At 36.6% G+C, this 72089-nt stretch overlaps 2 protein-coding genes and 1 long non-coding RNA gene across 4 annotated transcripts; 2 read left to right on the plus strand and 1 right to left on the minus strand.

Annotated features, from left to right (window-relative positions):
- Positions 1 to 930: 930 nt before the first annotated feature.
- On the plus strand, positions 931 to 21293 carry LOC126811996 (uncharacterized). The gene is made up of 14 exons (XM_050538095.2): positions 931 to 1090; positions 8945 to 9199; positions 9851 to 10151; positions 11220 to 11786; positions 12068 to 12225; positions 14184 to 14433; positions 14921 to 15112; positions 15843 to 16034; positions 16641 to 16832; positions 17444 to 17635; positions 18638 to 18829; positions 18946 to 19137; positions 19936 to 20100; positions 20842 to 21293. Exons 2-14 carry the CDS (start codon positions 8954 to 8956, stop codon positions 21204 to 21206), a joined length of 3204 nt encoding a protein of 1067 aa, XP_050394052.1. The 5' UTR covers positions 931 to 1090; positions 8945 to 8953; the 3' UTR covers positions 21207 to 21293.
- A 7820-nt stretch (positions 21294 to 29113) lies between these two features.
- On the minus strand, positions 29114 to 39138 carry LOC126812004 (uncharacterized). 2 transcript variants are annotated; one of them, XR_007675801.2, is made up of 4 exons: positions 38980 to 39138; positions 34769 to 34894; positions 32308 to 32448; positions 29114 to 31029 (listed from the first exon to the last, which is right to left on the minus strand). It is a non-coding gene; the product is annotated as an uncharacterized LOC126812004 (long non-coding RNA). The 2 variants fall into 2 exon arrangements; XR_008785987.1 differs by having other exon boundaries at positions 29114 to 32448.
- A 7412-nt stretch (positions 39139 to 46550) lies between these two features.
- Positions 46551 to 49432, plus strand: LOC126812003 (activator of basal transcription 1). The gene is made up of 2 exons (XM_050538106.1): positions 46551 to 46782; positions 48718 to 49432. Exons 1-2 carry the CDS (start codon positions 46581 to 46583, stop codon positions 49260 to 49262), a joined length of 747 nt encoding a protein of 248 aa, XP_050394063.1. The 5' UTR covers positions 46551 to 46580; the 3' UTR covers positions 49263 to 49432.
- Positions 49433 to 72089: the final 22657 nt, after the last annotated feature.

The following is a 72089-nucleotide window of genomic DNA, read 5'->3' on the forward strand; positions in this document are numbered from 1 at the left end:
AACTGTGTGAGCCGTTCATATTTCGACATGGTGATTTCGTAATTTTTATATATCTTAAATCTTTCAAAATACTTGTTACCAAACTGAAGACAAAATTTGGTTACATAGGCAAAGCAATAGCCGTGTGTCGTAATATGTTGGCATTGTAAAGATGTGGCCTACGCTACCTGTAAAATGTACATTTTGAATTCGACCCGATATCTTCTTTCAATTTGTGTAACGAAAAAAGAAAAAAAAATGGTTCAACGTGCTACTTTTCTGCACCAACCAGGTTAATGAAGACGGACATACACCACATGTAGTTTCCGCCTATACTTTTATACAATTCCAACTGTCAAGGTTTATTTTACTTGCATAGCCTACCAACGTGTACATGAAACCTCGGTTTTTTTCGTACGATACGTACCACTAGGCGCCCCTTTCTTTGACAGCCCCTACCCGGGTTTAAATCACGATCAACAGAGGGGGAAACCAAGCTAAAACATCCCGGACAGCATTCTAGGTCAAAACCGGGATCGAACCTCGGAACTGCTGGTTAAACCAGAAAGCCAGTTTTTATAAGAATAATAAAAAAAACCCGAACACTTTCAACCAATATATGTATGTACAACATATCTTGCCTCAGAGACAGATTAAATGTCAAACTATCAATTGAAATAAAATTTTGACGTTCCCATGGGATTTTGATTTTGCTAACTAAAGTTATCGAGATTTAGGCCAACTATATGATCCCATGTTGATTTCAGTCTGGATTAAAGCAGGATTAACAAGTCGGATTTTTATTTTTATTAATCTCAATTGTACATTACTCCTCTCGAATTAGTAAATATATACCCAGAAACTAAACCGGAACTATTTTGGAGATATCGTTATGACGTCAGTTGTGTGTGCATAAGCCAGCTATGCCCCAGAAATTTGATATCGTAATCTTTGAATAAACGAAGTTTGTTTTTGACAATAAGAAAATCGTGTTTGCTTATTTCTTGAAAAGGATTATGTAAATACATCGAAATTCAATTAAAAGAAGGCAGAAATAAAATCTGAGTCATTCCATCACCGGTTTTCGACGAATGCGCGTCCAGGCAGAAATGTAAGTAGACGTTTTTAAAGACTTATATATTTTACCAGATAAATTGTGCTGCAATGTATCCCGGTTGGTGCTGACGTACCATTAAATATCATTTTCATTTCATTTACAATCAAAATGTACTATTTATCCAACTTTGTATTTATATTTACTTCCCATGCAACATAATGAATATGAAAAATGACCACCCAGAATGTTTAAGAGATGGATGGAAGTGGATATACAGCCTTAAAGTAAAATCAAAATTTAGAGCTCTACAGGAAAATCAATGTTTATATTTGTATTACAGTTTTAAAGTAAAATTAAATTTTGCTAGGCATAGGTTTTCACTTTTAAAGGACTATATCACTCCATATACACCTTGTACATTGCGGCCAAATGCCAGAAGATGACGGGGGCAAACACGAAGATGTTAAAGATGCATTATGTAAGAGCTAAATCTACCTATTGCGGATCTCTATTTTGGTTTCAATTCCTTTTTAAAAAGATATTTTTTTCGCTATAAATGATGGGAGATCGGGGAACTGACAAAAAGTCTTTGCCAAACCCCTATCTATATTTACAATACAAATTATATGCTAATAACTTCATGGATTATGGCCCCTGAGTGTACGAAAAATCGCATTCTTAGCTTGTGGACACTCTACAGGTCACAATTGTCATTTGATTTTGATGAAACTTGAAACTTGCATGTTTATAACCCAAATATCGCGGTTCCTTTCGATATTTGCGCATATCGGACCGTAAATTCCTGGATTGTGACCCCCGATTGTAAGGAAAATCGGGGGACACGGTGGCTAAGTGAGAGAGAGAGAGAGAGAAATGGGGTTTAACGTCCACTCGACACAAACTAGGTCATTTCGGGACTAACATATGGTTTAATTTTATTTCAATAATTCGCTTGCGCGTAGGGGTCTTTAGCAGTGGGAGGAAACCGGAGGACCCGGAGAAAACCCACGAGGTTGGACAGGCGACCCTACTCCTTGTCACGTACAACCGGGGATTCGAAACCACGCCAGTCGACTCAATGACAGACTTTATGATACAGCGCGCGCACGCTAACCATTCCGCCATCCTTCCCCCCCCCCCCCCCGGTGGCTAAGTGTTAAGACGCTGGCTCGCTAGCCTGGAGGTCGGGTGTTCGATCCCTGCATTGGTCGAGATAGTTCATCCAAATTTTCCTGCGTGCCCCCCCCCCACCCCATTGACAGTGATGCAGGACGGAGGGTGTCTAGTCTTCATTAGCCCAGTTCGGAGCAGAACAGTAGAACGTTAAACCCCATTTCATTAAAAAAAAATATGTAAGAAAAATCACGTTTTTAGCTTGTGGGCCCTCTTGAGGTTAGAATTTTTATCCGATTTTAAAAAACGTTTAAATGTATCACCGTTACACTTTAATCACGTTTGAGTTCGAATTTCGTGAAGATCGGACCGAAACTGCCTGACAAAATGGCCGGTCCTTGTACGCAAATAGTGTAAAAGTACTAATAGTGTAAATCGCTAATATTTGGGACCTAGAAATGGACACAAATGGGTCGCGACGCATATAAAAATATAATATGAATGTATATAAACTTATTTACATTCAGTCTTTTCTGTTTTTACTGTAATTTCTAATCAGTCATGTTCGGCGAAATACGCCAAAAGTCTCAATTGAATGGCAATCTCTCGCGTTTGGTTATTTTAGTCTACACCGATAATATTTTTATTGCGCGGAAACGCAATATGGTACACGATTCGTGTGCCAATGGTAAAATGTTTTTTTTGTCTTAAATGTTGATTTAAATTGACAAATAATTCGTGTTTTCAATGTCGAGGACTTTGGGTGATATTGAGTTTGAGACTTAACTACTTTAACGTTGTGGACCCTGTAGAGGTCACAATTTTTATACGCCCACATTTTCATGTGGACGTATATTGTCGTCGACCCTGTCCGTTCGTCCACAATTTGTTTGCGGACACTCTACAGGTCACAATTCTTATCCGATTTTGACAAAACTTGAAATGTAGGTTTATCTCCAAAAAATCCCGGTTGATTTCGATATTGGCATGTATCGGATCGAAACTTCATGGATTATGGCCCCTAAAGAGGTCACAATTTTAATCCTATTTTGACGAAACTTGAAATGTAAGTTTATTACCCAAAGATCTCGGTTCCTTTCGATATTCGCGCATATCAGACCATAACTTCCTGAATTATGGCCCCTGATTGTACGAAAAATCGCCTTTTTAGCTTTGAACCCTATAGAGGTCATAATTTTTATCCAATTTAAAAAAAACGTTTTAGTATTTCACCGTTACACCCTATAAATAGTTGAGTTCGAATTTCGTGAAAATCGGTCCAAAACTGACAGACAAAATGGCCGCCCCTCGTTCTCAAATAGCGTAAAAATATAGTATATCAAGGTTGTGGGCCCTCTAGAGGTCACAATTTTCTTCTGATTTTGATGGAACTTGAAATGTAAGTTTATAACCCAAAGATCTCGGTTCCTTCCGATATTCGTGCATATCGAATCGTAACTTCCTGAATTATGGCCCATGATTGTACGAAAAATGTTGTGAACCCTGTAGAGGTCACAATTTTAATCCGATTTTGATGAAACTTGAAATGCATGTTTATAACCCAAAGATCTTGGTTGCTTTCGATATTCGTGCATATCGGTCTTATCGGATCGTAACTTACTGAATTATGGCCCCTGATTGTACGAAAAATGGCGTTTTTTGCTTGGGGTCGCTCTAGTGGTCACAATTATTTTCCGATCTAAAACAGCGTTTGTATATATCACCGTTACACAGTAATGAAGGTTGAGTTCGAATTTCGTGAAAATATGACCAAAACTGCCAGACAAAATGGCCGCCCCGTGTACGCAAATTGTGTAAACATCTGGTTGTGGATCCTCTAGAGGCCACAATTTTGATCCGATTTTGATGAAACTTGAAATACATATTTATAACCCAAAGATCATGATCCCTGTCGATATTCGCGCATATTGGATCATGCCTTCCTGAATTATGGCCCCTGATTGTACGAAAAATCGTGTTTTTAGCCCGTGGTCCCTCTAGAGGTCACAATTATTAACCTATTTAAAAAAACGTTCGAATATATCACCGTTACTCCATTATGATGGCTGAGAACGAATTTCGTGGAAATCGGGCCAAAACTGCATGCCGGACAAAATGGCCGCCTCTTGCACGCAAATAGTGTAAATATATTGTATATCAAGGTTGTGGATCCTCCAGAGGCCATAATTTTGATCCGATTTTGATGAAACTTGAAATACATATTTATAACCCAAGGATCTTGGTTCCTGTCGATATTCGCGCATATTGGATCGTAACTTTCTGAATTATGGCCCTTGATTGTACGAACAGTCGCGTTTTTAGCTTGTTATCCCTCTAGATGTCACACTTTTTATCCGATTTAAAAGAAACCGTTTGAATATATCACTGTTACACCCTTATGATGGTTGAGTCTGAATTCCGTACAAATCGGACCAAAACTGTCGGATATGGTATATCAAGGTTTTGGACCCTCTAGAGAGAGGACACAATTTTGATCCGATTTTGATGTAACTTGAAATACATGTTTATAACCCAAAGATCATGGTTCCTTTCAATATTCATGCATATCGGATCGTAACTTCCTGAATTATGGCCCTTGATTGTACGAAAAATCACTTCTTTTTTTGAGCTTGTTCTCTGTCCATCTTCTGCAAAATGTTACCGTATCTTGCATGGCAACCGCTTGTTTATAAGTGGTGGTGTGGGTGGGGGTAACGTCCACCTGACACAAACTTCAATTTTAGTTCAATAATTGGCGCATGCGTAGGGGGCTCTTGGTGTGGGAGGATACCGGAGGTTCCGGAGATTGGACTCAATGACAGACCTTGTGGTCTAGCGCGTACGCAGTAAACCATTCGACCACCCAACTCGCAGTTCCTCAAGCGAACAAGGGCAGTTTTCTACATATTGACTGGCTAGCCCACTAGTCCACGCATTCTTCCAAAACTGGTGGGCCAAGAAGTTAAGAACCATTCGTACCCTGTGACATCAAGGCTTCACTGGGAAATCAGTTACCAAACTATACATCATAACTGCCCCTCAAAAACTTCTTCGATTTCAGCGAAATCATGAATGGTATGTTCTAAACAACTACGGCACGTTCTGACAGAAAACGGCAGATTCTAGGCTACAGCGTTGGTTCTCTATCGTTATTGAATAGAAGAACATCAGCCATAAGGGTGTCAAAAACTTTCGTGGCCGGTCTGCGAATTTCGGAATGTGGTGTAGATGTATCGTAAACCCGTCGTAACCCTTTCGTGTCGTTCGTAACAGCTTCCTATTCAATTCATTGGCATTCGTGGTCATTCGTGGCTTCCTAAAATTTTTGAAACCGACCTGAACAATCCCAAATCGATTACTAATCTGCTATGATTTTCTTGGCTGTATAAATGCCTTGCGTTCGCGTAAGCTACTAATGCCGGTCGTAACCCTTTCGTATCGTCCGTAACAGCTTCCTATTCGATTCCTTGACATTTATGATCATTCGTGGCTCCCTAAATTTCGTGACACCGACTCGAACTATCCCAAATCGACTACGAATCAGCTACGATATTCTCGGCTATATAAATGACCTGCTTTCACGTGGGTTACGAATGCCCCGAATAGTGCGGAATCGAAATTAATCGGAATTTCTGGCGATTCCGCAGACACAAATCGTTGAGAGTCGGCAGTAACTATACAAAGCAGTTACGAATGATTTACAAATGAGTTACGACAATTCGTGGGCAATTGAGAGAAAACTATGCCGAATGTCAAGATAGGGTTACGATAAAGGTACGAATTGTAGCGATTCGGTTATAAATGAGTTCCGAATATGCCGAATGAGTTACGAATATGCCGAAATCAGTTACGAATAAGCCGAATTCAGTTACGAATACACTACGTTGGGCGCATGAGATTTTGAATAAGCGGACGATTCGTAATTTGTTTGGCACATTCGGCAACAATTCGTGGGGCGTTCGGGGTATTCGTAGCTGATTCGTGGCGGATTCGGAATATTCGTGCAACGAATTTTAGGGAGTCACGAATGACCTCGAATGTCACAGAATCGAACAGGACGATAAGAAAAGACTACGACATGTTTACGAATAGTGCGATTCGGCAAAAGAAAAATAAAAATTCGCGAAAAATCGGGAGTAGCTACGAAGCAGTTACAAATAGTGCACGGGAGTGTTATTTGGTCCCGCTATCACGCGGGCTACGAATGCAACGAATCGTACTGAATCCAAACTTTTTCGGATTCGTAGCAGTTCGTAGCTCGGACAATACGAATGTGTTAGAACCAAACAAGAATCATTTACGAGCTTCACGAAACGTCTACGATTTATCTACGACTTGTCTACGAATCCGAAAAAGTCAGTTGTATCAATCGTGTTGATCGTATCGAAACGTATCCGAACGTATCTGCACGTACCAGGTCGTGAACTCAACAAGGACAATGTCATCGTAACGCATCGCATGGCAGTGGGAACCTAACTTGGAGCTTTTGGTGGCCATTTTGAATTTATTCACTACCCGTTTTTAAAAGAATGTGAACCAGGTCCCAATGCGGCCGTTATTAGCTTCCCCATAACCTCTAAAAGACAAAAGGGGCGTTATTTATTGTATAATAAAGGCTTAATGTATGTATGGAATGCTAAAAATCCCATCCTATATCGGTCTAAATCAGTAAGCAGAGGCGTACGGGCCCCATGGATGTTTTGGGTAGCAGACCTGAAATGCCCGAAAAAAAAAATTCAGTTCACAGGCGGCGCCGGTCGTCCGCTTACTGTAAAGGTTCCTCCTCAAGAACGTTTAGAAAACTTGACGGCCGCAAACGCGTTTTTCTACTATTCCAGCCAGTGGATGCAACAACTTCAATGTGGTCCAATAACTTAGGTGGCTGACTTGAATTCTAAACAATCAATCAATCGTTTAGTCCACGGAGCCGCGTCACGGGCAGTATTGAACTCGCCATCTCAGAGAACATTTTGTAAAATTTAACCGCCACAAATGCGTTTTTCTGCTTTTCTAGCCCGTGAATCAAGCAACTTCAAAGTCATTCAATGGTTTCGCAACCTAAATCCCACTCTATGCCGACCTGAATTCCACTCATGCAATCAGACTGCTGCGTTCACAAATAATAATCAACCTGAAAAATGTCACACAAAGCAGTGTGGCTCAAGACAAAATGTTTTAAACTATTCTCAGTTCAGTATAAATTGGCGGTATTCAATTAGAATAAAAGTAAAATAAGTGTTTAGTTAGGTTTTGGGCACTTTAATTTGCCAACTAGATGATATTTTGCAAAGCAGAGTGGCGACGCCAGACAAAATGTTTTAATACATAGTCAATTCAGTGCAAATTCATGGTATTCAATAAACAGAAAAGTAAAATTTGTGTTTTATTAGACCTCAGGCACATTAATTTGCCAACTAGATTATATCAAAAAAGATTTCCCGACTCTAGCCGTCTGCCCGAAAAGTCCGAGTGGAATGTCGGGAGGGTTTGGACTAGTCAAGTGTTTAGTCCGGACCGGATTAGAAATGTATGATAATTTTCAAAAGAGTAGATGGAAACTTAAACCAGAAAGAATGATCAATTCCTAACAGCGGTAGCTAGCTCAGAAAACCGAGGAAAAGATCACGACAGATATGTGCACACCGTACGTTTTTTGTTTGTTTTTTGGTAGAAAAAGGATTTTTATCGGATTGCATGCTTTAGGATCAGATTACAGTTGAAGATATAATATCTTGTACATAAACAAACTTTATGTAATCAAATATTAATTTTTATATTAACCAAGTAAAAGCAAATATTTACCAACTTTAAAGTATTTATTTTGGATTGGTTGTTCAATTGACCCTCATCTTTTTTAACCCGTAAAAAACAAACTTCGCGTTTACTGAGGAGTATTAAATTTCATATCTAATCATATGTAAACCATCACCTGAAAAATGATGTCGTTGCATATTGTACAATAAATCGAAACTATATTGCCAGTTTTTTCGATTCACTTAATCTCTGCCTTTTGAGCTCAGGGATGTTAATGGTGTCATGCAGGAATCACATTATTTGAAACACACATGAATATTTATTACGATTTTAAATTTATACAATTGAAGACTTGTGGTATATTGTCCCATAGTAACATTAACATAGTGGGTTTAGAGAAAGGTCATCGTAGGCGGCGGTGGAAACATGCACAAGTTTTACGAAAACAAAGTCGACATCTTGGTTTATCTTAAACCATCTGACATTTTCGCCGTGGCAAGTGTGTATACGGAGATGAACCTCAAATGATAATAAAAACACTGGGGGATGTTTATTCAAACCATTCAATATTTTTTGGCAGATGCTTTTCTGAACAAAAACTCATCAATATTTTTGTTCGAAAAGAGTCGTTTTGATCCATATAGATAATTCTGACTGTTAATATGTTCCCCCACTCCCTGGAAACACACACATGGATTCACCCAAAACTCATTCAGGTGTGCTAGATCATACTTCGCCAATTAAAACACTACACAGATACTTTGGACCGAACAATGTGCATATTACACATATATTAGATAATAAGTTTATTTCTTACTTTATGATTGTCCAAACACAATGGTTCTAAGAAATCGCACGGCAAAGTAAGCACACCAATACGTCCCATATTCATTCTTTTATTTGGGGGAGAGGTAATAAGGCTAAATCTGTTTCACAATCTTCAATTTGTGGATATAAAAACAAACATATCTTGCCACGTTCACAACACCCTTAACTATTATATATATTTCAATTTTAATAGATTATATTGTTTCATTTAAGACGACGAAAATGAAGGTGATGTCATTCATTTTGCTCCTGGTGATAATTGGTGGTGTTACCGTGGAAGGTCGGGACTTGACGCGAGTAGAAAATCAAAAAGGACATTTGGTTGTTCAAGGTGTGATTGATGCCATCAGATCAAATTGTATCTTTGCTGGTGACCGTTTGTTTCTAAGACGTCTCGCTAAGGTACAGTCGAACGATGGCGAGGATAGCAATACCTATAAAGCAGATTATCACGGTGGAATATGGCAGGTAAAGTAAGAGAAAAAGCACAATTATTAAATATGCTATTTGTCCTTATGACGGAACAAACGGGACAAATGGACAGATTGACATGATTATTTTGAGACGGGTTTTGGTTTTATTTCCATGGTTACGTGAGCAATGGAAGAGGGTAATTATACCCAGACAGCAACAGCGAATTGATCATTTACGTGCTCCACCATTAAGGGTCTCCCGTGTATCACTATGCACAGGGTCAGTTGACAAATCACTGCCGATCTCTTGTTTATTCGTTGGAGGTGGATATTTTCCCCTATAGTTCAAATAATTCGACGTGCTAACTGACTATTTAGGCTCACCCCCACGAAAGGTTTCATATGTATCAATACGACTTTAATTACGTACCGGTTCAACAGACAGATCACTGCCGAGCCTTTGTTCTCTTTGCATACGTTGGACATGTGGTCATAAGGGTTATCTTAGGGTTTAGCCGCAGGTCCATCAGCTTCACGCTGGGTTTTTATGGGACAAATTATCCATATGCTAGTACCTAAATAATATAGTAAGCAGGAATATTTTCCAACCAGATATTCAAATTGCATTTCTGCATCCAAAGAACTTCCAAACATTGTCCAAGATCGACCTGTCTGTAATATAAATGTATCGTTCTATTTATTTAAGATTGACGAAGGCAAATATAATCACACAAAGCGGTGTCCTGGACATTTAGAGGATGTCTGTGATAAGATCCAAACTAAGCTGAATATAAGCTGGCCTTCAACGACATGGCGAGATCTTCGTAAACCCCTCTATTCTGGCCTGTCAGCCTCTCTGTACATCATGTCGAAACAAAACATATCATCGAACATAACAGACGGCTTACCTGGTGGTCGGGGTAATCAATCTATGATCTGGAAGAAACTGTTTGCTCCAAATAGAGCCGCTTCATCCTTTCTCAATTCTATCCGTTCATCTGATGAAGGTATGTAATGCAATATTGCATGTATGTAATGCAATATTGCATGTATGTAATGCAATATTGCATGTATGTAATGTAATAATGAATGTATGTAAAATGGTAATGAATGTGTGTAATGTAATAAAGAATGTATGTATTGTAATAAAGAAGTAAGTATGTAATAATAATTGTATCTAATGTAATAATGAATGTTTAGACAGACGCCTTAGTGCTATATAAAATCAGCTGTGGGTGAAGGTATGTAAATCGTTGAGAAAATATGTCGCCCTTACGTTAAGTAAAACTACGACTGACTAGAGTAGTTCGCAATTAGTCTCAGGTAGTTTTACCTTGCCTTTTTTTTAGTGAGTCGTACATTTTTTACGTAGGGAATCTACTAGCCCGCGGATTAGAGTTATGGGGTTTAATCGTCTTTTGACATTTTCACCTTGACCGTTGACCTTCAGTAGGTCCTGCTGGTTCTGCCTTGTCTGGAAGCGGACGTTAAGCTCGAAAAGAAGAACAACAAAAACAACACAATAGCGTGTTCTTGTGATACCCATGTTTGATCTCTTGTACAGCGGCTGACTAGTATACCCTTTTATAAAGCGCCGTAGATTTGGAAATAGCCATCAAAGTCTCGATTCACCATGTTAGCGCTATAGAAATCACTACAGTATTAACAAAGATATATGGAAATGGATTTCATTGATCTATGTAATAAGGTCGTCGCCATTTTGGTTGCTAGTCCTGTTTTCATTCCGATTGTATCCAAGCCGGGAGATTGTCTAGCGTTGGTCTTTTGATTTGTTTTCTTAATTAAATTTTAATTAATCAATCTGGGTACATATTGGCGTGGATTAAGCCAGAAAAGATTTGATATTTTAGCAAAACCTGCAAAAAAGACATTACTTTAATTGATTACAACCATCATAGACTTCATCGACTGAGACCTTAGAATGTACTCGGCAATCCTTCTCAGTTAATCAGTTTAAGAATAGACTTGCATACGATCTGCCCCCCTCCACATTGTACACACCTTAAAATGTGTGCATTTATTAGTATAACGCTTCTTTCAATATTTTATTTCAGACAAAATGTGTACCCGAGCCATAGATTTAGCCTTTATTATTGACAGTTCTGGCAGTATTGGATCCAGCAACTTCATCAAGATGAAGCATTTTATGACCAATGTAACGAACGGTTTGGCCATTGCCAGTGATAAAACGCAGATAGCTGTTGTGAAGTTTAGCACGTATGCTCGACTAGAATTCGGATTGAATAGATATTCGGATCGAGCGAGTGTAGATCGAGCGATAAACAGAATATACTATGATAGAGGGTGGACCAATACAGCTAGAGGTATAGATTATGCATCTAATTACGTCTTTTCTGCTGGAAGAGGCATGCGAAACAACTCAGTGAAGGTTGCTGTAGTGGTAACCGATGGGCGATCTAATAACCCAATGTTAACTGCGGCCCAAGCACCAAAACTAAGGGCTAAAGGCGTCATTATATTTTCTATTGGTATTGGAAGAGCTTTAGTTGAAGAATTGGAAGCTATATCATCGGAGCCCAATTGCACCCATGTCTTTGTTTTAAAAGATTTCACAGAAATTGAAAGCATCATAAATGAAATACAGAAACGAGCCTGTCGAGGTAAATATTATGTTTAATGTTAGTTGTATTTACTACAACTCTTTTATGCGCAAAGAACTTAACCCAAGCGAACCGGTAACGGCGACATCAGCGACCGGACCAATTCACCAACAGCTACGTTGGCACAGTCAGAAAGTAATACTTATCACGATTCAGATACTATTGCGCCTTTCAAAGCAGCCAAAAATAATCATTTTTTAAATTACTACGGTTTGCATGGTTCGGGCCATTTTCGTGATTCGAATATATAGTAAATGTAATTAAACTTAATATTTTTACAGCTCAGATGGTTTTTGAAAACACTCCAACAAGCAAACGAACCAACATTAAAGAAAAGGTTATTCCATTCACTGGCAATGAAACTGAGGTCAACATTGTTGTCCCTGCATTGGAAACGTCCAATTTACCGCCCAATTCAACCAACTCCACTACAGTTGTTGTAAGTTATTACAATAGATTTATAAAGCAACTCATCTATGTCAATGGTTACAAGCATTAACTGCTCATTGACCCATTGTTAGTCTTACAGTGGCAGAGTTATCTTCTCCTGGGTTCGGTTCCCGCTTTACTTAGTGGTAAGCCAAATTCGAAACCAGTCGGGAAGTTGATTGGTCGAATGGTTGAACTCTTGCACTTTAGATCATAAGGTCTGTAATTGAGTCAAGTGGCGTGGCTTTGACCCCTTGTACGTGACAAGGAGTAGGATCGCCTGCCTAATCGTGTGAGGTTTTTCTGGGTCGTCCGGTTTCCTTCCACTGCCAAAACCCCTACGCTTTAGCGAATTATCTAGACAAAATGTATCATATTTTAATCCCGAAATGACCTAGTTTGCGCTCTCTCTCTGAATGCAGTAGAACAAAGAAAAACATAACCCCCCCCCCCCCACCAAAAAACAAAACAAAACAAAAAACCCTCGGTCATAGCCCACTTGTGACAATGGATAGGCTCCCAGGGAGGGATATTGAAATAGAATCCGTCCGTCCACCCGTCCGTCCGTCCCGATTTTGTTTCCGGAGCATATCTCATAAACCGTTCAAGATATCTTTCTGAAAATTTGTACACACATCAGCCTATTCCAATAGTTGTGCCTTTTGCTATTTAGAAATTTTTGGGATTTATATTGTTTGCGTTTCCATGGAAACAAACTTGACTTAGTTTTTGGTGTACAAGCATTAACCTATTATAGTAGTTGTTCCTATTGCTATTTAGGAGTTTCTGGGGTTTATATCTTTTGTGTTTCCATGGAAACAAATGTGACTTAGCTTTTGGTGTTCAATTTCGTTTCCGTGTTTCCGGGGCATATCTCATAAACTATCAAAATATCTTCATGTTTGTGTTTCCATGGAAAAAAATTTGACTTAATTTTTATGTACAATTTTTGTTTCCGGAGCATATCTCATAAACCGTTCAAAATATCCTTTGAAACTTTTCACACACACCATCTTATTACAGTAGTTGTGCCTTTTGTTAATTAGACATTTGTCGGATTTAATAAATTTTTAAATAATTTTTGAATTTTTACTACATATATGAATTAGTTTTTGGTATATAATCATCATTCTAAAGCATATTTTAGAAACTGTTTAAGATACCTTTATAACACTTTTACATTTATTAACCTATTATTTTGTTTTCGGATGACCACCCTTCCGTCCCGATTTCATTTCCGGAGCATATTTCATTATCCGTTCAAGAAATCATTTTGAAACTTTGTACAAACTTCGAACTATTATAGTATTTTATTATCTGATGTATAAGCTTGTTGTTTAACATACAGCAGCTGATTGAGGTAGCCAAAGCTACAGTGAGTAGCGACCGTGTCTTGCCGAGCTACTGTGATCAGAGTATGAATCTTCTGACTAGTCCCATAGATATTCCAAGATGTTGTTTTTCCTTATGCCTTCCAAACAAGTGCAAGGGCGCGGGATGGGGATGACTTGTCATCTTGTTCACACCGAACTTGAGATGGGATTGTTGGCTAATCAAACATGATCTAGGGACCGTTATCAATTCGAAATTTATTGGTGTAATGTAACGCTAATGAAGACGGGCATACGCCATACAGTGTGCTATGAGAGGGAAATTTTGCCCGGGAAGCGGCGCTACGGCCTACTCTTATATCGAATTCCAACTGCCAAAGGATCTTTTACGTGCACGCCAATGTGTAACGGGACCTCGGTTTTTCGTCCCATCCGAACGACTAGACAGCTGTCCTTGTCAGGGTTGTGACTGGTCTGCTGATAAGTTAACACCAGTTGTTGAACCTTTATAGATCAACACACACGGTAGGTTTGTCTTTTGTACCGAAAGATGTGTGGTTCCAGGACCGGTGGTGGTTGGTTTTGTTGGATGATGATGATGATATTTCATTATTAGTTTGTTGTTTTTCTTTTATAGACAGATGTATCTTGTGGTGTGGTGTATATCTATGCGTCATATGATTCAACTCACCCAAGTGATGCTCTATATACCTATAGTGATGTAGCCGAGGAAGGGTCAAGGTCGGTTATGACAGTAAGAGATGATTCTGGTCGACCTCTGTATATCAGCTACCATGGTAAAAAATACAACATCACCGCCACTAGGAGAAATGTAGACTGTGAACATCCTACTATAAACAGTACAGTCATGCAGGGCAAAGAACCCGGTAGGACGATCTTTTTTAGAACAACTCAGCAAATGAAAATAGGCAATGATGACAATATTTGTATTCTCTTCATCAAATTCCAAATTTTATGTTCATACCAAAGACTACCTCGTTGGCCTCCCTTCCTTCACCACGGACAACGAGAACACCTGGCCGTAAAATCCCAAGGAACTTTCTCGGCAAGCTCCGGGATCAAAGGCGGGACCTCCTGATTAGACCTCACTTAGCCATTGCCCCCTCTTCCCCACCCGTAAGCATTTATGTGTCCATTTTTACACGTTGGCTATTGCTACATCAGGGGAAACCCCTGTGTTATATATTACTCGGTTCCTTCGGCTTCTGTCATCAAAGTATAAAAAGCCAGAACTTTCTTCTTGGTCCATAATTACAAACTGAGGCGTGGACAGATACTGTAAAATCGTATTTACCACATTAGGTATACACTCTTTCTACGTCAAATTATGACGTCACATCTATCAAATTACAGTTAATGGTGGATGGACAGAATATCAGGAAATCGGATTTAGAACTGAGTGCTCGGCTACTTGCGGATCAGGAACACAGACTCGAAACATAACCAGAAGGTGTACTAATCCAGCTCCCTCTAAATGGGGTAAAGACTGTTCAGGACTCTCAACTACAACAGAGGCTGTTGAATGTAATATACAGCCATGCCCAGGTATGGACAAATGTACAGGTTTCATCGCGAAAGTAGTGAAATGAAATTAAATGGGGTTTAACGGTCTTCATTTCTGCACCAGCAGAAATTTGAGTAGGCGGTTTGTACTCACCGCTTCAATACGTAGCTTACAAGCAATGTTTTGTGCAAATCGCGAAAGCCGGAACAACATTATTAGACCGGCCACAGCATAACCAGCACACCTTTTTTTTATTTGAAACCTTTTATTGTTTCTTTTTGAACTCGTATACATAAATACTAAAGAACAGTTTATTGAAAGACGAGTCGATAATTGAACAATTGCAAGTAGTTCGAATTTCATACTCCATAGACAATCACACTCGCGCAGACAGCGACGTTTTCTCCTATTCTTTTTAGAATAATGCTTGGACCGTATTTTTTATAAATGAGTTGTTGCACTCAATGGCGTGCAGAAGTTTATTGATGCCTGGGTGCATATCCTTGGTCGTAAGGCTTAGTACTCAGACGTGCGAAATGGATACATTTAAAATATGGATGAAAGTCGATATTCAAATGAAGTATGGCATCTTTTTCAACAACAAATTTTTACATTAAAATTTTTTTTTAAATTCGCTCGTTGATTTGATCTCCCCACCCCTTCAAATGGATGCCCGGTATCATCGCCTTCTTTTCCCGCTCTCCAATGCACTGGTTGTTTAATTTATTATTTAATTCTTACAATATTAGAATCTGTATCTTTTTTTTATAGTTGATGGTGGATGGTCCAGTTACGCGGAACCCAGAAGGAGAACTCTGTGTTCGGCTACTTGTGGCACCGGAAGTCGAACTCGAACTTTGATCCGAAACTGCACCAGGCCAGCTCCCTCTAACGGCGGTCTTGACTGCCAAGGCAATTCCACGAAAACCGACGTTATAAATTGTAATACACAACCATGTCCAGGTACGGATAACTATTTTCGTCATTCAAATTGTATTCATTTCAGGGGCCAGCAGAGCATATTTTTCCTCTTAGATTCATGGAAATAACGTCGAACAAAGAAACGTGGGAAACATTGTCGCCATTTTGGCTCACTATAATGCTATACGTAAATGCACCTAAATGAGCAGAAATGTCCCCGAGCTTCTGATTTAATAGCATTTCCGGGTAATTCCCCAGACCTCTCGCCAAACGTGACGTTGTCTCCATCACGGACCCCTCTGCTCATATTCCTGAACATGCCCCTGGATTTTAGTATCAAAGGACGGTGTCGAGGGTTCCATTTCTGTTTTGGTCGAGAAAGCTCCCCATGATTTCCTAGTTCGCTAACCAGAAGGTCTCGGGTTCACTGCCGGTATTGGCCGAGCAAGTTCCTCGGGTACTTGGTCACTAACCAGGAGGTTCAGGTTTTGATTATGAATAGACGTTATATTTGCCTTATTTTGATTAATTTAAAGTACTTTATATTATTTATCATAACCCTCCACGGATTTTTATATAGCCTTGTCTAATGCCTCAACTGAATTCAATTAATCACAATATATGAACCGAACATCTCACTTTTTACAGTTAACGGCGGATGGTCGGAATTTGAGGAATTCGGAAGTAGAACTACGTGTTCGGCTTCTTGCGGAACCGGATCTCAAACCCGAACTTTGAATCGAACATGTACCAACCCAGCTCCAGCTAATGGTGGTCTAGATTGTGACGGAGATTCAACTAAATCAGAAGTTGTTAATTGTAACACACATCTTTGTCCAGGTATGTGTATTAAATTGTTCGTTACTTTTATGTTTTCTTGGATGCTGTTGACTCTGCTTGTCTAGTTCCAGGCTTGTTCTTTATTTCTTTTTTTTGAGAGTTACCCTATTTATCGCGGTGTTTGGGAATTTCCGACCTCCCCAACCGATTTTTAAATAGACTATCTGTGTTGGTTCTGGTGGCCATTATTCCACTATTACCTTTCATTGAGTATTCAAACCTATTAGTTTATGTTTCTGTGTACGATCGTAAAGTTATAAGCGACCCTATTGGAATAAAATATCTGTTCTTGTCAGTTTTACGTAACAGAACCAAGTACCATGTCGTATAGGTCATAGTTTCTTTTATCTCGAACTTCTGGGGTTACAGGAACCTCAAACCGCTAACATTAGCGCTGTTGTATACAGATATGCCATTTAAAATTTACAATATTTTTCTTGGTAAGACCATGGAGATTTTGAGTAAGAATAACGACAAGCGTGGTAGAGAAGCGCAGTTCTGAACCACAGGAATATTAATTACTTTTGTTGAAATACCAATTATTTGCTAAATTATTTTACACACGAAATCTAGCTACATGTTGTCACTTTAGAATTGTTATTATTTTACAGTTAATGGAGGATGGTCAGAATATGAGGAAACCGGAAGTAGAAGTATGTGTTCGGCTTCTTGCGGAACCGGATCTCAAACCCGAACTTTGACTCGAACATGTACCAACCCAGCACCAGCTTATGATGGTCTCGACTGTGACGGAGATTCAACTAAATCAGAAGTTGTTCATTGTAACACCCATCTTTGTCCAGGTGTGTGTATTAAATTGTTCATTACATTCTTGTTTACGGGGTTGTGATTGGCTTTGGTTGGGGGCGTCGGTGTCATCCCTCTACTACCAAGCATGCAGTCAAACTTATTAGTCATTTTCAATCTATGGCGGACAGTACATGCTGACCCTTTCTAGGACTTCACACGTTGTTACGTATTTCCTTTTGTATAAACCAGATTAACTACAGTGCAGTTTATACTCCTTGGACTTCCTAAATAAACTGTGCATTGGGTGTGACACGCGCCACCACTATGAAAACAAATGAAATGGGGTTTCTGCACTCACTGAGCTAATGAAGACAGATGCACGTCATACAGTATGCTATGAGGGGAATTTTGTCCTGATAGCTGCGTTACATCCTACTCTTATTGCAAATTCCAACTATCACGGGACCTCGGTTTTCGTCCCTCTTGAACTACTGAAAAGGGGAAACCACACTGGAAAGTCCAGGGGGACTTTCTCGGCCATACACCTCAATGGATCTCCTGGCCAGTGAGGCAGCGCCTTAATCACTGAGCCACCAAGACTCCAACTATGAAACATAAATTGTGAAGTATCAAAAAAAGGATCTGCCACATTCCATTTTATCATAATGCATAGCTGACGAACGTAATATGTCCGGAAAGCAACGACCTGTTTAGTGGAAAATATTCTTGCCTCAGTAGTTTTGATGTTCACGATTTTTTCAATATCAAAGTCATAATTGTGTACAAGCTTTGGCATAACCGTTCAACCGAGAAGTGTTAAATTAAAGTTGATGTTATTATTATGATTGGAAAGTTAAAATGCTCCCGGCTGGAATAAAGTTTTTATTAACAGAGACGAGCAGCACGTTGTGTTTTCGCTAAAGTTAGATTCTTTATTCTGAAACTCCTGGTGAAGATGAAATACAAAGGCAAAGAATCACTTATTGTAGGCAAGGGTGTGGATATCTGTCTTGAATAAATTTGGTTGTCACTTTAGAATTGTTACCATTTTACAGTTAATGGTGGATGGTCAGAATATGAGGAAGCCGGAAGTAGAACTGTGTGTTCGGCTTCTTGTGGAACCGGATCTCAAACCCGTACTTTGACTCGAACATGTACCAACCCAGCTCCAGCTAATGGTGGTCTAGATTGTGACGGAGATTCAACTAAATCAGAAGTTGTTAATTGTAACACACATCTTTGTCCAGGTATGTATAGTCAAAACTATTGGTTCATTTTTCATAATCTATGGCGGGTGTCTTCTACGTGGCAAGACCAAGACTTGCGGACATGCTATAATATAAGAATTCTAATCATTTTACAGTTAACGGTGGGTGGTCCGAATTTGAAGAATCCGGAAGTAGAACTGCATGTTCGGCTTCTTGCGGAACCGGATCTCAAACCCGAACTTTGACTCGAACATGTACCAACCCAGCTCCAGCTAATGATGGACTAGACTGTGAAGGAGATTCAACTAAATCAGAAGTTGTTGATTGTAACACACAAATATGTCCAGGTACGTACAGACGTCATGTTTTGACCTGGTTGGGGTTCATTAATATTTTCGTCGTTGGTTCATATAATTCTCCATTGCCGTCAACTACTTGAGAACTTGGGTCGCCTGCATATCACGTGGGGTTTCTCGTGTTTTTCTCGTGTTTTGTACGTGACAAGGAGTACGGTCGCCTGTCCAACCTCGTGGGTTTTCTCCGGGTCCTCCAGTTTCCTTCCACTGCTAAAGACCCCTACGCGCAAGCGAATTATGTAAATAAAATTAAACCATATGTTAGTCCCGAAATGACCTAGTTTGTGTCGAGTGGACGTTAAACCCCATTTCTCTCTCTCTCTCTCTCTCTCTCTCTCTCTCTCTCTCTCTCTCGTGTTTTTCGATTATCTCCCAATACTAATTGTTCCAACGTAAAAAAACAAGTTCGTCTAGAAATGACCTACGTTTATTGAATGGACGTTGAATCCCATAGCTTTACTGACAATTCACCATATGCATTTTTAATCTTGTATCACATGATCTTGTTTACTTCAAAATGGAAACCGAGTAACCCGATGTTTTAATTTGTTTTGGTTTATATTTTATATGTTTATGTAGGACGATTTCGGTGAGTATGGGTGTTGAAGCAGAGGTCAGAAAAGAAAAGTTTGCCTGTTCCGGTACATTTTGGGCGTTCGTCGGAGCGATTTCAGAATCACCTGAACTCTAATCCGGGCCGGATGTTCAATGTACATGTAATATAGCCCGTTATTTTAAACCGTGACTTTTTAGTAAAATGCATTTCCTTTCTCTCTCCAAATATCACAGGTTGGTCTGAATTCTCGGAATGGTCAGATAATGATGAATGCAACGTCCTCTGTGGCTCCGGCACAATAGAGCAAAGGAGATCAAGAACGTGTCGAGGGGGTGTAGGCTGCATTGGAAGTAGTCAGGAAACCAGAACGGTTGATTGTAATACACATGCTTGTGTCGGTAAGAAATCTTCTAGAACACAAAACAATTAAAATCATGGGAAAAATAAAATTACGTCTTCCGTAGAATTAATGGCTTCGCAATCTTATGCATTCGCGGCAATATTCGGTCATAGCGGCCAAAAATAAAATTATGGCATCCGTAGAATATTCGAGCATGAAGAAAGAAACTCCAAATTAATTCAACGGACAGCGCTATCATAAACATGGAAGTTATGCTAAATCAGCAAAATCGTTTGTTTCGTAGCAATCAACAACATTCGGGGTAGTATTCGGGCGCGACAAATATAAACCCTTAGACGGAATCAGTGGGTTTGATAACCATGTCTACCCAACTTCTATAAAACTGAAAGTAGAGAATATATAGTGAACGTATTATAACAGCCTCAATGCGACAGAAGGCAAATAAACGTGTATTTCCTTATCAATCTAACAGATCTGTGCATAGAGGAAATATTGTTCAAACTTGTTCCTTTGTTTTGTTGAAAAAAGGCATTGATGTACATGTCATTTTACTTTTGTTTATGTTTATTTAGTCAAAGTTACATATTTTAAGATGGGCAAATATATATGAAATATAATATAGTGAATGTGTGTGTACACTATATGTAGAATAGCCGAATTTGTTACCCTCAAAACAGAGCATCATTATTTATGAGGTTATCTATTTTTAAAACAAATCGTTTTTTTTTTTTTAGTTTTCCTGAGTTATGTATTTCTAAAATGAAATCGTTTTTTTTAGGTGTACATGCATGTCCAAGGAACGTCGTAAGATATTTCTCGCATGCCAGAAACGCCAAGAGATTTTACCAATGTGATAACGGGATTGCCAAACTTCGCAAATGCGCACCAACAACCGTCTGGAGTCAAGATGCCCTGACCTGTATTTTTGAGAACGTTCCTGTTCCACCACAGCCCACTACCCAGGCACCGGACACCGAATGTGCCAACAACAGGCTGTTTGTGGCTCATCCAACTGACTGTTCAAAATATTACAGATGCGTTTTCGGAAGGCGAAGTGCAACTCCAATGTCATGTGCACCTGGTCTCGCCTTTAACCAAGCCATTAGCAATTGCGATTTTATCGCCAACGTCCCCGGATGCTAGAAAGCACGAAGGTTGTTTCAGTAGAATATTTCTTTTTGAAAATTTATTTTAATTAAAGGAATAAAGAGGCACAATATTTAACTATTATTTAAATTTATACTTATATTTCGGAGGAAAGATGTCTAGTCCTGGCGCGCACAGATGTCTTTGGCGCGCACATAAAGAACCTTTGTCAGTTGGGATTTCAATAGCTCTCAGACACACTTAGCACACTCAATCATTCATTCATTGGTAATATTTCTACTCTCGATCGACCCGTGCATATACGACAGCGGGGTATCTTCAGCCGAGAGAGTACCGTGGAATACAATTATTTTTTTTACTGTGCTCTTTAGCAAGCAATACGTTATTAACAGTAACTGTATTCCATATTGTGTCCTGTGGATTTCCAGTTCGATTACTAAGTGCCATTGGAACAATTTATGAGAGAGTACCGGGTTGCATTATATTATATTCATACCCCAAATTGATTGGACATCAGAGGACTTAAAATAACTCAATCTGGAGAACGTGGGCTAAAATAGTTTATAGCGTCAAAAGAGTTTGCTAATAGCATTAAACCGTTTACTAATAACTTTAAAACAGCTTACTATAATAGTTTTAAAACAATTTACTAACACATTAAGATAGGACATGACACAATTATATGTATTCCATATAATTATGTCATGTGTTATTCACATCCAGTTATTAAATGCCGCGTAAACAATTTACATTAAAATAGCTAACTAACATAGTTTACTAACATTAAAATAGTTTACTAACGTTAAAATAGTTTACTGACATATTACAAGAGTTTATTAAAATCTCTAAAACAGTTGATTAAAAGCGTTAAAACAGATTATTAAACAGATTATTAAAAGCGTTAAAAAGATTATAAAGCGTTAAAATAGATTATTAACAGCGTTAAAACAGATTATTAAAAGCGTTAAAACAAATTATTCAAATAAATTTATAGAATGTGGCTTTTACCCATGCATGAATTCCAATTACCGTCAGTTTAGAAGAACATATATAATCTATAGAATGCTTCTTCTACCCATGTATGAACTGACATGACCACCAATTACCGCCAGTTTAAAAGAACATAATCTATAGAATGCGTCCTTTACCCATGCATGAACACCAATTACCGTCAGTTTAAAAGTACATAATCTATAGAATGCTACTTTTACCATGGATGAAAGTGATTACTAACAACAGCAATTACTGTCAGTATAAAGGCATATAATCTATAGAATGCCACTTTTACTCTGCCTTCAGTTTCACCTCGCAAACTCAATTTCTTTATTAATACATGTAACATCTTAAAAATAAAATAATTTTATACTTTTATGACTAATTAAACTCACAGAGGCCAATGTAGTGACACAACTATCGCCTAACTCCAAATATTCACGTTTAAATTAATGAAGCGTCGTTTTTATCCGACTTGAAAACGCCATCGAAATCTACTGTACGGTGACTGTACACGCCTCTTTTCATTCGGAAAACCTCGAAATTGGCACTTTACATCTAACCTCGGCTGTACGACGGTAAGTGATATCATGGACCGTATATACGGTAAATGATGATATGCAGCTACACTCGTACAATTGTGATGCGGCTACCGGTTTATTTATTATTAAAACTTAGAAAGAAATTCTCAAAATGGCATCGTTCGAAGAGTGTGTGGGGCTTTCATTGCAAGGTTGTTGGGAACCGGAATGACCTTTTATAATAACAAGCAGCGTTTCAACGTAACTTCCTAGGGACGTCTGACAACGCTTCGATTTAATATACGATGATGTGTACCCATTTCAGGTAGGATTATATGCTTAATTGTATTTGGATGTGGCAGAAATGTTATAAATAACAAGAATCAATCGTTGTTTTGGTGAAAAATGTTGTTAATTGCGCTTAATGAAGTCCGATGTTATCCGGGTTTGCAGGTAAAACTATATAGCACCATCTCCTATCTCACGGAGGGTTAAGAGATAACGTATCTTACCTACTTCTACCCATGCATTAATGTGATTACTAATACAAGCAATTACCATCAATATAAAAGCATATAATTTATAGAATGCGGGTTTTAGCCATGGATGAACGTGATTACTAATAAAAGCAATTGCCGTCAGTATAAACGCATATATATGAAATGCGGGTTTTGCCAATGCATGGCCGTGATTATCTAAGTAAGGCAATTACCATCAATATAAACGCATAATATGATATATAAAAGCAAATTAAAGTCAAATTTCGCTCAATTTTCGATATAACGTCACGAAATTTGTTTAATGTGTCAGTAAACCTGTTGTGGGTGCATAATATTATTATTATAAAAATGTTGGGTTGGGCGGTCATATCGTGAATTGTTATACATGTAGCATACCAAATTGAACAACCGGTTAATACTGTTAAAACTGTTGTAATATAAACGAACAAAAAACAAGGGGTTGGGGTTGTAATCATCCATTTATTCATACTAACTTTAGAGGAGCATTAGGTAAGATTAGATAATTTCGCGTTTCAGGTCACTCATAAAATTCTGTCACGTAGTAAATTTTGCCGGACAACGACGTTTCTAACACTCTCCCAATCGAATTCAAAATGTCACTTATTATTTTACGTGCACATTAAAGTATACACGGTTCCTCGGGTTTTGCGTCCCACCCGAACGACAAATCGTTGTTCCGTGCCAAGGGAAACAATGGTGAAAAAATCTGCTAAATTAGGCCAATTATTATGTATTTTTAGTAACTGTACAGTTGGATTCTGTCCCTGGGCTCATTTCAAGCATCTAACTCAGAGTTATACTACTACCGGTACAACACCAGGTCAACCGCCCGTGATTATTATCAAATATCTCTTGTCGCATACCTGGAAAACACAGGAAGTTCCCCTGTAACTGTGGTATGTTAATAAATGTTAGCAATAATAAAACATAACCCGCAGAGATACGAGTGAACGAATCCAGGAATTTCTTCAAAAAGGCCAGGGGGGGGGGGGGAGTTCTTTCGACATCTTTTAGTCTCTCGTTCTGAAAACAATAATGATTACTGACTAATTAATAATTTAGATAACATTTCAGGCCTAAGGAAAGATCTGCAATAGGCAGATTTAGCACTTGCATAATGTATGTTTAATATTTCAAATATACTATTCAAAAAAAGTAGGGGATATTCAGAAATAATACAAAACTGCGGAAATGCACTGCTGTTTTTATTAGAGGTAACCAGTGTATGTTAATAACAGGCCAATTGCCTACACATGAACATAAACAGTTCATATGGGCGGCTTTTGATTTTTGTCTTAGTAATGAGTAATTGCTCCACCAATCCTCAGACATTCAGCAATTCGTCGTAGCATGCTCTTAATCAACCGTCCAATCACGATTTGGGGCAATCTGACCCACTCCTCTTGCAGTGCCACGGCCAATTCTTGCAGTGTTGTCGGTTAACGTTGACGTCAACAAACACGTCTTCCGATCAAATTAAACGTAACACACTAAAGCAAAGATACGCTAAACAGTAAATCTTATGCAAGAACCGATAAGAAAGCAAACATGGATAGGATATTATAAACCAGCAAGCGGTAGTTTTCATCAACTCTTCCTTGAAGTGTCAAATTTGACAATGAACCCCTCCTACGTGTATGGCGCTATTGCGTGTCGCACATGCAGCTCAGTGGTTCTGTTGGGGTGATAGAGAGAGAGAGAAATGGGGTTTAACGTCCACTCGACACAAACTAGGTCATTTCGGGACTAACATATGGTTTAATTTTATTTCAATAATTGGCTTGCGCATAGGGGTCTTTAGCAGTGGGATGAAACCGGAGAAAACCCACGAGGTTGGACAGGCGACCCTACTCCTTGTCACGTACAACCGGGGATTCGAAACCACGCCAGTCGACTCAATGACAGACTTTATGATACAGCGCGCGCACGCTAACCATTCAGCCCCCCCTTCCCTGTTGGGGTGATAAGTTCTTCATCTGTGAACATACTCTCAAAGCATGTCAAGTGTCAATGACTATTTATCATATCACAACCTGCATAGGTATTTGCATTTCAATATCCCCTACTTTTTTTTTTGAAGAGTATAGATTGCGATCAACCATCAGCGCGGTACCTATCGGCTTCCATAGAAAGCAGCGTGTGTCGTATTGTTTTCTAATTAGAGACTTTTGGCAAGCGGAGTTTTCCCCCATCCGTATCACGTATCCGTATCGTCACGTGATACGATGCGTTAATGTAGTTTTGGCTGATTTTCGCACCGGGTATAACGTATGAAATGAAATGAAATGGAGTTTAACGTCCTATATAACGTAAGAGTAGCTGAGCTGAGCTTAGTTCTATTAACAGCATGATCACATCAGTACTAGTCAAGTGCTTAGCCAACAAATTTTACTGGAGGGAGTGAAGTCGCTCGACATTCTCTGAGCTATTAAAAAAAAAATAATGTCGAATCTTATTAAAAATCTTCGACTTTGACTCGACAGCATTTTTTGGTTTCACTAATGTATCATTTCAGAAAGTTTATACCCCTTTACCGTAGAATCACATCATTTACAGATTTGCATGGTGCACTCCCTAAATTTAGCACGTAGATCAACCAGCATGCAGACACAACATTTCAGCGTCTAACAGTAGCAAAAAGACGGTAAAAAGACGACGATGTCATACGGACCTTTTCCGTATGAAAGCTGTTCGATACGTGTGGCCGTATCCGTGTGCCGTGACACGTAGGCCTATGAGAAATACACACACACATTGATGACGTCAGACGCAAAATCGATACGGATACGCGATACGGACCAGGAGTTTACGCTTGCCAAAGTCTCTTTTGTATCACCACAGGAATCTGACCTTCTAATCGTATATATATGCATACACCATACTCAACTAGACAATATAGAAGGAATGCAATGCCTGTTGAAGTCTCGATTTTACCTGCTCTCGCTTCGGAACGTTTTTTTTCAACAATTCATAATGTCAGGCAATCAAACCTTTGTCGATTCATTCAGATATGTTTTTCCTTCAATCTAGCCGTTTGATTTGCATAAATACTACCCCAAGATACCATAGCCACTTGTTTCCAATATTTACATTATTTTAGTTCGTTGGCGTTTATCATTGAATCCATGCGCTGACGTCACACAAAAACCTAACCAAACTCTGAAGTCCCGTATATACTTCCGCCTCAAGATCATGAATATTCACCAAAACCTGGCAGAAAATGTATATTCAAACCCTCTTCTTCGATTCTACACCCAAAAGTCAACAAAAATCGCCATGCAAAAGGGGGAAATGGAAAGGGAGAGAAAAACTAAAAATATCTTTGGCCCTTGTTTCAATGGTCTAGTCACTGTGGATTGATTTTGTGTGAAGTCAGCGCATGGATTCAATGACAGGCATTGCATTCCTGTTCTTTTTTTATTATATTGTGTAGTTCGGTATGGTGTATGCATATATACGGATAGAAGGTCAGATTCCTGTGGTATCACATAGTTACCCGTGTTGGAGTGCGTAGCGGGCGCTCTATTTTTCATAACACAATAGATAACGGCTTTAATAAATACTCGAAATAGATAGCTGATTGTGACATTCGAACTGAAACAGAAATGAAATGGGGTTTAAGGTTCCTGCACTGTTCTGCTCAGATTTGTCTAACGCCTACTCTTTCGAATTTGAACTGTCAAGGGTTCAGTTACATGGACGCTAATGTGTACACGAGAATTCGACTTTTAGTGACCATCCGATTGACTAGACAATGATCCTTTCTCGGCCAAAAGCGGGATAGAATCCGTAACACCGCTGCATACTATGATAAATGCAGCTATACAAAAGACAATTCCTAGAAACAGGCAAAATGTTACCACTAATTTACTATCAAGCTATTAATATTTTACCTGAATTCGTTCAGTTATTCTTGGGAAACGGTTGATGTGTCATTTTGTTAAACAATGATTAGAAAGAAAAAGTACGAAAGAACACGCACTTGACACCGTAAATACTTACCGCCAAAATCTCCACCCCTCTACTATGAAAGCCCGTGGTGGCCATTATATAATCTCTAGCCTACTTCTCGCCGGTGAAAAAGTGGAGAAGTCGAGGGAGTAGCGTTATACTGAGAGACTGAGAAGTCCAGGATACATTTTAGCACAGATATCTTTTTAATTTGTGATCTTCTGCTCATTTAAACCCCGAATTGTTTGAAAACGTTTACCTGACGGCGTCCACTCCATTAAATCAGAACTTCTTTCAAATTGATAATAAGTAATGTACTGTTATGTCATCGTTGGTCCTTCATATTTAGATATCAATGGCATTGGCGTGTTTATCCAGTCTTAAACAGATTATTAAAAAACCTGTGAAAATCTAGAACTTTATTCGCAGTTTGCTTATATTAAAAATTACCAAAAAATATTTTGGCATAAATTCTATAGATTATGTATATTTCAAAACACTTTCTTATAGTTTTATCAGCGCAATTAATTAATCTCATTGTATGATCCGGACTATAGATGGATATAATATGTCGTTTTTTCCAGCTTTTTTATGACCATGCTTTGGCCTTTTTGTAATTTCACAGTTTTTGTACCAGATTCTCAATAATATAGACCCAACAGCTATTTTTCTTGTGTTATAACATTAGTAAGAACGCTATCAAAATTCAGAATATTTTGACTGTAAACAGTTGAGATGTAGGGCAGGTAGTTACATATTTATAATTAATAGTTTGTGTACCTAAAATATCCCTTGGCTACCCCCATAACTTAATTCACCAACTAACTAACTGAAAATCATAACAAATGACACATTAACATGTCGTGGAAAACATTAGCATGGCGTGGTAAGCACCAGAATGTCGTGGTAAACATCAGCATGTTGTGGTACGGTAAGCATAAACATGGTGTGATGAACATTAGCATGTCGTGATAAGCATAAGCATGTGGTGGTAAACATTAGCATGTTATGGTAAGCATTAGCTAGTAAGCATTAGCATGTCGTGGTAAGCATAAACATGTCGTGGTAAACATTAGCATGTTATGGTAAGCATTAGCTGGTAAGCAGTAGCATTTCATGGTAAGCATTAGCATGTATCACTCTTGGGAGGTAAGATTTAGAATTTATTTCAATTTATGTCGGGGCTAATCAAGGTTGAAAGCCAAGGGGATTTCAATGGCTGCATTGATGACACTCTATCAGGGATTCTCCATTAGTGAATTGGTATGGTTTGAGCCATACTCCTCGCAGTGTTTCGTTTGATTAGAGCTAATCCCACTACTCACTGTTGTAAAGAAGGCAAATTCTTGTTCTAAATTACGACTGGTCAATAGTCCGATTAACAACCAATATCTAACTGCGTAACAATACCAAACAGAGCTCCAAATTAGACCAAATATGTTTACATAACGTTATGTCATGACTCACGATTTTATTATGCCCAAGTAACCAATGCATAGCAGAATATTGCAGAAAAACTAATTGTGTGACAAACAAGGCTATCAGTGTGTATATAATGTAAACAATACTGTTTTGAGTCGAACAACACTTTCGCCATTTTTAATACCTTATATCACTGCAAAATTTTAGGGGAGGCCCCTGATTAAAAGAAGGGCTGTCATGTTGCTGTGCTTGGGGATAGATTTGATTGAACGGGAAGAATAGAAACACTCCCTCAAAGGGCAAGTATCAGAAGCTAATCCAGCAATGACCAGAGAGGGATTTCTCGGGACATTGCTTCGGGAATATGGGCGTGAGCATGCTTTATAAAGGTAAGTATATAAGACACGAATTGTGCTCGTTTCAAATCCGTAAGTGTGGCAGTGTTGCCGACAATTTCCGGACGTTAAGCTGGGTAGCCATTCACCGTATCCCGTCCATCCTTTAAATTCTCATTCACAAAAACAAGATGGACAAGTTCCACTATTAAAATTTTTGTTTATTAAAGATTTTTATAAAAATAAATTTGGTGGATATTTCTCTTGGTGAACACATTACATGTATATACAAATAAAAATTGTTTAGTATTTACAATCATAATATTATCATGGTACATGTAAGTATAACCTGGGGTATAACATCTAAATACATTATGTTATAAATTGTGTTAACATGTTATAAACGGTTTTATCAAGGTATAACATCCGGTATATCATGTGGTATAACATGTAATATGTTATGGTATAACATGATCTATGTATGATATAAAATGTGGTATAACAGGATATATCATTGAAAACTTGACATTTCGTGGTATAAAATGTGATATATCATGATATATGGGGTATAAAAGAATATATCATGATATATGTGGTATAGCAGTATATACTATCATGGGATATAAGATGTGTATATATGGTATAATATTACGTATATCAGTAAGAAATATTTGTATCTTAGCATAATTTTAAAAAGCTCTGGAATGAATGCATTTTTCTGTTTACTAGTTCTGTGGGTTTTTGTTTCTTGTAAAAAAATGTGTAATCACAGAATAAAAACTTATAAGCACCATTTATTAAATAAAGATTATCTATGTGGTTGTTGTTACCAGTGCTAGTAGGTTCCGAAACATTTTTTTCTTCTTAAGAATTTAATTTGAAGAAGGAAAAAAATGTTAATATTAAGGGCTAACTGACTCGCCCCGGTGTCATTCTTGTAAATGGTTTTAGTGGCCAAGCGAATATTCACTGCTGGCAGTTCAGTCTTCAATGCAGAGAATCGGATACATTTGTCAGAATGATTATCAAATATAATCGAATTTGTATTTTTATACCTTACTAAATTTATTCTGACTTATCAGGGATGCTAAATAATATTGTTAGATTTTGTAAGATTGAGTACAAGAGGAAATTGTAAAGCTAAATATGTACTATACAAAGCCAAGCCCCTATATAATTAAAAACTTAAAATGCTACTAATTTTGTTATACTGCTTAACAAGGCTGGATAGAGAAATAAACTGCATCACATACTTGTGGAAAACAGCTAATAATATATTTGGCGACGTTTTGATGAATATCACAGAGTAAATTTTCTCTGTGTGAGTATTCTCTCTTCAAGCCAAAGGTCGCCCAAATATATTAGTACCGGCAAGTCCAAATATATTAGTAGTTCTTTTCCATGCGTTATGCTCTACTACAATTATCTGTTAATAGCATTTAATTATGATTACGTACACACAGTCAGAGATTTCATAATTATTTAAAATATTATCCATTCATTATCATATCAAACAACATTCTATATAAATGTATTTAATAAAATGGTCACTAATCTGTTAAGCATAAATAATTCCCTACGCATTATATTGACTAGAAATATGGTGCTATGACACCCTTGTAACGATCCGCTATAATGATCAATCGGCATTCCTCGGATTTCTTGCCTAACCCAGAAAAAATCACTAAGATTAAGTAACAAAAGTTAGATTGGGTGTCTTTATTTAGTTACTACTTTAGAGTTTGCCTGAAATAAATTATAATGGGAAAACAGTGGTTTTATGTATTTAATGGTCATAGCTTTATTTATATCCTAATGAGCTAATCCATTCATTTTTATAGTACCGTAACCCATGTCAAATTATGAGGTATGCACACAGTAGTATAAGCTATTATGTTTGTTCAGGTATTGTATAGATGATATGTCCCAGTATTTATATTTAATAAAATAAATACGTATATGCACAGTAAACTGAATAATAACCAAAATGTATAAAAGTTAAAGTATGATGCTCGCTGTCCAGTCTAATTGGATTTGATACAATCTTTGGAAATACCCACTTGATCATCATATGCGACCATTTAACCCAGAAAATGGGTTGAAGCCATCTAATGGCCTGAAAAAGATTAAAATAAATTCAAATTACAACCAATCGTGTTTCACCAATACCGACCAAGCTTTACCATAGCATTTTAAAACTGATAGAGAGGCTGAAATCGGATTAATCACGAATACTCCTCTTGCGATTCGATGGGTGTCCGGGAAAACTTTAAGGCCTAAAACCTAAACAACAGGACCACACCGATTAAACAGAAGTATAAAAACAATTTTGTAAAATTTTAACAAAAAGACAAAATTTTTCTAAATAGTGATGTATAATAAGGCACGTTATTTCCTGTAAACTATATTTATATACAAAAATATCTTTAGGAAGCTGATTTATATAAGCCAGTGGCTTGTTTCTGTATCCCGTTTTATAGTTTAAATAAAATAGTCTATCTATAAAAGCAGTTGTCTCCCCTGAACTAATATCTTACAGATTAACCCTGGGAGTAGAAACGAATTCTCCCTCCCAGATTAAACTGAATTATGAACACAATCTGTGTGTATAATTATCAATGGTGGTATTCACGAACGCTGCTTAAAACTAATAAATGTTTAATTAAGTGTGATTTAAACTAATTCCTCATAGATAAATTGTTTCAATGGCAATTAGTAATTGAAATGGAATATACAGGTCACAATTATATGGAATACAATTACACGTACTGTTTAATTACTGAGCGACTTTTCGACCAGGCGCCTGTTTTAAGTAGTAATTGTATTCCATAAAATTGTGACCTTTATGTATACTCATAGATAAACTCTGTTTAGTCAGAATCAGCATTCAAAAATTCGAGGTTAATATATTATATATACGCATATATCTCCCTGATTATCTTTTGGCCACTTTTAAACATTACGTACAATGATATTAAAAAGTCATTCTAATTTCAATAAAATAAAAAGATACATTTTATTCCACTGAGTCTTCCATTATACGGTCTAAATACTAAATACAAGATACCTTAATGTTATAAATATAATATTGCAATTCATGCCCAGACAAAGGGTTGCTATAAATCTAGTACATTTAGTATTTAACTGGTTAATAATTTATTCCCGTTCTATCATCTTAAATATCACAATCTCAGATTTAGCCAAAAGTTTGATTAATGCAAGTGTGTCTGATCCCGTCTACATGAGATTTTAAACCTGGGTTTTAAAGCTGATTTAAGCACATATCTCTTAACAATTCAACAAGAATATAAAACAAATTATTGTAACAATAAATGTTATGAATCCGCAAACCAGAACACAGTCGATAATCCCACAATTAATACTAATATAGAACCTTGATATCTAGGACTACCACCACGACTACCACTACGTCTACTGGACGTTAAACGAGTTGACGAACATGTAATTTCGCTTAGATCTTCCAGTTCACATGAAATCTGGTAACTTCCACCGTGTGCATCAAATAATTTTTTCTCTGAAAAAAAAAATAATAATAACATAAGTGTGTGCTTTCATAGATTCGAGCAACGAAACATGTCAACATCAGCTAAGTCGTCCGCAACTCCTTCAACGAGTAACCAACCAACCCCAAACCAAAAATAAACCAAATGAATAAATGGCACTATACTAATAATAAAACCAATCTCCCGACAATCTTCCTCTATTTTGTTTGTCTAACCTTTCGACCAAACCCTCTCGTGACACTATCCTGTGTCGCGGTACCAAATAAAACGACTGTGGCACTACGGGGTCGATGTGACTGTCCTGGTCACGGACTCCAAATAAGAGATAGGCTGTGACACACCTGTGTGCCGCGAGATCTTCCTAAGTGTACCGCGAAATTTTGAACGGCACACTAAGAAAATGCGAAAAACCGCGTGATCCCTATTGAGTATTCACTAGTGTCTACTGGTAAGGTTCATAGCTGTGTTCTACTTTTTTCAGTTTGAGTCATTCTATGTGTCTATGACTAGTCTGTGTCTACGGTTGTATGCCGTCTATAACTTGCCATGTTTTTATTTTGCAAAATTCAAATATTTTTCATATATTATTTAGCCAAGTGTGCTGCTATTTTTTCATGTGTTCCAAGGTGTGTCGTTGGCAAAAAAAAAAGGTTGAGAACCATTGCTATAGGTAGAGTTACGTTGCGACTATCCTTCGTCACGGCACTGAAAAGGAATTAGCTGTGACATTTATCCTGTGTCTCGGTACCAAAAAGCGAAGACTGGGACACTATGGATGTGACATTTACGTCTAGGACTTTCTTTGACTTCACGCTGTGATAACTATTTCCAATAATCAATTAAGTCGGAAACACTGTTTATGTTGTTACTATATCGAATACAGAAAACTACAAAGGTTAAATACGGGAAAACTACAACATCGAGTTATCAAAATATCCACTGTCTGGGTTTGAAATCCTTTATAACTCTGACCTAATGGCTTAAACATCACATTTTGTCTATCGTATGCTCTCAGCCGTGGCGGTTGTGTGTATGACGTTCCACTAGGAACTCATGGATTATGCCTTCTCTACGGTCTCATCATAGCCGGGGAGGCTATGATGTTCCCCTCTCGGGTCGCTCTATGATGTCTGTATCCCTGGCCTCTAAGCCGAGGAGTCTGTGAGTATGACGTTCCCCTGATGTTCCCCTATCGGGCCGCTCTATGATGTCTAAAGGGAAATTTAACCTCACTCGTTCTTATAGTATAGATGTGTCAGCTATTAGGGCGGGACAATTAGCATTTTTCGGTAAGTGTTTCGTATGGGCACCGTTTTACGTCAACCTTATCCTAGATTGTACTAATCCGTGCACGAGATATCTGGAAGATAGTAACCCCCTTCCAGAAATGGATACTGGCATAACTGTCGGTGAGTTAGTTTAAGAAAGTCATAGAATAATGCAAGCTACTTCATTACCCTAGTTTTTGTCACACATCATGTAGGTAACGAATTTATATATTAAACAGAACACCTTTCTTAGAACTAAAATAACCCCTATAGTATTACATCTCTGCCAAACCCAAACTCTACCAGACAATCACCAGAAAAGTGTTAATTTATTTTGCCGACGTTTCGAAGAGTACTCTCGCAGCGTTTTCAAGGGCAAAACGTTGAGAGAATACTCTTCGAAGCATCGCCAAAATAAATCAGTTCTTCCATAATCATGCGTTACAGATATTGGTCTCTATCTAGTCACTAAATGTCGCTCTATCCAGTTACTAAATGTCGCTCTATCTAGATACTAAATGTCTCTCAACCTGATTAAAGTACAGATCTATATTGCGTTCCGTTTTTTATACTTTCGATGGCCTACACTACATGAAGATCTGACCAGTTGTTTTGGGGGGTCGCGTCAGAGGTCATACGAGCGGCTTTTGACCCTATGACGTCATATATTTGATTAACCAATCAGCATTGATGTTTCTAGTGGATTACCCACAGTTCCGTGCAGCTCATACCAAAAGCTCGCCGTAACAGACCGTTTCATTGGATAATCCCTCACATCACCCAGAACACGTCAATGATAACAACTCTTCCAGTAAAGACAAGTAAAATGAAATTTTGAACTATAAGAAATGAAACGAAATAGAATCTGTGTTTTAATCAGATTGAAATATCTCTCTCTGTCTAGTTACTAAATGTCTCTCTATCTAGTTACTAAATGTCGCTCTAAATATCTCTCTATTTCTAGTTATTAAATGTCGCTCTATCTAGTTACTAGCGGTCGCTCTATCTAGTTTCTAGCTGTCGCTCTATCTAGTTACTAGCTACATCTAAAGGATTAAGTTACCTTCAACTTTACTTTGTCGTATCTTGATACAGACACTGTCATCTATAGGATATGGTGGTATATATTCAACTACACAATCCACTCTAGGTAAACCCTTTTTACATACATTACAGCTAGCACTGGATGCTGTAAATACACCAAATAATATCCTTAATTAATACAATATAATATCCTTATTTTTTACCAATTAGTATCCTAAATTCCTGGAAAATAATATCCTTAATCCTTGCAAAATAATATTCTTAACTCAATACAAACTATATACTGGTAATATTGTCTTAAAGATAATATGTTCTTGTGAGCAGATAAACGAATGGCACTTCGGTTGTTATTCAGTGTAAAATTATATTTGAGTTTGAGAATGTAAATAAAATACATATTTAAAGGGTGCAAAGCTCTATTCTTGGGAATTATATTACTCCCACCAAGAAAACAAATATAATCAATTTCAAATAATCTCATATTCAATATAACGTCTAATTGCGTCGGTCTGTTCTAGTACTCATTGTAGTGCTCGTAAAAGAACTCTTATTGGCAGTTAGAATGCGATAAAGAAAAATCGGAAAATCCGCCTATGCCCATGCTATATTTTCCCCATAACATGTTTGCATTACCTCCAAAAAACATTTCATTTCATTTCTTTTACAATCTCATTTACAATGGAATATCATTACTGTGTATTAAGGGAGAAAGGATTCTCTTTGTCGAACAATGCTAATAGCGATATTGACATTTAACGTGTATATGGTATTTAATATTATCTCTATTGATAGGATGTCGGGCATCATAATGTCCGGTTATTGGCCTATCAATTAAACACACAGGTCGCTATAATGTCACCCGTATGTTACAATTATAAAAGTTATACGAAATGTGATGAAATGAATGACAAGAAAGGGGGGGGGGGTTAACGTCTTACGTTTATGTACCAACCGGGCTAAAGAACATAGTTACATGCACTAAAAAGCGGTGTTTCGGTCTATTGTTTTTCGTCCCATCCCAACGTATAGATGCTCTTTCCAGGCCCTATAAATGGGGCAGTTGTGTTATTGTCCCAACAAAATGGGGTGTGGCAACGGGTGTTCTAGGGCGAATATTATGTGTACTGGGCATTATAGTCTAGGTATATCACTCCGGGTGGAAGGAAGCTGGCGTTAATCTCACTTGTGAAATAAAATGAGGTGTCACGTCCTAGTCTTCTGTAATGAAGGCGGGGAGCTGTTTTTTTTTTATTTATTTAATATTTTATTTTATTTTATTTTATTGTATTTTTTTCGACATCGCATAATAATCCTTTTTTTAAAAATCGTCATAGTTTTAAAAAGAATGTGTAGCCGGAACAATTGCTGTCCGGGCAATAATTCTCATCCCTTGCGATTAAGAATAGCTTAATTTAACTTCATCCTATTCAATAGCGGATGTAACGCGGGTTCCAAATTGTATCCCGTTATGATGTCACATTAACCTCGAAAATTCTTCAAATTATTGTTCTATTTATGGAAAACAGGCAGAAGTGCGTGACCTCATTCTTTCGATATGTGAGGCTGTTTCGCACGTGACCCCTTTCTTCTTGAAGAACCCAGAACAGTTGTTCGTTATAAGATATGCCCTACACTCTCGCGTTGACAGTTGAAGCTCTTCCTTTGTCCGTCCAGGGACAGCAAATAACAAACACTGCGATCGGGTGAAAGGACGTGGGGAGAATACATAAAAAGACACGTCTTAGTTATAAAATAGAAAACTGAATTATTTTTTTTCTGTTGTGATATATTATCTGTTTATTGTATCATTTTCTAGGCTAATACTTGTACACAAATTTATGCGTTTCAATAACATGAAAATCCAATGAGTTACTGTTATATTATAAATTTATTATTTTTCCATGTTTACCAGAATTTCAATAATTTAGGCTTAAACTTAAACAGTATTTCACAAATATCGTATGAATTTAAAGGCATAAAGATAGGATACAAAAACAAGCCAAAGGATGCTTATATTGTATAGATTAACGGTATAGGAATAGTATACAATGTCATCTTTTGCGTTTATTTATTACAGTACCTAAAAAATAGAATTAAACAGCGGGGCAAATTATTAATTATCTATATTCGTGTGAATATTAATTGAACATGACTATTGTATTCGATTTAATGAAACCGATAACTTTCAGATTAACGAACTATAAGGGATCAAGATAAAATCACTGTAGCTACTTAACGACGAGTATATAGGTCTATATTGACATAAGAGGGTTTAATAAAATATTTTGTCTGCTTAGAGTGTTCCTTAACTTTTCTACACTTGAATATGGCTAAAGTGTAGCTGGTGTGTTCTATATAGTATTCCTGATCAAGGGTGTTTTATGGTTATATTCTAGATGAACTTCACGAGCCCATGAGGGGTTGGGTCATCTGACGTTTTAATTTCACTGATGCAATAAATAGGCGTATTTTCACAATAGATAAGGAGATGCAGTGTTTGATCGTAAATAGTAAATACAGATGGGAGTGCCAAATATCCGTTTACGATTGAAATTCAGGGGCTTGTTTCACGAAATTTTAACTAAGATAAAATCCAAATTTTAGTAATTTGATTGGATAATATTAAGATTGATTTTAGTGCTTAGCCAATCAAAATTGAAGTATCTACTAAAATCTGGATTTTATCTTTAGTTAGAATTTCGTGAAATAGGGCCCTGAGGCCTGTTTCACGAAATTTTAACTAAGATAAAATCCAAATTTTAGTAATTTGATTGGATAATATTAGATTGATTTTAGTGCTTAGCCAATCAAAATTGAAATATCTACTAAAATTTAAATTTTATCTTTAGTTAAGATTTCAAGAAACAGGGCCCAGGTTATTAATTTATTTCTATCTCGGAACTGAAATAATATGATCCGGGTCCTGTTTCATGAAATTTTAACTAAAGATAAAATCCAAATTTTAGTAGATACTTCAATTTTGATTGAATGGTAGAAGCGGACGTTAAATAAAGCTATTCACACGCACACGCAATAATCAACCGCATTGCATACGTAACAATAGAAATAAATGTCATATGAAAGTTTCAAAATGACTAATGCATTCACGTGTTGGGAGACAAATACAGAAAAATTTGTGATTAATAATGTAGAAACCGTACGTGTTGACTCTAATTTCAAGAACTCCGGAAGTGATATCATTTCCTTGATATAATGTTCTATACGAGATTCTAAAGTCCGAATTATAATTGCGGTCTGTATCCCAGTTTATTTAGGTTAATTTTAGTAACCGTATAGATTATTATATACTTTAATTTTAATAAAGTTCGTGATTATTATATTATCATTATTTTAAAATAATATTTAGTACAAACGAGTCTGTTTGTCAGGGAGTCCACGGTTGCCAGGGGAGTCAAGTTCCCCGGGCTTTCTGGTGTCAATGGTGTGGGTCTAGAGGGTCTCACGAGGAAAGGGGTTTAGTTGTCTGGATGGTACCAAAAATCATATTTCCCGTGAAGTGGAAGCCCGTTATGTCGTAGCACACTCTATGGTGTATATGCCAGTATTAAACCCCATTTCATTTCTAGGTTCAAATCGTTTTGTAAGAATAATTTCATGTATTAGTGTAATAATTCTTGAATTTATATACATTTGTATAAAACACCGTTTTCATTAGCACAGTGCGAGCAGAAAAGTAGGTCCTTAAACCCCATTTCATTTTATTTGTATAAATTGTTATTAATCCAAATTTTAAAAATAAATCTTAAATACCGGTACGTTTGACTAACCACTGTAATGTGAGAGGAGTTTCATAAATTAAATAATTCTGGCTGCAGTAGGAGCTGCAACAAAAAATAACTAATCATAAATAATATTAGCTTTTAAGTACTGGTTAAAAACTATTTATATTATATAGCTGATGTCTGTTCTTGTGTGGGTGAAAGTTTCTAGAATAGGGCTATGTTTATTTTCAACACACAGTGCTTTTTTAAAATACCGATTCTTCCGTATTAATTTTCTTTATACGCCATTTTTAAATGTCACTTTAACATGAGCTACAGAAGAAATCTTTCTATAGAACATGTGTTCACAATCATGGCATCGGTCACGTGACATCTAAATATTCCTTGACTCTCTAGAAAATGACAAAACTAAACAAAGGACTTTTAGAACATCTGAGTTCCTTATAATTGATAATAATTAAAACATTGATTGAAATAATAGTCTTACCTCTATCGATTGTATATACAATTGATATAACACAGAATAATAGCAACTTATCCATTGCTTTTACGAAGTGTGTTATATCTAAGCCTCGCCTCTTATTCGGCAACCACTGTTCAAATAACAGTCTAACTGAACCACACGCCTTAAATATTCATCCAACTAACACTAACTTCACAGTCGCAATATATATAGCACATATTATCCAGACCTGTACAATGCACGACTATTATAATAGTATGACCCTTAATTAAACTTATTTGTAAATTAATTATTTTTATCTCGTTGGTTAATTGCTTTGTTTTGGATGGTTTCATTGTAATTATAAGTTGGGACAAAATATATATTTACAAAGGGGCCTCATGAGTGGTGTTTGGACATGCGTGTTTATTTTAAAGTGCTATCCTAATCTACCAATAAAAGTCACTTAACCTTAATCCCTAGGTGTGGATTATAGTAATCGGTGGTTATCAAAGTTTTAGATACACAGAATAAACTAATTGGTATCGATATTCTCCATAATTGTGTTGTATCCTATTATGCGAATTATATAATTATACTTTGGCCAAGGCAGTGTATGCTATATTTAAGATGGTTTTAACTTTGTGGGTCATATGCTTACATTACTATACTTTATATCATTTATTGGATATTACTAAATATTTGGGATTTTCCCCGTTAAAATCCATTAAATATATGAGATTTTTCCCGTTAAATATAATTGAGATTGTTTTCCGTAAAATAAAATTGAGATTTGTTCCGTTAAATAAAATTGAGATTTTTTCCGTTAAATATAATTGAGATTTTTTCCGTTAAATATATTTGCTCTGAGTGTGTATACTTTTATCAAGGCAGTGTATTGTATAATATAATTCTAACAGTTCCTGTAGGGCACAAACAACAATGCACCAAAACTCTTAGGATATTGTTTAATAGCGTTGCCAAAGGGTTTTTAAATACACAAAATGTCTCTAATATGATTATTGCACTGCAAGCGTCAACTATTTAGATTCAATAATCTGAAAGAATTTTGAAAAAATATTGAAAATTAAAAAAGTTATGGCATTTTGAAGACCGCGAATTGGAGGCACCAAAATACGGCTTTTTTTTAAAAACGTAAAAAACCTGACCGAAGCTAATATCTCAGACACTATAATAGGTAGATCCACGAAACTTGCAGAATTTGAAGTTCAAGATGTACTGGATTGAATCAAATTATCGGGAGACTCTTCGGTTATATAGTGTGTGTGCTACAGACTCTCAAACTTACGACCGAGACAATTTTCGTTCAAGGTCACAGCAAAAAAATGACGTGATAGTTAATAACAAACCATGTATAAGTCCCAGGGCTTTGAAATATTTACCCAACCCGTTTTTTGATGTGATAGATACACAAATAATGTTTTCACATTGTTATCGTGTTTTTTTTATTAGGCATCAGCTACTCGAATTGCATTTTTTGACTATACCATGTCAAGGTCATACAGAAAGTGTAAGGTCACGGGTCAACTGTAGGTCTAGAGAGAGAGAGAGAAATGGGGTTTAACGTCCACTCGACACAAACTAGGTCATTTCGGAACTAACATAGGGTTTAATTTTATTTCAATAATTCGCTTGCGCGTAGGGGTCTTTAGCAGTGGGAGGAAACCGGAGGACCCGGAGAAAACCCACGAGGTTGGACAGGCGACCCTACTCCTTGTCACGTACAACCGGGGATTCGAAACCACGCCAGTCGACTCAATGACAGACTTTCTGATACAGCACGCGCACGCTAACCATTCAGCCATCCAACCCCCCTGTAGGTCTAGAGGCTATTAAAATATTCACAGTCTTTTCCTGGATACATACACATGCAAAACACACAGACAAAAATAGTTGTTTCAGGAATGGAAAATCACAAGTATTATGATCAATAAAAATATCTTTATTTCAATTAACAAAATCAATAAAACTTAAAATCAACAAAAATAAATAAATAACAGAATTTTTCTGGGTGAAAACTTATGACCTAAATCTAAAAATAACAGAAAACAAAACTGTGTATCATGATCAACATCAATCATATGAAAACTACCAACTACAAAACCAAAAATATAAAACTTAAAAAAATTAACAATATATGATATAATCACAGGGATTACACATGACAAAATAATTTCTTTTTTGGCATGACTGGACGTCATCAAAGTCATATGCAAATACAAAAAGTTACATGTATAAGTAATCGAATGTTATGACATTATTAAAGAAAGAATCACCCCTTCTCTATAAATAACAAATATCTCTGGTTATAAAATTTTAAAAAAAAAGATGTACAACAATGAGTAAAAAATTGCATACAGTGATAAAAAATATCAATGCTGTATTCTCAGAACTAAAGCGTGGAGTGAAAAGTGGCATGAATCTTGGAGCTTGCGTCTGTGCCTGGAAAATAAAATTGATTTGGTACAGAGCAATATAATCCCTGGCCTCTTCCGATTATGTTTTTTAAAGTTATAATAAAAGAGTGCTGCATCAAATAAACATAGTATAATAATTGTCCTAAAGTACAGATTGAAATGCCTTACTTGAGATTCACTTGCTCCAATTTCTTTTTCACTCTCCTCAGAATCTGTTATGAATAATGGTTGTGAATACTCTTCTTCCATAGTAAATATAAGCTTTAAAATAAATGAGATACACATTTTCATTTTGCCTATGCCAAGTCAGTCTTATTTCAATATTTGGGGATATATTTTTCTCAAAAGTCCATTTTTTTTTACAAGTAATGTTATTAAATTTGCAAAAACATCTAAATAGTTCACACTTAAGTCTCCTACATCCAGGCGCAAATTAAGTCAACTAAAACAATGACAGGCCTAAATAATCTAGACTACCTTCTCGCTTAAAGTTGATCAAAATTTATGCATTCTTAGACCAAAATATTGTGGAACGAAATTAATATTAAAGAAATATATAAAAAGATAATAAGTGATAATTTGCATCTTACAGTTCCCAAAATATATTTTTTTAATTTTCAGGCTATGATTTCATTATGGGCCTACTGTACATTTAATTGAATATCACTAAATGTTTGAGACCACACTGATCCGCAGTGAATATTTGCTTGGCCGCGACAATTACTGATAAGGATGACATTGATGCGGCTTAATGAGCTAGAAATATTAACTTTTTTCCTGCGACAAATTAAATTCTAAAACATTTTTTGTATATATTGGAAAAATAAATAAAGGCGTTTGACGTATTTGTAGGTAAAAATTATTTCCGACTTAGTGTAAATTGGTATTAAATTGACTAAAATGCAGCATTCTCTCCGAAGCAGTTATGTCTTATGTAAACAATGCACGCGCCATTCAGCCAATGATTCACACCGCGTGCTGTGACAGCACGTGTTAAGGCAGTCATCTATGACAGAGATATTATACGAGACTCGTAATTCTCTGTGAAACAGATTGGTTTGAGATGCAATCCAGGGTACATGTACATCGGGGGTAGCGCCTGTGGGGCTGGCAGGGAAAACGTTGCAAAGTCGTTTAGATGGTACAAAAAATCGTGGTGAAAAGTAAAATTATCGCCGCTCTGTTCTTTTCAGTAATTTGAGTTTACACGTCTACCACTATACAGCAACCGGCAAATGGGAAAATAAAAAAAAATACTGTTTTTAACATTATCATTATAACTTCGAATATCAATAATAATTATTTCATTTATCTTATCCTCATTTTTTAAAAAAATTATAAGTATGTATAAGTCCAGAATAAGGAAATTCGTTTACTGGGTAGACGAAATTACTACAATTTGGAAAGCCTTATTGCTTTAATTGGTTTTCCAAAGCTTTATGTTCATTCCCGTCGTCTTAATCCCGCCATTATCTCGGTTTGTGCAAAACAGTAGGACGTTAAACCTAAATTCCCTTATGTCTTCTTAATATTATGATTATCGGTGTTCATGAAAGTTATAAATAGGTGAAATCCGCAGCAGGATATGTTACTTGTTGATAAGGTTGAAGTACCCGAAAACTTTTCATTGCGACATATGTTCACATATATCACACGCCATTATCCCCCGTGGTGGATGCGGTGGGCGTTTCTCTTACATGGTTGTTATTTTTTCTGGGATAAAAACCTCTTATCTCACTTTTATCAATGATTTGTTTCTCTCACAAGAACTTAGATTTATAACTATATATACGGGTCCTGAGAAGCTTGATATTATAATAATATATCAATAAATGTAGAAACTCTGTCAAAATTCGACCTAGTCGGTAAAGAAAACCCGCTAAGTCTTCCTACTAATTCAATAAGATTTCCGAATTGAAACATAAAATTATAAAAAAATAAAGCAGGGACTTCAAAGATAGCTACATGATTATATTATGAGAAAATGCGCGCAATATTTGTAAACGGTGAAATCATTCTTTTAAAATAGTATCTGGTAATTTACTAATTTTCAAACGATAACCCCTCCCTTTGTTGTTATCGTTTATGTGTTTGAATGGATTAAAGGTGCATATGTGATATCGTTGCGTCAGGAAGTATTAAATATCTAAATGACTAACAGACCGCTGCATACAACACGTGATACATCTTGACTTTGCACAATTCTTTATTATATTCTTAGTATCAATAAGATATTTGTAACGGAATGGGAAACACATGTCATTCACCAGGGACGGATGCTAAATAATTTAACACATTCCTTATTAGGAGTTATTTGGTTTCTCAATCTGACCAATTAGGTGTAATTGTTTATCGCCCGAAAACACAAAGTTTCATTTTCAACGTTAGTCTTGCTTTTGATAGTCAACTGAGGAAAGCAAAATTGGTCATGGCTCAACTTTCGCCTAATACTGTCTTTAGAATCATATTCCCCCCCCCCCCCAAAAAAAAAACCCCACAAACTGGAAAAACACAAACTCAATAAAATCATAAAATCGACTGAAATATACCTTCAAAAGCAGTTATCGGTAAAATACATGTTTCTACTAAAAAGTCCTTCAATTATTTATAAGAGGACAATGACAAATTGAGAAAATCTTTTAAATGAAAATGCGATCCTCAAAGTTTAAAATAGAATATCGTCGCGCTACGCCCAGCACTCATAAAATTGTGGCCCGTACTTAAATTAAATACAATGGCCCTTTCAAATAAGATATCTAAATTTGAACTACAGGAAACCATGATAACATAAAGAAATATGATAATATTATTCAGTTCATTCTTCCGGTGTATTGTCAGTTTTCTAAGTCTTGAAACAGTTTAATGCCGTGGACCAGTCGATACATGTAGTGACTGAAGATTACAATTGGTGACACGACAATTAAATGATAAAAGTGAAGAAAGATCGTATAACAAAGTTTATTTTCGTAGCAATGACAATGGAGACCACGGTATTATTGTCAAAACTTCAATATTCATAACTTCGCACAGAATAGCAGAAGTAATTTGACCTAAATATTCAACATGTTCATTTTCATTATCTATTTTTAAGCAGGGGCGCTGAAGCCGCCACATTTTTTTTATTAACTATGCAATGATAAATATTTGGTTCCTTAGGTTCCTATATCCAGGCAAGGGGCACTAAAGATAAGAAATATGAGTGACCAGTCGGTAATAAAACTCTTTGAGTATAATGCGCCCCCAAGCGGCTCGAATATATGCCCCGAGTGGATGCTTCTACAAAGAAATATATAGAGATATAATTGTAAAAAATTTCAGGGGCGGATCTAGGAATTTTTGCAGGGGGAGGTTTGTCAGGTTCCTGAGACAATGTATCTTATGTGGGGGAGAACTTTCTCTGTCAATGTCGTGACTGGATTACACACACCGCTTACGTTTAACGTCCACTCGACTCAAACTAGGTAATTTCGGGACTAATGGTTTAATTTTATTTCAATAATTCGCTTGAGCGTAGGGGGTTTAGCAGTGGGAGGAAACCGGAGGACCCGGAGAAAACCCACGAGATTGGACAGGCACCCCTACTCCTTGTCACGCTCTTATATAGGAAATCCTTTGTTAGGAAATTTAACAGTTGACGTTAAACCCCATTTCTTTCCTTTTTAATGCGTTCCACAATCCTATCCGGATTAAGATTTCATCGGCCCCAGGACTAGAGGTAATATTTTCAAAAATGATGATTAAAATTTAAACATTTGCTTTAAGTAATTTCTTTCAAACAATTTTCTCCAAATACTTTAGTTCAGCATTTACAATTGAATTACATACTTTCCACCTCGTCAATTTTGGCTCCGTGGGGTGGGTGGTTAACCATTGCAGAACCACTGGCCAATTATCTATCATTATTGAAAATAGTTTTTTTGGCGCAAAACTTACTTAAAAATCCGTATCAATAATGAGTTCAGGAAAGTCGTGACAATTAAATTCATGGTTTGAATAAGCTTCCCATAATCTTTTTAAAATGTGAGTTTCTTCTCTGCTTTGCCACATAGAAATGTCAGATGCTTATAGTACTATCAAGATGTCCATAACATGGGGGTTAATGTCCTACTGTTCTCCACCAACATTGTAGGCCTAAATGAAGTGTGATACAGGAAATTTTACGCGGGCACCGGCGCTACGGCCAATTCCGCGTGCACGTCTCGGTTTACGTACCATCCAAACGACTAGACGCTTGCCAGGTCCTCCTTCCTCTTTCCCCCAGTGACAACTGGAAACCTCACCGGATAATTAGGCTACGAGGAGCGTCCAAGCCTAACATTGGGATCTCGAAGACGAGTAGGCGGAAATGACGCTGTTCGGGCAAAATGAGCCGTCATAGCATGACATTGCCCTTGTTCATTAATCCATTTGTTGCAAAAGGGCAGAATGTTAAACCCAATTTCATGTGTTTTTCACTAGGTATGGAGAACGAAATGATCGGTTCCAGTATGTATCTAAATCGACAAGAAAGTACTCCGGCGATATAATTTTAAAAATTTTCTTTGAGAGGACCCCCGAACCCTCGTGATTAGGGCTCTTCGGAAAGTGCCGCTTCCGACGGACGTTCCTTTAAACCACCCCTGGGTCGGAGGAGCGCAATTGCACAATCTTGCTCCCTCCCACGCCCTACCACACCCTTCCCCTCCGCCACACACACTTTGCTACCACAACCCACTGTTTAATGAAGAAGGGTTTCGCGTCATCTTATCTGAACTAAAAACTAAGTGGGTTAGGCGCTGGCTCGCTAGCCTGGAGGTCGGGTGTTCGATCCCTGCATTGGCCGAGAAAGTTCATCCAGATTTTTCGGCGTGGTTTCCTCTTGTCAGTGATGCAGGGCGGAGGGCCTGACAAGGACAGCTATCTAGTCCTTCGGATGAGACGAAAAACCGAGGTCTCGTGTATATATTGGAATGCACGTAAAAGATCCCCCTGGCAGTTGGAATTCGATATAAGAGTAGGCGATAGTGCCGCTGCCCGGGCAAAATTTCCCTCTTAGCACACTGTATGGCGTATGCCCGTCTTCATTAGCCCAGTATTGGAGCAGAACAGTAGGACGTTAAACCCCATTTCATTTCATTCATTCTGAACTAAAAATGGCTGAATCCAAACCCAAATTTTAGTCGAAACCTTATTTTAAAGCGAGATAACTCTCACAAGTGTAAATAAAAAATGGAGTCTCAAGAAGAAAACGTGGAAATGGAACAAGATAATATTAAAGAAATAAAATCATTACCACCAAAGCCCAAGAAAAAAACGGTCGAACCAGGAGTTATATATTTAAGCAGAATACCGAATGGAATGACCGTGAGGTCGTTTAAAGAAATTTTAGGACGATATGGAACCATAACTCACTGCTATTTACAGCCTGACGGTACCCTCTTAATCTTATATTTTTTATTTTTTATTTTATACTTCACAATAAATCACAATTCGCTCAAACAATTGACTCAGCTAGTGTGAAATCTATGCTTTCTAATCAACTGAACTCGGTATAAGACCGTAGTCTGCCATTCTTTTTGTCTAGTGCTTTCAGGCTTTGGGTCTAAAATGACATGCATATCCGGACACTAAAGACAAAATTGCAGATTTTTCTCCAGAATTATGTAATGACTCAAATAGTTTGGACAGTTCATCTGCAGATGGTTCTGAAACGTTGGGTAGTTTCTTTACTTCATTTTGAGCTGGAGTCGTACCTGGACCGTTGTCAAATTTCTTCTTCTTTGTTTTAGCCGATGTAAAGTCAATATCTTGAATAGTTTTATATTGAATCTGAAATATCAACAAAGATAGGTTTTATTTAAATAGGGTTAAATCTTTGTATTTATAAAAGTTTGTTGTTGGTCTGGTTGATTTACATCAATACATAAAGAAACTCTGACCCACATGAATCCACATTAAAATATATAGATAGGCCTACATACCTTTTGAACTGAAGCAGGCAACCAATAAGCTTTCTTTCCGGTCACTGTCTGAGAATTACACATCTTCACTGCAGCTTCTATGTAAAATAGCAGGGCCCCCACATGTGAACAAACTTCACCTACACCAGCCATACATGTACAGTTTCCTGATATGACATTACCATCATTTTCACATATAATCCATGGCTGGAGACATGCATCATTCATCCTTTGAGAATGTTTTACTTTGGCTGTCAAAATAAACTTCCCATTTAAAATAACTCGACTGACAGTCTGCACCTAGCCACTAATGAAATAGTTGTATGACTCCAGGGACTTGTAGGCCTTTAATTCCTGTAATGTATAAGCACTCTGTGTATACACTAAATAATTGACAATGTCTGGATAAGTTATATCAGGCCAGTTATCACACGATGAACTGCTGTCAGGAAATTGCATTTCATAAGGGTCCACACTGCCTATCACTTTAATTTTATCATCATACCGCTCCCTACATACTGCAGACAAATTCTCTCTGTATTTCAACTTGGAAGATTCGCCAGATTTTGCCATAATGAATAACCAACAAAAAACATCTGATAGTGATCAATTGCATTAAATTATCCCTATTATATACCACTAAGCAATTAGTTTCATAAACCCATAGGTCTAATTAAACTTCAGTACAATATTGCTAGAACAACAATTTTAATATTATTTTTCCTCTATGGGGGGGGGGGGGGGGGGCTTTGTTATCAATTTTGACCGTCACGTAAATCATGAGGTGCTAAAATGTGATTATAGGCAATAAAGAGTAAATTATCACGATGTGTTAAAATACGATTAGGCCTATACAGAAAATGATAAAGAAAGAGAGTGTTGTTCTAACAATATGGTATTTAACGTTAATTATATCTTATTAATGTTTACAAATAAAATAAATACCTCAGTTATGTTTTCATAAACGCATTTTACTCTCGGACCCATATATCTTTATATAAACGTTCAAAATATCGGCAAAATAATACAAGATAGCGTACATAGTTACCGCGAGTTGCCATACAAGATGGTGTCCTCGCAATGAATTATGGGTAATTCCTTTCTACGCGGAACCATCTATTGAGTCAAGTAGCATGGTTTTGATTCCCAGCTTGTACGTGACAAGGCGTAGGGGCACCTGTTCAATCTATTGGGTTTTTTCAGGGTCTTCATGTTTCCTCCCACTACTAAAGCCTCCTATGTGCAAGAAAATTATTGAACTAATACTGAACCATATGTTAGTCCCAAAATGACATAGTTTGTGTTGAGTGAATATTATACCCCATTTCTCTTCCTCTCTGTGTTTTACTACTACAGTAAGAAATATCAAGATAATTATTATAATTAATTATTTTATCTTCTTTCAGAGAAGACAGTTACTAAAAAAGGAAGAAAATATTCTGAAGGATGGATAGAATATTCAGACAAAAAAATTTCAAAACGTGTAGCATTATCATTGAACTGTCAAAGGGTTGGAATCAAAAAAAGAAGTAAATGGTACGATGAACTTTGGAATATGAAATACTTGTCAAATTTTAAATGGTTTCATTTAACAGAACGATTAGAATACGAACGTGCACTTCGTGAACAGAAACTACGCAAGGAAGTGACTCAAGCCAAAAAAGAGACAAGCTTTCATATACAAAATATTGGAAAAAGTAAAAAGATGAGAAAAATGGAAAAAAAGAAAAAAGAAAAACCTGAAGAATTTAAAGATGACCAGAAACCTGATAGAATATTTTCCTATAAACTTAAAGATACCGAGAATGAAATTTTAGCCCGGAAAACATCAGGAAACATAAATAAAAACAGTGATTCTCTTAAATCTTTCAACCCCGATAATTATGTGAATCCTAAATCGGTGAAAGCAAACACTTCATTCTTAAAAAATATATTTTCTGGTGGTTTGTGAAGTGAATCATGTATGTGTATAACTACACAGAAATTTTTCAAAAACAAAGTTGTTCTATATTAAAGGAGCTAAATCGCTATTCTTTGGCACCTAGAAATGGACAGAAATGGGTCGCAACGCATATAATAATGTAATATTATATAAATGTATATGAACTGATTTACATTCAATTGTTTCTCTTTTTACTGAAATTTCTAATTTGTTATGTTTGGCAAAATATGCGAAGAGTGCAAATTGAATGGCAGTCTTTGGTGTCTGGTTATTCCAGTCTACAACGGTAGTATTCTCCTGCATGAGATATATTTAGCCTTGTTCATCGAGTCGCTTCATTACAAATGGCACTGAAAAGCTTTCTCTCGAACGATCTGTGTGCTAATTTTAAAATTTTCATTTTGTCTTAAATTGAACAATAAGTCATGTTTGCTATCGAAGACTGTGGATGATATTGAGTTTAAAGTCGGGTAATAACTACCAGAAGTTGTTCTACATATATGTTAAAGTACGAGTTTATACATGTAATTACACAAAAGATTTTCTGTGTTAAAGTATGAGTATAATTAACTGGGATTGGGAAAATGTGGTGAACATCTTGCAGTGGGTTTTATTGGGTTCGTTTCTGAGCTGATCTTGGATACTTTTGGGGGACGGCCAATTCAGGATACCTGGGGTGATGCTGTACATTTTGCAATGGGTTTTATTGGGTTCGCTTCTGAGCTGATCTGGGTTACCAGTACTTGTTCTGCACCAATTACATCCATCTGGTGGGGAGTACTCTACCATTAAATATTTCTGGCTGGAGGTACTCCACCACTAAAAATGTATGGTGTTAACCATACATGTATGCCGTGTCTTTGATACTTACTGTATATGTATACTATCTTGGAAAATATGAGCTGCATGACAGGATGTACTAAGATGTACTGCGCTATTACAGAGGGAGATTGGGTAACCAAATGGTCTAACACATGTTCTTTAAATGGCATTTAGTAATTGGAACATAATCGAATAACACACTATTTATGGATAACAATTACTATGGTTTATTTCACTGCGACGTTTCAACAAGATTTCACAAGTCGTTATCAAGCATATAACAAAAAAAAAACAAATGCTTGATAACGACTTGTGAAATCTTGTTGAAACGTCGCAGTGAAATAAACCATAGTAATTGTTATCCATAAATAGTGTGTTATTCGGTCTAACACATGCTTTAGAATAAGGTAAGTCACCGAGTCAAGTGGTGGGGGTCAAGGTGGTTAAGTGGGTAAGACGCTGGCTCGCTAACCTGGAGGTCAGGTGTTCAATCCCTGCATTGGCTGAGAAAGTTCATCCAGATTTTCCGGCATGGTTCTCCTTTGTCAGTGATGCAGGATGAAGGGCCTGACAATGACAGTTTTCTAGTCATTTGGATGGGACGAAAAACCGAGGTCCCATGTACACATTTGTGTGCATGTAAAGGATCCCTTGACAGTTGGAATTTGATATAAAAGTAGACCGTAGTGCCGCTGTCCCGGCAAAATTTCCCTCAGCACACTGTATGGGGTATGTCCGTTTTCATTAGCCCAGTTTGGAGCAGAACAGTAGGACGTTAAACCCCATTTCATTTCATTTAATTTTGAGTCAAGTGGCTTGATTTCAATTCGATACATGGTAGGGCCACCTTGTGGGCTTTCTCCAGGTCCTCCCACTGCTAAACGCCCGATGGGAAAGAGAATTATTGAAATGAAATTTAACATGCTAGTCCAGAAATGACCTAGTTTGTGTTGAGTGGATATTAAACCCCATTCTTGTTCTTTCTCTGTTACTCTACTGACTGTTAAATGCCTTTACTAGAGTTAAAAGAAGACTTTTGCATTACCGCTGTGAAACAGATCTGCAGAAAGAGTCCTATATTTAGGACTAGTTAGGCTTACATATCTTAAACGGTTGAGCCCTATTTTTCATGCAGCAATATCATTTGTCCAAAAAATCAACAGTGAACCTTGACTCATCTGCAAACATCACATTGCTCCAGCGTCGATTATCCCAGTGTTGACGATCCCTACACCAACGATGTCTTGCCTGAATGTGATGATCTCTCAAACAAGGGATCACGCGAGGACGTCGGGCGCGAAGGTGACCCCTATGCAGTCGATTCCGAATCGTCTGGCCACTCACTCTCACACCAGTGTCTGTTTGAAGACGAGCGCTGATCTGATTTGCTGTGATGACACGATTTCTCAAGGCCAAGGTACGGATAAATCGATCCTGGGCTTGAGTTGTCGCCCTTGGTCGACCTGAGCGTGGTCTGTCCTGTACAGATTGTGTATCACGGTATCTGGACCATAGCCTGCTTATGACAGACTGAGAAACATTCATCGTGCGCGCCACAACCGCCTGTGTTGTGCCGATCTGTAGCATGCCAAGGGCACGTAACCTTTCATTTTGGGTAAGCCGACGCATATCAAAATTTGTTTTCTGGTCACTAAAACAATTAAACTGATGTTTCCACCCTGGAATTCAATGCCACCATAGATAATACCGTATTATCTATGATGCCACAATGACTGTAACGTTCAAAGTCAGAGTCGTGCAAATCTTGGGTTGGACCCCCATGATGATCCCAAGCATCACCTGCATTCCATGTGGTAGCTATTGGTGCGTTTGGGCGTCACATGCAACTGGAAATGTTTCTTCTGTTAGGTTCTATAGTGACTTTTTTCGTAGTCATTTGCATATTTTAGTATTATGCCCCCAAAATCAAATATCCCCTACTTTTTTGAATAGTATATATTGGTTCTGAGTCCGAGTCAACTATTTTGACGTATCTGCTCGGCCAGAGTTATCTGTCAGTTGATGAAATAGCTTCCGGTAAAATGACAGTCGTGTAAAAATGTGTTAAAACCCATAATTTCATTAACATTCAACATCTACTAAAAAAGAAGGAATGAAAAATGGCCGACGACACGGAAAGAGAATGTATAGAAAATTATGAACCGCTAAAAATCGAGGCGGATCAAGTGGTAAAAGAGGTCGCTTTTGCTGTCAAATCTGTTGATATTTCGTCCAAAATTGCAAGCAGGGAAAATGAAGTTTATCTGAATTTACGAACTATGGAAGGTTCCGTGTATTGTGTTGAACTTTCGGTTCAAGGATTTCGTGTGGTTGGTTTATGTTTTGATACTATTGATGATAATGAACATTCACGACATTTTGAGACAATATATTCCCTTTTAGACAATGTTAGTCCAGGATATAGACAGACATTTGGTGATGCTTTAATGAAGAAACTCGCCATGTTGGAACCGAACAGTGATGAAGATGAAGCCATGTCACAAGATTGATATGATTTTTTTTATTGACCTACATCATCACTTTCATATGGTAGTTTTACCCAGTGACTTTTCTTTATATTTGCCTTAAGTTGAACCTGTCTGTAGCTTATTATGTGCGAAATATTTTATATTTTTAATGATTGGGAAAAAAGTCTGTTGGTGATTTTTGCAAAAAGATACCAATAATAACCAAGTACAAATATTTGTAATATATTCCCAAAGAAAGGGAATGGGGGGGATAATTTAAGCTTAAAGGCTCAATACCACTCTTGTTGTAACTGAATAATATGTCCCAATCTTTATTCTGGTCAACAAATTGTACTACATTGTATTTTACAATATTTCAATTAATTGATGATACAAATCTCATCTTAACACACCTACTATAAAAAATTGGAAAAATTCAACTAAATGATTTAAAATCACAAAATTAGAATTCAATATTGATCGGTTTCAATCAATATTGATGTTGTTATCTTGCAGTGAAACTTTAGGATCCTAATATCCAATATTTAAGACATAATTAACATTTTATAATCAGTACACAGTCGTGTACCCTATGGTTTTGTGTGCCATGTTGTTATGAACAAATAAAAACATATCCTACAACACAATGTGGAAGTAATTAGTAAAGGCTGATTCACGATAGTAATTTAAAATACGTGTAGAATGCATTAAGCAAGCGTAAATGACTGCCATTCAATTTGAACTGTTCACATATTTCAACATCCTCAGTATCCCCAGTGGTTTCATTCCATTCTACTCCACTAACCCCTGGGTTAATCTATGGGGGAGATGGTTGTGCTATTTTTATCGACCAATCCCATAAATCGTTAATTGCAAAGGAAGTTGGCAAAGGGAAGTAACTATCAACAGACAAGGTTAGGAGTTAGCCTAAATGAGATAAGTCCAAATTATTCTAAATGCATATTTATTAAAAACAATTTATATAATATTATATTAATGAAGACTGTGCGTTTATGTTGGTTCAAGAGTTTTATTGAGAATCGTTCATTCATTCGCGGAGTTTTACGACCACCTGATATAAGTATAAGTTCAATAATAATAAACATAACAGAATGAAACATTTCAGACAAAGAACGAATTGTAATAAAAATAACAAAAGTCAAACATATAGATGTTATACATATTTGAAATCAGCGAAACATACCACAGATTTTATTAATGCAATTAAATATAAATGAATTAAAAATATGTACATTACTTACATAAATCATTCAGTAAATGGACATCAATATGGTTATCTACCCTTATAAAAACAAGGCGAAACGACAGGTTTGTAAACTGTTTGTTGATTGGTTCATAGACTATAGCTACAATCAAGGCTAGGGCAGATAATTTGAAATCTTGGAAATCCTATGAATTAACCCAGGGTATAGTGGAGTAGAACGGAATGAGTACACTGCCCAGGGATACCAAGGATGATATTTCACTAAACATAATTCATTAGAAATTACAATAATTTTTTCAAAAATTGAATATGAATCACTTTACATACATTCATATTACATGTGCTTTTAGCACCATTTTTGTCTATTTCAAGGTTCCAAAAAATAGAGCCATATGCCCTTTAATGAGTAGGCCTACTCTATTTCGTGAATATTCTTAGTATTTGGCTTATTACCATGCCAGTCATAATGTATACCTGGAGCCTTAGCCACGGAAACTTAAATAGAATAATGATTGTTCATTGACTGATCATGAGCACTAAAATCATAGCACAAAAGACTGTATTCTGAAAATATTTTCTTTTTAAGTTTTCTTGATTAAGACTCTAGTACCATTACTATTTAACATGTAGGCTATGGGTTATTTGAAAACTTTTAAAGTACAAAGTATAATACATTTAACCAGAGCTTACATTTTATCATGTCGTAAATGGAAAACAAATAAAACACTATTTATTTATAATTTGTGCCCTAATTACTAAATGCTATGTAAAGAATATATTTGACATCAATATGGAGATGTGGCTATCAACCTTATAAACTACAGTACTTGTTGTTATCCATAAATAGTAAGGCAGTCTTGAGTTAGGAATGGGCTGATTTGGATAATTCACTTTTTATTGTGATTGTCTCAACAAAAATATAATTATTTGCCTTTTAATCTTGAATATTGGGCCTTTAACTGTTTGTATTCAAAGACATGATAATTAAACATTGTTGTATTTTGTGAATTTTCTGATAAATCATTGAAATTATGAAACTTCATTGAACTGATAAAAGACATGTTTTCATTATTTGAAATACATACATGTACCAGAATCTGTCCACTAATTCCATTAAACATGGTAGACCTACTTTTTGGTCACAGAGCTTACTGCTGAGGGAGGGTTAGTAGTGGTAGCGTTAGGGTTAAAAATCTCTGTGGACAGCATACATTCATTGCACACTAACATTACACATTGAACTGAACTGTTACAATCATTGGGATATATGACATGTCAATAATTATTTAATAACATAAGATTTTAGTTCAAGTTTTTAAGTTTTGAATATTTTTGAACCACCTGCCACCAGTTCCACATTATTTTCCAGCTCATTTTCCACTTAACAGTGATGCAGGACAGAGGGCTTGACAAGGAAAAGTATCTTGTCATTCAGATAAGATAGAAAATTGATGTCCCATGTATTCCTTTGGTGGCACAGTAAACATCCCTTGTCAGTTAGAAACCAAAATTATGTACATAGAAGCTAACATGTAAGAGTATGTCATAGTGCTACATCAAAACAGAAATGAAATTGGGTTTAACGTCTCACTTTTCTACGAAGACAGGCATATGCTATATGTCATGTAGGATATGAGTAAAATTTTAGTCCGGACATACATGTAGGCTACATGTATGTCCGGACTAAAATTTTACTCATATCCTACATGACATATAGCATATGCCTGTCTTCGTAGAAAAGTGAGACGTTAAACCCAATTTCATTTCAGTTTTAATAGATGAGTACAATCATGTATGTTGTATGAAGGGGGATAATCCATCTAGTCATGTGGTTTTAAAGGTTGAGATAAAATCCTGATTTTGAAAAAAAAAACCAACCCAAAACTCTTAAAATATGTATATAAATATATGTATAAAATTTATGAGCAAAATTAAGATTACCCTTATAAATACTAGTGACAAAGCTAATATATTTTACCAACAATAACAATAGACTCTAGTTAGTGGCAGTAAATACTAGTGATGCAAATATAATGACCACCTATAGAAGAAAATTTAAAGCCTGGTTGTCTATAATCATTATTGTTTTTCCTTAAATGACATCCAGAAATACCGTTAACTAATCAGAAAAAAACACAACACAAGGTGTATATGGATATAACTTCTTCTCTGTTTTTTGATAGTGACGTTTCGTAACATATGCAGGTCACGTTTTCATGAACTTGAAAAGGTGACCTGCATGAGTTAAGAAACGTTGTTATTATAGTTTGTTATATAATTACATGTATTCTCGGGGGTAAATAAGTATTATGCATGTTTTTCTTTATGATTTATGATAATTAATATTTTTGTTTGAAATCATTATGTATATTTTATTATAGTTAATTACTGTTATTTCTAGATACTGTATGTTCTTATGTTGTGATAAATCAAAGATGCAATATTATTTTCACCATCGCTAAATTGAAGGAGTGGGGGTGCAGACCTGGAAATAATGAGGTGCTATATAATGAACTTGTGCCTGACATTTTGAACTTTGCTCATGCGAGTAGTATAAAAAATACCATTAAAAAAACACTGATAAACGGACAAGTCTGTGCCAGAAAAATATGGCAGGCACCAGATGGATGGATTGTGTCTGTAACTGTTTGAAACAGGTTTATTATTTCCATTTTGATTTAGATCGAAATAACGTGAATATGAATATGGGCTTCGGGCCTGTCAGATTTTTAGTTTAAGAGCATGTTCAAAATTCCTATATGGCATAAAGACACTTTAGTAGTTTTTAATTGCTTTTTCCTAGAACTTATATTATTATATTTCCTGGTTTTAAAACGGTCAAATAAAAGGCATTTTAAAAAATGAATTAATAACATTCAAAATGAATATCTAATATTGTTTATATGTTGAATGGTGTCTTTACATTATGTTATCATAATATACTCATGTCTTTATGTGGTTATGTCTGCATTATGTTATTATGACGTAATTATGTCTTTATGTTATAATGATGTAGTTATATGTTACTGTAATGTAGTTGTATCTTTACATTACTGTAATGTAGTTATTCCTTATATTATGTTATTATAATGTAGTCATGTGGGTTTTTTTCTTTGTTTTTTTTTTTAACATTTTACTATAATGTAGTTATGTCTTTACATTATGTTACTGTAATGTAGTTATGGATTTACATTATGTTATTATGATGCATTATGCTATTATAATGTAGTTATGTATTTACATTATGTTATTATAAGGTAGAAGAATCCAGTCGAAAGTGATTCTTTCAACACTTTGGCATCCTAATTTCTTGGCTACCTATGCATACAGTCATTTCAATTATTTTTAATTGTATATAAAACACTTTTTAAATGAAAATAATGGTAAATAAATCATGACTTTAAATATTATAAACATTGAAGAATGACATCAATGCTAATACATGTAGTTTTTCTATGTATACTTTTCTTTGTAGTGGTTAAAGCAATGAAAGTTCAAGAATAACACTAATGTATTTTTTTTTCATGTAACCTAAATAACTAAAAATCCATAACTTTAATTTGGCATGTTAATTAATGGTACTTTAGGTTGAATATCACTAAAAGTATTTCAGCACTAGATAATGAATACAATAAGAACAAATCTGCATTGGATGGATTTCTCCTTTAATATCATGACTTTTAGTTATAGTCAAAATTAAGAGAAATTGGTTTTCATAGACAAAAGGTTTTAGCTGTTCATTGATTTTAAGTTTATGTATCATTTTAATTAACACTTCATATAAAATAACAAAACAGGTTAGGTCTTTACCTGCTTTATCACCGAATGTTCGAATGTTCGTTATGTTTCTAGTTTTTGATAGTCAATTGACCAATCTGGTTAAAACACAGATCCTATTTTGTTTCGTTTTTATTGTTCAAAATTTCGTTTTACTTGTCTTTACTACACACGTGTAGGCCATCGAAAGTATAAAAAAAAACGAAACGAAATATAGATCTGTAGCTAATCAGATTGTCAATTGACAATCCCTCCTCGTCTTGTAAATCGGAATAACCTCATTGTATGCAACCAATTTAAAACCTAGCTCTATCGCCCCCCCGATGTATGCAAGTAATTCATCTGTGGTGTATTTTCAACAGTATAGAGACCAATGTTTTTTGGGACCGTCGCAAAATTTCAACACTGGCGTCCAAACGAATAACCCGCGACTGTCCCTTAAAATGACCATTAAATTAAGTGTATGTTTAATGTTATGTAGTTGAATATAAAAGTGTGCTTGCCCCAACGCCTTATAAAACCTGCCTCATCATTTTGACATTTTAAAACCTCCGTTTCTAACCCACTGATGGGGTCAAAGGTTGAATTTTTACTTGTTGCTTTTAAACCTTTAAATTAGTATAAATGTATAGTTTATTTATTTTAATATTTGTAGTAATGATTATGCAATAAATCTTTTAAATTTTACTAAAACCTGTTTGTATCAATCTAAGTAAAATGGATTTTTATTTCGTTCCGGTGTAGCTTTCGGTTTGACTCGTAAGTCGGCTGAAATGGCTAAACGGCTTCTGTTTCGATTGCATGCTGCAAAACAGCAAAATCTATTTGTAAAGGCCAACTCAATTTTCGTCATGGTCGCTGAGATGTAAATAAGGTTAGGGTACGTGACTGTTGGCGAGATTGTAGGTTAGGGTAAGCATTGGGGCTAGGTCCAGGGTTAGCCATGTTATAACTTCTCAAATAAAGTTGTATTGGGTGTTACAGAAGAGTATGCATACCATACCCACTGCACGACAATCCCTTGCAAATTACAATATCGTGAAAGGTGATAATTTCTAGTAGGAATATCGGTCCAAAAATGGTACAATTCCGTGCAGTATTTACACAGCTATGTTCACTGTGTAATAACCCCACCGCCATATTGTTGTGGACGAACAGAAATGATAGACCCGTTTTAAATCGGATTATACCCAAGATGTGAGATTATCTAATGTTGGTATTTTGATTTTGTTTTCTTAATTAAAATTGGAGTACTATTGTCGTGGATTTAGCGAAAAATGCAAATGACGCATTGTTACTTTGAGAACCGTACCGTAAAAAGATATCCCTGTGGGTGCAGTCAAAGCCCTTTTAATTGAATTTTTACATATAATGTTGATTCAGTAAAGATAACCAAACCAATACCAGACTGACAAGATGAGAAAAAGATTTGAAATTTTTGTAATTCGACGTAAAATAATAGTCTCGTGAGAATATAATTACCAGGAAAGTAATTATAGAGTTAAAATGAGCAAAGTTGATATGGGAGACGGAAGAAGATTATCTTTAATAATGGACTTGGACCAGATTAAATTATATGCGTTCTGCTTTCTTATAATAATTAATCTTTATTACAGTCTAGTTCCTTTGGCTAACAGAACGAATACGGGAACAAGAACATACCAAGCCTAAGATAGCTAATAACAGCCCACAATCTAGTTTAACCTCTTTGTAAATCTGGCTCCACTATTACGGATATAGGCGGATATGGTGCCTAGAATCAATCCCCTTTCTTGTTAAGGCTAGGACGTGTGTGGAATGTGACCCTGGTCAAATGCTGTAGTCAATTAAATACGAATACGGCCGGCAGCGGTGGCCAGCATTTTACATACCATGCGCCATTTGTTAAAGAACAATATTGGTGTCATCCATTAACACATGAGATAGAACTGGTTAAACACATTCCAAATATAACTTTAACACAGAGATCATTGCTACGATAGATGGGTAATGAAGATATGAAGAAACGGAAATGACGAAACTAAAAGGAAAACACGAGTTATCCTTCTATATAACTGACCGAAGTAACGAGAGATAGCAGATACACGGGCGAATTTCTGCTCACTAATAGTTCCTTCGAAGACCAAAAGTTACTATATTAGACAGTGAGAGGATATCTGCAGTTTATAAAAAAAACAAGAATTGATTGTCACTATAGATAAGAGAAAACGGGAAAAATAGAAAACGTACGTGCATTACCATGTTTTTATTAAGTATAGAATGAATAAAAACAAAGACGTTTGTGTTCAGTCGACCTGATCTGGCAAACTGCGTTTGGTTGGTTGGGGAAATAATGATTTATCTAATTGGGGTAGCTAAAAGTTGGCTAGGAGGAGAACAGAAATGGCAAAGATTTAGAAGCACATGTAATTCGATATTCGGGTATAGCAGTTTTTTTTTTTTTGGTGTCCAGTTTGACTCCGCGCCTTATGCGTGTGGGGGGGTTGGATGGCTGAATGGTTAGCGTGCGCGCGCTGTATCATAAAGTCTGTCATTGAGTCGACTGGCGTGGTTTCGAATCCCCGGTTGTATGTGGCAAGGAGTAGGGTCGCCTGTCCAACCTAGTGGGTTTTCTCCGGGGCTCCCGGTTTCCTCCCACTGCTAAAGACCCCTACGCGCAAGCGAATTATGTAAATAAAATTAAACCATATGTTAGTCCCGAAATGACCTAGTTTGTGTCGAGTGGACGTTAAACCCCATTTCTCTCTCTCTCTTATGCGTGTGAATTGAATGAAAAACAACAGTCGAGAATTGATTAACGTTACGTTACTTTATAACATCATTATTGATGTTGTATTTATTATTTATTTTGTTTACTATTTTTTTTCTTTCTTTTTGTTTGTTGCATCCATCTTGACCAAACGTGGCAGGCTATGTCAGAACGATCATCTTGTTGGGAACCTGGCGTTAGGCCATACATGGATTTTGTTTTTAGTTTGTCGGTCAAACTCCTAGAAGCGTTGACCGAATCGACCAAAACATGCTATATAGTACTCCAACTTTTGTCATGATCACCTTGACCAAACCCCACCAGGCCAGGGCCAGAGGTAAAATAGTGAATTTGTCGTAAAAAACGATATGTCTCGCGTAAACTGCCCCCACCTACAGACCTCATCCTGTGGCTATCAAACATTGACATGATTTCTACTTAACAATCAGTAGAAAACCGATTTTTGAATTTTGTCTTTATTTCCAAATTGGCACCACACCGGCTAGATCTATTTGTTAAGGCTAGCTCAATTTTCATCAAGGTCGCCGAGATGTAAATACGGTTTGCTCGCGTGATTGTAGGTGAGGGGTATGGTAAGCGTTAGGGCTAGGACCAGGATTAGGGTTAGTGTTGGGATTAGCGCTAGCCCAGTTTACATCTCGTAACCTTCGACCAAACTTGACGTTGACCTTATCAAATAGACCCAAAACTGTTCAATTAGTCTCTTATGGTCAGGCTTTTACTTATCTAGCACCTGTTTTATGGAATAATCTACCATTTAGTTTAAGATGTTGTACATCTCTATATTCTTTTAAAAAAACAGCTTAAAACACATTTATTTAATCAGGCTTTTAACTGACTATGTATACAATCGTTAACATGTCCATAATATTGTTGTTTATTTATAATTACATTGTCACTTTGTAAAGTGCCCCTGAACATGTTATATGAAAGGGCGCACTATGAATATGCTGTAATAATAATCTAACGCTATACACACCCTAACTTATATTTCGTTTCCTTTTATTTTCGTTTCGTTTTAAGTTCTCGCATAAACTTTGACAGATTGCAGGCCAGTCCAAGGTATCCGCGAACGCAATCTGATTTAAATACAGTTCTATATTTCGTTTCGATTTTTTATACTTTTGATGGCCTCTACTATATGAAGATTTGACCAGTTGTATTGGAAGGTCGCATGAGGGGTCATACCAGCGGCTTTTGACCCTATGACGTCAGACATTCAATTAACCCATCAGCGTTGATGTTTCTAGGGGCTTACCCACAGTTCCGTGTACCTCGCGCCACAAACTCGTCGTAACAGACCGTTTCATTAGCTAATCCCTCACATATCCAGAACGCGGGTTATATTATAACACCTCTTCCAGATCCTTGGCGCAATATAGCCCGGTTGGAGCTGACGTGCCATTAAACAACATTTCATTTCATTTCTTCCAGATCCTAGTGTTGGGTTAGTGCTAAATGATAAACCAGCTAAATTTTTCGTCATAGCTCACGAGATGTAAACAGGGCTAGCGTTAATCCCAACCCTAACCATGGACCTAGTCCCAGTGTTACTCTAACCCTAACCTACACTCTCGCCAACAATCACGTTTCCTAACCTTATAATTTACTTCTCAGCGACCTTGACAAAAATTGAACTGACCTTAACAAAAGGAACGAAATAGGAGCTATGCTTAAATCAGATTGCCGTAAAGGAGCCAGATTTACATAGTTATAGTTCCCCTGGCAACATGATGCCACTTTAGTTAGAAAGATCATGTGGCTAACAATTTATTTTCTAATTTTACTTTAGAAAAGAAAATATAAAAAAAACTATCGTTCTAAGCTAAATCCTAATAACCACATCATTTCATTTCTTTAAACTAAATGATTATACTGTCATTTTTTAAAAACCCAATTCGACCATTGTGACAAGTTTGAGAGGTCATTCTATTTATTAATAGGTTTTTCATGTAAATATATTGATTGGTAAAATGAAATAATTCTTTCTCATAACTTTTTTATCTTGAAACAATTTATTTCCATCCACATGATTAGTTATTCGTCTGGATCAAATTCCAACTGATTTCTGGAATCTCCGACACATCCAATCGCTTCTGTAGCTGATGCGATCGGGGATCAGCGACTCTGTGTTATTTTATAGAAAACCAAATTTATGTTGGTTTTTTTTATAGAATACAGGGGACATTCTGCTTATCCATCTAGCAAGTATCATTAACTAGGTCATCCACCCTTCCATAGTCTAAAGCCCGTCGTACACGAGCAAAGCAAATTTGACAAATTTCTTTGACGGTCTCTTCAAATTTTCTTTGACCGTGTACGAAGCCAGCAATTTATTTGACGGCCCATCGTACACGAGCATAAGTTCCAAATCTTTGACACATTTATTTGACGAAAAGCTATGCATGCCAAATCTCATATGGCAAATGAAAATGTGGCAAATTTCCTCTCGTACACGAGCAAATTTCTATGACAAATCTCTAGAGCGGGAGCCCAAGGGGTTAACCTAGCTGAAAAGTGTACCAATTTTCTCTCATATGGTCAATGTATGTATATCTGGTATCATCAGAATGTAAGTCTGCCGGGTTTCTGGTGGTGGGTGTGGTATTCGACGCCCAAAATGCCATGCACCCCAACTAGTCTAGATTAGCTCAAAAGTGTACTACATGAAAATCGCACAGCAATGTATTACAAAAACACTCTGACAGACATTTCTAGTGGTGTGGTACCCCTGACAGAGCTATGTAATTGACAGACATTTGTTGTAGTGATGGAGTATCCCTGACAAGAGTTATCTAATTTCCAGACCAAAGCTAGGCTGGATTAGCTCAAATCTGTACCACCTAAAACAGCTTTGGAGTTGTTCAGTACCACGAGAGGAATCATGAATGACCACTGCCAAAGAGTTTGTGCGGTGGGTTACCCCTAATAGACACGCCCAAAATGCCACGCCCTCCAACTAGGATAGATTAGCCGGCACTGTTCCCGTGGTCCAAAAATTTAAAAATTGTGCCAGGATGCGTAGATTACTAATACATAGCACGTATTTAAGAGGCGATAAACTGCGGTTGCAGGAACAATTTTATTTTTCAAAAACGCATTTTTAGCCCCACAAAACGTGTTTTCCCCAAAAATCAATTTCTTGCAACCGCAGTTTATCGCCTCTTCCATACGTGCTAGGTATTAGTATTCTATACATCCTGGCTAAAAATTTAATTTTTTAAAACACGGGAACAGTGCTTGCGAAGTTAGCCTAGTTGGGGCGTGGCATTTTGGGGCGTGTCTGTTAGGGGTAACCCACCGCACAAACTGTCTGGCAGTGGTCATTCATGACTCCTGTGGTGGTACTGAACATCTCCAAAGCCGTTACAGATTTGAGCTAATCTAACCTAGCTTTGGTCTAAATATTAGATAACTCTTGTCAGGGATACTCCACCACTACAAATGTCTGTCAATTACATAGCTCTGTCAGGGGTACCCCACCACTAGAAATGTCTGTCAGAGTGTTTTTGTAATACCTAAAGATGTACGGTACACTGCTGTACGATTTTCATTTGGTACACTTTTGAGCTAATCTAGCCTAGTTGGGGGTCATGGCATTTAGGGCGTGGAATACCACACCCACCACCAGAAACCCGGCAGATTTACATTCTGATGATACCAGATATACATACATTGATACCATATAGGAGAAAATTGGTACACTTTTCAGCTAGATTAACCCCCTGGGCTCCCGGTCTACTCCATTTGTCAAAGAAAATTTGCTCGTGTACGACGGGCTTAACGTCTTAAACAACCATTATTATTATTATTATTATGCTAGCATATTTATAGTGCGCCCTTTCATATATAACATGTTCAGGGGCACTTTACAAAGTCACAATGTAATCATAAATAAACAACAAGATTATGGACATGTTAACAATTGTATACAGTGTCAGTTAAAAGCCTGATTAAATAAATGTGTTTTAAGTTGTTTTCTAAAAGATTATTATTGAAAAATTTATAAAGAGCATAGCTTCCACTGTTACTAAGGTGTCCATAAAAAAGTTTATATAAAAGCTTCTTAAAAAAGAGTGTGTTTTAGATGCTTTTTAAAAATCGCAATGATGAACATGTTCTAATACCTAGTGGTAAATTGTTCCAAAGTAGGGGGGCTTGTACATAAAATGAAAGGTCACTAAATGAACTTAAATTTGAATAGCGTGTCACAAGAAGACATGGGTCAGATGAAGAGCGCGGGTTGCGTTTAGAGGTATACAATTCAAGAAGTTCTGATAAATATGTAGGGCAGAAGTTGTTGAGACATTTGTATGTAAGAAGCAGAATTTTAAACTTAATTCTATATTGAATCTGTGCTTTATTGACTTGGCCAATGACGAAATGGTTTTTTTAGATGGGGGAATCGATACAGAAGTAATTACTTAAATCTTCATGTACTCTTAAGTTAACCAAAATGGTACAAAAATGGAGCCTTTCCGATACCAAAAAAAATGCGAGCCTGTCATTATTTTGACACATTCGTAGCCCGAAAATCAATGAGAAAAGTATTAGATAGCCAAAGGGGGTCAAATAATTTGGTGATAGCTTTGTCCAATATTAATATAACGATAATACGCCTCCATAAATAGTCATCATTATACGCATAAAATATGGATTATACTTATAACAGCCGTTATTGGCTGTATTGTTTCAAATCCTAAACTGGCTTGATCTTCCGTCTTTATGTCGATCGTTGTGCCCTGTGGATGGGTCGAATTGAAGAATATCAAAATGCTTCCCAGCGAGGTGTTGGTAGTAAAATAAGAAACCATTTATCACGTTTCACAAGCAAAGACCGCAGGGTGAATGAGAGAAGTACTTTTGTTGGATTGGCGCCACAACTTAAATAAATGCGGGAATACCATGGGGCAAATTAGCGAAATAGATTTCTTAAGACGCCATTACTATATGTCTATAAATTAGCGTTATTCTCTTGAGTCTTTCCAATCTGAAAACAAATCTGAAACGATGTATAAAATACCATGAACTTGGCATTCACAATCGGGTTTTCAAAAGAAATAAAAACAAGCTTCAAAGAAACACGGGAAAAATATTTCAAAAGATGTCTTTTTAATGAAGCCATTTGTCTTCCTACATTCGCTTACTAATTGTTATGTTTACCATAAAAATATAGACGAAATAAAGTTGATTAGAAAGACGCAAGTCCCTTTCGGTATATCTTGAAAGCGGTAGTACAGATTAAGAAAAAGAATTGATTGACAAGCAAAGAAACGTACGCCCATCTACTGTTTTATGACAACTTTATATTTGTCTTTAAGGAGATATTATAGCTGGATATTAAAACAGTGTTTAAAGAGCATAATAATATTGCTCTATTTTTTGGAACTGGAAAATCATAGCCTAAAATGGATATAAAAGCACTTATAATTGTAATGTGAATATAAAAATAGTGATTTATATTCCATTTTTAAAAAAAAATAAAAAAAATATTGTAATTTCTAGTCAATTATGTTCGATGAAATACGTGAAAAGTCCAAACTGAACGACAGTCTTTTCCGACTGCTTAGTCCATCTACACGTTTCCTTTTAATTTTTATTTTGTCGTTTGTGAATCAGTCATTACTAATTATTTCCGCGTTATCTTTTAGGATATATTTTTCTTTGTTCATTACAAATGGCACCCGAAACCATAACTGATTATGGAATGTTCACTGTGTCTTAAATATTGGATAGTCGGATCCCATATTTTGAAGGCAAAATAACAACATCAATATTGATTGAAATTGACCAATATTGAAATCTAATTCGTGTTTTTAATTTCTCACATTATGGTGATCGGCACTTGCATTTTTCGCACAATGTTTAATTTTTCACGCCTTGCGTTGACTGGATGCTGAATGTTGACATATTTTATCAGATTTTTGTAAATTTTGAATGATTATACCTTTTAGATTATAAAGATTCGTTCAACTTTCGACGGGTGGTTCCGAGCTCGATCGCGGTGTTGACCAAGTAAGTTCCTCGAGATTCTCCAGTCTGGTTCCCTTGCAACATGCAAATCCATGGTTTTTGTTTTTCCATTTGTTTGTCTGTTTAAAATTTCCTGTCAAAATCATGTACCTCTGATTATTATTACATAAGTAAAACTAAAACGTAGTATACGTATTTGGTATGTCATAATTTGTTGTGTTAAATCTCAGATTCTGTGTTTTAACAAAGTGACCTCAAGTTATCCCAGATATACGCCAAAATGACGTCAAAGACCCTGTATCTTTCAAAAAATTTCGAACCCCTTCCCCCATTTGACTAGTTGTTTGTCCCAGGTCCCAGAGGGCCCCGTTACGGGCTATGCAGACTTCAGAATTTGACTGCAGTGAAATGAAATGTTTCTTCTTAATGAAGAAGTGACAAAGCTATTTACTATTTACTACGCATTTATATTGAATTGTTACAAATAGTTGATCGAGTTGGAAAAACTATTTCAACAGATAATATGGTAATGACGAGAGATAGTCTGATAATGAAATATCATTTCTCATTCATGAAGAAATAATTTAATCAGGAACCATTTACGTATTGGATTTCTTTGATTTGTAAAACGTTTTCTCGCCAATATGGTGCGATTTGAGTGCTGGGTCTGGCTTCGAGACGGATGATCTATTTCAACCCAATTTACTGTGGAAAAACGTGGAGGACAGACATGTTCTTCTTACGCAAGATGGTCAAAGCTGAAAAAAATTACAGTTTACAAACTAGAAGTCGCACAATACCGTTATTATTTCTAAATCACATGCAACCACTGACCATTGTCTGTAGTAATAGCCACCTACAGCTCTCTCAAACACTGTCGCCCTGTTTCTCAAACACAAGGGTTGGGTTGGGGGTGGGGCGGAATGGTTTTATTAGGTTTTTGGGTTTGATTTGTCGTTTTTGTTTGTTGTTTTACTTACATTTATTTTTAGTTTTTGGGGTAAACAATATTTTGTATTCGAGAAGGTTACGTGTTAAAATGAACTTCAGACATTGATAATGAACCCACTTCGTGAATTATTTGTAACATAGTTGGCTTTTAATGCATTATCAGAATAGTTTGAACAGTAACCTCCATGCATATTCCACAAGCAATGGTAGGCCTATCTTGATAGCAATTATATACGGTCTATTTTAGTTGGTCTAGTTGGTTCTTGGACAGACTAATCAAAATATTCGATACAACCTGTGGCGTTTTTACTTCGTATTTCTATTAACCCTATATATGTTATACATCATTGAAACGGACACAAATTAATCTTTTTCGGAAATGTATAGCGTATTTCAGTCCATGAGGCAATGGCAGAGAAATTACGAGTATTGTATAGAATCTTCGAGACGACTGTGTAAAGTCTTGAATAGCCACGCAACGTACATGGGTCCGGTTTCTAGAGATATTATGCTTCGGGGTTTAAATGTTTCTAAGTCGACATTAGAACGTTTAATACGTCTGCATTAGCAGAAATCTCGAAAGTATTGTGGCAAGTCGTGACGAACAATTTTTTTTAGATTCGTGCTATTACTGTTCTTTTTAAGCTGTCACGTGAATAACGTTTACATGTGGATATATTATGGGCAAGGTGCTAAAGATATAGTTATGTGGAGGGTGGGTGTGGCCCTTTAGTAATGTTTATAATCAAATGGTCGGTACGAGAATATGTTTAAATTGTGGCATATCTTAGAGGAGTTGGTGTGTGGACACTTAAAGCTTTATGTTACAAGTGTAATATTTACCTAAATATGCTGCTTTCGATCCACAAAAAGTACCAAATCATGTGTTATGATTCCACTTGACATCATCGATATTGCCAGACTGAATCTTTATTGTCTTTACAAAGCACTGGAGTAATTCTGTGCAGCATTAGCCCCCCCCCCCCCGCCACCTACTAACTATACTAAAAATTGCCCCGCGATTCTCCCCTTACGCCGTCCACGCCCTGATTGTGAAATGGAAAAGTGTTTGAGTTCACATACCCCTGTTGCCGAATTCCAACTATACTATACCCACCCCATACTATCAGATCCTGTCTCATCCTGTATATAGAAACATTATCCTGTCCAGGCGAGCTGGGAACAATTTAATGTGGAAGGCTGTGTGTTGAGGGATATCAATATACTTGTGAAAGTGTAAGGATGGAGCGAATAACAAATTAAATAAAAACTTACTTGCTGCACTTTAGGCGGAGTAAGCTTATAGTCGCATTGAGTCATTTTAGCGCTATAGGAATCCCTTGCAAATTACAATATTGTTAAAGAAGAATCTCTAAATAGGAATATCAGTCCAAACCTGGTTCAATTCCGTTCAGTATTTACAAATTAATATTTTATATATCTATGATGCTCGCTATAAAGAAGCCCGCGTCATTTTTTACGCCCGCGAACCATTAATGGGCCTATTTTTATTGAATCCAAGCCCGACCGCCGGGTATTATCTAGCGTTGGTATTTAGATTTTGTTTTCTCAATTAAATGTTTAATAATCAGTCTGAGTCAGTATTAGCGTGGATTAAGCCGTCAGAAGTTTGATATTTTAGCCAAAAATGCAAATGACGAATCGTTACGTTAAGGATGGGGGGGGGGGGGGGTGAATAAATTAAATAATTAAACCTACTTGCTGTGTTAGGTCGAGTATATATAACATATATAATCTGTTGCTGGTTGTATTAATTCTGATCTGATGTTAGTGTGAATGCGAAGAAGAGTTAAAGCGATAAACACTTACTCTTTAGCATTGAGAACGTTCTTTTATAGTAAACATTGCTAGGTGGAATCTAATCCAGCGTTAAACCATTTATACTTTTATTACGAATTTATGGCTATCTTATACTGATTTATAGTTTCAATAAGTTTTAATCAAAGACAATCTACGATGTGGGGATGAGACAGAGACAATTATAATATTAGACTTTATAAGATTTCATTCAATACGTCTGACCTCATATGGTTACCTCATTATGGTCATTTGATCTAGTGGACATTTGATACACATAAACAATCTGGATGGTCCTCAGATTTTGCTCATAATATTATATCTATTATGGCGTTTAGTCATATTGTTTTAATTGTCACCTACCAAAAGAAAGCAGGGGAATATTAAAATAGGTTTATCCTCTAGCCTGCCATCTTCAATAGAAGGCTTGATCTCGCCTTAACTACGTACATATAAGCGACCGTTGCTTCATGAACTTGCCAATCTGTAGTCTGTCTACCTATCCGTGCCATATTTTGGTACACAATAATTATGCTTTTAATTGAGCTAAAATGTTCAAACTTAGAGTAGTCGTAGTCCATGGAGCAAATGTCTTGACTGTCTACTAAGCAGAGTTTAACAGTTTCGTGGGTCTAGACTGATGCAAAGTGTTCAAACTTGGCGTAGATGTCCATTAGATCAACGAGTGTTTTCTGCCTGGGCTTAGCAGCTGCCCGTCTGTCCATCTGTCCTTCACACTTTTTTGGACAAAATATACCTCTGCTTCTAGTTGGGGGTTGTTGGACCCGCGGTGGTTCAGTGGGTTAGGAGCCGACTCCCTAACCAAGAGGTCCTGGGTTCGATCCCGGCGTTGGTTGAGAGAGTTCTCAGGGATTTTCCAGCGAGGTCTCCCCTTCAAGTGGTGCAAGACGGAGAGCCTGACAAAGACCGTGTCTAGTCGTTAGGATGCGATGAACAACAGGTTGGCGTACCCTTTACACTAAGAATTCGATATAAGAGTAAGGCCATAGCGCCGCTGTCCGAGCAAAATGTCCTCCATTGCACACTGTATGGAGTTTGCCCATCTTCATTAGCCCGGTCGGTGAAGACAATAGTACGTTATACCACATTCCATTTCTAATTGGGGTAGAATGTGGGATGGTCGTTAGGTGAATTCCTCACTCAGTTGCTCGATGATGAAAACGTCTTGTATAGGCTAAGCAGGTGTTATCGCCATCACGTTGCATCCGCTATTTCTGGTGTTTGTCTTGTTATAGTGTGTCTTTCTATATATTTTATTATTATTTAATTCTAGTCAAAATAGCAATTGACCAATGTCCGAAATGATATCTCACTAATCTTTGAAGCCTTTTAACTAATTGGGTTTATACTTAATGTAACGATATATATTACGTAATTATAGTTAACACACGTTCTTGCTATGTCGATATCTTCTTCCGTATTTAAACATCTGTTTCCTATGTACAATTTAATATCTCTGATCAAATATTATTATATAATTATTTTTATTCTAGGCTTGTATATATGTTTTATATTCTACTGTAACTTTAGTGACCGTTAGCTAGTTTTGGACACTCGTTTATTAAAAGTACAATTTTAACTATTTATCTGTTTTCGTCGTTAGTGTTGGAATAAGCTACAATCCCCAGAAACAGCACTTCGGCCGTCTCGATGATAAATATTAAACCCGGACATAAAATAATCATTTCAATATTTATGTAGTACATTTACTAAATTCGCCCTGCCTTTGTGTCGTGGGGACTGTGCGATATTTTATCAGTTGACGATAATCTAACAAAAACCCATCGAAATTAATCCCCAGTTCATCCTGCCTGAAGTCTCAGTAAGATAATAACGATAATAGAAAACATTTATCATTGGTGATTGTTGTTTTGTTTTGGTTTTTTTTTTATAAACAATATTTTTGTGATTATTATGAAATAAAAGCTGGAATGTGTGCTGCATGGGATGGTCCTTTAGTTTACCCCACTCCCACTCCATAAAATCATTACCCAATGAACACACACAAAACATTATCCGTCAGTGAGCAGTGTTTTCAATGAAATATAAAATTGTTGTTAGGCGTATTACTATCCAGCATGACCGCACATCTCACCATAAAATGAAACTCATCCACCCTCACCGCGCCCTTCTCGATCAGTCCTTGCTACGCTAGGCCTACCCCTTACATCATACGATGCATCATACAAATTTAAAAGTGTACAGTTGTGAGACATTTCTTAACAACAGGTCTCAGATTCTCGATTGATAAATTATCACCGAATTAAACGTTTAATTAGTGTGAACGCCATCGGACGTATCCTAGTATTCTCACGGTTGATTGAAAATAACCGAGATTCTACGATTCATTTATTCATCGATGCTAGTCATTGTGAAATCGTTGTAGACTTTATATCTCTGTCGGAAAGAATATTTTGAAAATAAATTGTTTGACCGATATCTAAAATAGCGAGCGTGGGTTTGTTTAGTTGTCGTTTTATTTTGTTGATTGATTTTAAAACGCAGTTCATTTCTATGGATATAGTCCATTCGAAAAGAGTAACCCTCATCTAACTCAACTGAGAAACTTTGACCGCGTATATAACTGGTTCCTAAAGTAAGACAAAAAATAATATGCTCCAGGCAGTCTATGCTTAGCCTACCCTTCCTGTCGAGCAGGCCTACTTGGCTGATCTTCGCTATTGTTATATGTGAAGTAGATTGTTTTCAGTAATTAAGTGCATTATTAATACTTCGTTTCGTTTTAGTTTCGCTTCATAATTCTTGCGAAACGAAAACGAAATGGGGTTCAACATATAGAAATACAGAGTCACAGGTAGAGTGATCCGTCACGTCATTGTTTACATTGAATACTGCACCTTCCAAGATGGCGCCTGACAACGTCTGTGTGAAGTACACCCACCAATCAACTAATTTGATTAATAGCCTGGAGGACAGTCTATAAGTCTGGTTCTTAGTTTCGACTATTATGTCTTTGATAAACAATGTGCGCCAACACATTCAGTAAATTA

Source organism: Patella vulgata, chromosome 2 (genome assembly GCF_932274485.2).
Source record: "Patella vulgata chromosome 2, xgPatVulg1.2, whole genome shotgun sequence".
NCBI lineage: Eukaryota > Metazoa > Mollusca > Gastropoda > Patellidae > Patella > Patella vulgata.

Excerpts from the sequence above, each read along its gene's own strand:
- LOC126811996 (XM_050538095.2), top strand. The coding sequence starts at position 8,954 with ATGAAGGTGATGTCATTCATTTTGCTCCTGGTGATAATTGGTGGTGTT. Across the intron at positions 10,152-11,219 it reads TATCCGTTCATCTGATGAAG|ACAAAATGTGTACCCGAGCC; the intron begins GTATGTAATGCA and ends ATTTTATTTCAG. Across the intron at positions 14,434-14,920 it reads CATGCAGGGCAAAGAACCCG|TTAATGGTGGATGGACAGAA; the intron begins GTAGGACGATCT and ends ATCAAATTACAG.
- LOC126812003 (XM_050538106.1), top strand. The coding sequence starts at position 46,581 with ATGGAGTCTCAAGAAGAAAACGTGGAAATGGAACAAGATAATATTAAA. Across the intron at positions 46,783-48,717 it reads CTGCTATTTACAGCCTGACG|AGAAGACAGTTACTAAAAAA; the intron begins GTACCCTCTTAA and ends ATCTTCTTTCAG.